The sequence below is a fragment of the Nelusetta ayraudi genome, unplaced genomic scaffold (genome assembly GCF_046127955.1).
Source record: "Nelusetta ayraudi isolate G7.1 ecotype Tasmania unplaced genomic scaffold, CSIRO-AGI_Nayr_v1 ptg000010l, whole genome shotgun sequence".
Taxonomy (NCBI): domain Eukaryota; kingdom Metazoa; phylum Chordata; class Actinopteri; order Tetraodontiformes; family Monacanthidae; genus Nelusetta; species Nelusetta ayraudi.
This window is the reverse complement of record NW_027466060.1, coordinates 1,359,011-1,419,958: the sequence shown is the minus strand read 5'-3', so window position 1 is coordinate 1,419,958 and position 60,948 is coordinate 1,359,011. Positions and strand designations below refer to the sequence as shown.

Below are 60,948 nucleotides of genomic sequence, written 5' to 3'. Positions count from 1 at the left end.
ACATGCTGCAAATCTTGGAACATTGCTGTTTGTCAATAATGTACTTTTTAATCAAAATGCAAAATGGATGCATTGAGAGTGGATGTTGCACGAAAGAAAATACTTTGCACTCTTCCCATTCCTCCACATTTACATAATTTACAGGTGAGGAAGTGAGAATGACAGGTGAGTTAAGGTGACTGAGGAAGTTCTCTGCCCGTTTCCAACGTCATGGTGCGCTAAGATCATCTGTTTTTTGTACAATTGTCAAAACCAAGTGTGTGGTCCAGTCGAGTTTATGCTGCGATTCTGCAGCAACTGAGACGCTGTTGATTTGTGGTTTGCGAGCCTCCCGATATTCATGTTGACTGTGAGACGCTTGACACACACCGACAGTAAAAACAGATTGTGAGGAGGTTGTGGTCTGCAGTGAAAGAAACAAAACAGAGCAGCTCTCATCTTTACAGTCACATTTTATTCTGTGTTCCCTCTTAGCTGCAATTTTCCTCTTTATGTTGAATCGGTGGTATTGTGGTGGACCTACTTGTTATACCTCAGAGAAACAGAAAAACACACATGCGCAAACCTACTTTGTTCGCTGGAGACACTGACAGTACGTTCATAAAATATTAGCGTCACAAGTACACACACGCGCACGCACGCACACGCCCATTAGTAAAATTAAAGAAAAGTAAATCTGAGAAAGGGGGTTGAAGGGGAAAAATTAAGTGAGTTAAAAGAGAAGGAAGAGGAGAAATGATTCAAGCAAGAGGAGAATATAAGGTTGGAAAAAGAAACACTTTGAAGAGTATTACTTGGGCTTAACAATGTAATAACTTAAAACACCAACGCACGCACACACACCAAGACACAAAATACCTCATATACAAACAGATTTCGCTGAAACAATACTTTATAATAAATTAAAAAACAAAAACTGAAAATAGCCATGCTCTAGGTGTAAAAATGCAACAGAAATTGTATTAGAAATTATACACAACGCACGAGGTCCTCTGCAAGAATCCCTTCGTCACAAATCCACAAAATGTGTACACAAGTTGGAGGGAAAGACACAACATTCCAATATGAGATTAAAAACATCACAGCAAGGTTGTCTTCAATTTGGAAATCTAACCTTCAAACTAATTTAAAAAAACAAAAACAAAAAAAAAAAAACGGACGAAAAAGTAGTAAAGTGACCTTTCAACCGGTTTGGTTTGTTTCTCTTTGTTCTGTGACTCTGTCCAAAGTGCTAAAGGCTTGTTCTCTCCCTCTGCAGCTCATGCATCTTCGTCATGACTGGCTTTTGACTACTGTCATAATACTGTGTGCCCGTTAAAAACAATCAAAATATCAACAGTGCAAGTGGATACGGTACATTCTGTTGTCACGGTTTCACTGCTGACAAAGAAAACTGAACCTGTGTTAGTCGGTTTGTGGTGCAACATTATATCTCTGTCGCGTCACGGCCCGGAGCGCGGACATCTGTCTGTGAAGTCATTGTTATTTGCCATGAACAGAACAGAAGGCAAAACAGTGGACGTAACATTGGGAAAATGTGCACCGCGGCAAAACTGTAAAAGGGAAGTGAGGTCACAGCTCAGGTGTTAATACTGTAATCTGAGTGGCTTTTTTCTACATAAGACACTGTTATTTACTGGCATCCAAACTAAAACACACAGAGTTAGAGGGAGTCCGGGAAGGGGGTGTGGGGGGGCGGGGGGAGGGGGGGGGTGAGAAGAAAGAAAAAAAACTAATCGACAAACACATATTTAAAAAAGAAAAAGAAAATCAATGCCGATGAAACCCAAAGTTAGTACCAAAAGCAGCCGCTGGCTCTACGATGCTGCCAGCATCCTGGTGGGTAACTTCAGTGTAAGACTGGCTGCAATATGTGAGTAAGTGGACAAGGGTTCAAGTTAAGGATCGACGGCGCCCTCTGCTTGTCGCTCCGGCTAGCTATGTGCGCATTCTTGAGGCTATATGGTGTCTGAGGTCAGGGGTTTCAGTGAGGGAAGGTTATAGACTCAGTGAGAAATAGGACGACATTCATTATTAATCTGACCAGTTTGAAGTGAAAGGCAGCTATAACTTGCTCAGTCGGGAATAAGACGACAGGACCCTCCCACGCCCCCTAGTGGTGACAAAGAAGCCAGCGCGTTAAGTTTGCTTTACAGTGATTGCAACGTGCTCGGTGTACCAGACGGTCATTCAGTGACATTGTGAGAAAACGGCCCAAACACTGCCTTGACTCTCAGCTCGCACTGCCGGGGTGGTGGAGGGAGGCAGAGGAGGTGATGAGAGCGGCGTCAGTCCCGGTGACTCGTCTCCGAGTCCGACAGGGGGTCGTGGTCGTCGGTGGTCTCTTGGTTGTCGCAGCCCTGCTCGTTGTCGCCCTCCGCGTACTCGTCGTTGCTCTCGGCGCTGTAGTCTATCGGCTCCAGGAAGGCCGGCTCCTCCTCCTCCATCACATAGGTGGTGGGGCTGCTGTCGGGTATCAAAAAAATAAATCATAGAAATGATTTATTCACACGGATACGGGTTTCTCTGAAAAGGCACAAATATTTATGCGGTTCGGCCTTGCGTTTACACAAAGCCAGCCGAAACCATTTGTTAGCTGTAAACCCCTCTCCCCCCCCCCACCCTGCAACCTGAGCGGCCGTGAGGTGCAGACGACCACTCATAACAACAACAACCACGTCGGTCAGCGTGACTGCTACTAATGATCAGCCTATAGTCTTCCCATTAACCTCCCCTACAACAAACTGCAAACAATCGTGAACAATAACACGTGGTGCTCGTGGATCCATCGTGGACTGTGTGCAAAGTGAAAATAAACACAACATAAGCAATTTGCAAAACTCCTGCTTTACTTTTTATTGATTTTCTTTTGGGTGGGCGGACCGGGATATTGAGGCAGGAAACCCAAATGACTAAAATGTTGGCGAACTTTTACTGGCACGACTTCCAGTTAACCTTAACATGGACCTTTTAAGGCTTTGCATTCCAAAGTAACTCGAAGCAGAAGTTCAACTCTGTCGTTTATCCACACCATCTTTTCACCAGCCATCTTTCGTTCTGTGGTCTGTGGTGCTCATGCTAGCGTGGCGAGCTACTGCTACTTTAAACATGACGTTCTTCTTTTTCCGCCTTCAGGGATTAAACTTGCGGCGCCAGGCCTGGCATAGGTACTACATCGTTCTCAGTTGTTTCCAACGCCTCCATGTAAACGTGAATTTTTTTTTAATACAGCTTCGTGTAAACATGTTTTTTTTTTTCGAGTGCGGTTTTAAAAATCCGTCTCCGTGTAAACGGCCCCTTAATTGATTAGAGATGCCGAAAATTTGGAAAAAAAACAAAAAACAAAACAAAAAACCAACAAATCACGCGCGTCATGTCGGCCGAGTGCCAAACTATATTTCCACGTGCATCTTCCCAGACAATATTTCTCAGACGCTCATTTTCAGCCACACGCGGCAGATCTCGTGTCGCATTAACCCTCCACCACTCTGAGCTGAACTCAAAGCCGCTAAGAGCTCTCTGATTTCAGGGTAAAAACACCATCTCATATATATCTCAAATGGGTCACATGGTCTTTCAGAGTGAACTGCAGAAAACCCTAAAAGGGACAGTTTGCTCAAAACTGAAGTCTCACCCATTTACAGCTCACTGCAAGTCAGGCGAGCTCTCGCAGGTGAGTTGACGACGTGCGACTAGAAGTTGCTGAACTTGCGAGCGTTAAAGGTGTTAAAGACATTAAATTCATTCGGTGTGTCCAAACTTTTGACTGGTGGTGTGCATAAGAACACACAAAGAGTCTCGCTCCCAGTTAAGTGCCATCTTGCGCCGCCATATTTCTAAAGCAGCCTGGAGTGGACAATCCAGCCGGCATGACGGTGCGTTTCGTCATTAGGGCGACTGCTGGGGGCCATATGAAGCGAGGCTATATTAAACTTTCTAATTCGGCCCTCCCAACTTGAAGAAAAGTATTTCATCAATTTTTCAGTGTTTTAAGATTCATTTCAGTTAAGAGCTAAATCCCCTGGGGCTTCTAAGACACATATTTTGTTCATTATTTAATTGACATTAAAGCACATGTTTTCTACATACCCTGTCAAATTTTAGAACCCATTATGGCCCACAAGTCAAAAAATTTGCCCTGAGTTAGACTATTATCCATGTTAGAATGTTTTGGGTTTGACATCAGTCCACTTACATGAGTCTCACTGCAGTGTAGCGATCGGCTTCACATCTTTGATTTAGTTTAATTATAAGTGACATTTCTTTTTCAATATTCCTTGTGCCAGACAAAAAAGTTGCAAATTTGCAAAAGTAACTCAATTTAACTACTAAATTTTTCCCAAAGAAATGATCATATTATGTTATGAATACTTTAGCAAATGAGTCAAAGTTGAGAAAAAAAAAAAGCGGAGCTCAGTTTGAGCTCAGAATAGTTCAACGGTAAAAAACAAGAAAAACGTTTCCCAAAAAGGAGCTGGAGAGTCGGCAGCGTGTGGGTGTTTTTCACCCCCCCGCAGGTCTAAACGCTTAAATGCTTGCTCGTTCTTTGAGGTTTAGGGGCTTTAGTGGGTTTTTAATGGTGTTAATGGTCTGAAATGTGATCCCAGTGAGGCAGTCGATCAGGGGGCTTAGACAACGATCTCCCACCGAGCTGACCAGTGCGTGAGTGCACGACAGAGTGTGTGTGTGTGTGTGTGTGTGTGTGTGTGTGTGTGTGTGTGTGTGTGTGTGTATGTGTGTTTAGTGATGAGAATGGAAAGAGAATTGTCCAAACACATAATGAGTTATGAGTCAACTACTACAGGCCATTTACAGGAGGAGACAAACCCAATCACCCCTTGCTGGATTTTCTCTATTGGCTTCATCCTAATAGCAGCGATGCATGAACTGCACAACAAAAAACCCTGCTACTTTTTCATTCAGCCATCAGTGCATGCTTCCCCGCCCCTGTCTCCGCACCCACACGTAAACACACCCATGCCCGTATCCAACTGTTTACTCAGTCTCAGACACAGTTATTTGCAGGCGCCTGGATGTCACTGTTGGGATGACCTATTAAATGCTAAGTGGTACGGCGTATAAAAACCATAAACCTGCGATGGAGAGAAAGAAATCCCGGAGGATCCTCCGGCAAAACACACAAGCAGCAGAACACTTTCAGGGTCCCTTAATGACCGACCACATAAATGATAAATGAATACATCAGTGTGAGCATAGAGTGGGTTAGTAAGAGACACAAAGGGAGAGAGACGCGAGCATTAAGTGGTTTTGAATTTAAAGCTATTCTTCCAAGGCAACCGCTTAAACAAACCGGTGGCTCTGAAACATGACAAAGAATATGAAAAGGAAACAAGATGGTTCGCAGCGTCACTCTGAGGGACGCACGTGTGTGTGTGTGTGTGTGTGTGTGTGTGTGTGTGTGTGTGTGGACTTCACTGTATGTCTCCAAGAAGGGGATTTTTATTTTTTTATGTGAATATTAAGCACATCATTTGTAAATAATTCAACTGTCGATTTAATGTGAATATTTTGTGAATATCTTGTTTTTGAACGCCGTTTGTTCCCCGTTAGGCTGAAAACATTTTAATAGATATTTATACATCATATTTCTATTTTGTTTTGTTTTATTTCCATATTTCTTTTAATCCTTCTCCTTCTCCTTCCATCATAGCCTCTCCCCAGCCATTTTCTGAGGTAAACCCTGCTTGCACCAAGTACCTAATGAAATGGCCCATTCTTGACCTCTGACCCCAGACATCAACAACAGTGGTGTTGTCTACGGGGGGGGACTTTTGAGGGCCTATTCTAGAGTTGACTGTGGTAATGGCAAAATGCCAGTAGATCAGCAGCAGTTTGTGACTTGCGGTCCGTCTGGCCACCAGTTCCTTCCCCCATTCTGATGCCAGCTTTGACCTTCAGCGAGTCGTCTGCACTGTGTCTACGTGACATTGGGTTGTTGTAATCTGAACAATCTCATTAGTAGTTATTAGTGTTGACGGGAAATTTAACATTTCATGTGCGTGTAAGTGGTTGGAGAGTGTTTGTGTGTGTTTGCTTGATGGTTAGAGAACGTTTTATTGAGAAGTATGTATTGTCATGTTCAGTCCAGTTTTTCAGGACCTTTTATAACTGGTAAAAATAAATGGATAAAAAAAAAAATAAACCCCTCCTGAATTTACTCAAGTGAATGATTCGTTTCAGTGTTTAATTAACTTAAATGCTCAAATGCTTCATCCATTTAGTGTCAAAAAAAAGTTATTGTCAGTTTCCCAAAGCCAATATTCAACAGTTTTTCTTTTGTTAATCAACTGAAAGACATTGAGATTCTAGTCTCAGGAGGAGAAAATCCTCCCACAGCAGAGACATCTCGCCACGAGTACCGAGAATTAATGTATTATCTGATAAAAGATTAATAGACCATTTTGGGGCTTACGTTGGATGGGGGAGAAAATGATGATGTTAATATGCAAAACCCTAATGAATTTTGCTGCAAACACGATGTGAGTAAAGACACTGGTTTGTGGTGGGATTAGCGCTCATCTCACTGTTAAACATATTCATTGCTGACATCCCTTAAATGCTCTGGTAATTAAGTGACTGGAGACAAGTTCTGACATTGATCGTCTTAAAAGATTGAATGCCTGATTTGTGCTAAAACTTGAGAAGCTTTAAGGGGAGCTTGGAGTCTTTTCTAGCACCAAGACAAACAATAAAATCTTGCAGGTGTTTTCCCTCACGCTCAAAAAATACAGAGACAGAAAATAGCACAAAATAAATGGCAATGCTACCAACCATTATTACCATTATTACTATTAACCAAATCAAAGTGGTGTAACAACCGTGCATGAGCGCAGACATTCGTTTGTTTCTTGTATATTGCTTGTATATTAGTGATGAGTATCAGTGCAAATGAGAAATTCTGTCTGTCAGTGTAGAAGGTTCATATCCAGATAAGACTGTCAAGACTTTCCATGCAATTCTACATGTTTCCATTTATTGAAATCTTGTTTAAAATCTGTACTAGAGCACAACTATAAATATATAATATTTGAATATATAACTATAAATAATTTCCACGGTGTGCATGTTCTCTTTGTTAAAACTGGACTGTCAGTTTAAATTTCTTGCAATGATTTTAGATTTTCAAAAAAAAATTTAACTCAAAATTTACCATGACGTGGCTTGTTGTGCTCTCCACACCTGTTGTCATATTCTGACTGCTAGTCGCAAAACTCAGCTTATTTCTATGAAGCGTGTCCAATGACAAAGGCATTTCATTTTCCAGTGTTAAATCAGAGGATGGGCGGTAAGATTCAGTGATAATGGAAAACAAAACAAAAACATACGCAAACAATCAAATAGTGAGTTCAGCATTCACACATTCATGCCCCCCTTTTGATCCTAACCACACAATTCGTACAGGAGCTCTGGTTGAAGACACGGCTGCATGTGTGCTGCTCTTTACTGACCTGACCACTTTAGACTGGGAGCCCATGATGTCACCCTCCAAATCCAGCAGGTGCTGGTGGTTGTGGAGCCCCGTCAGCCTCTTTAGCCTCAGCAGGGCCACGCAGAACTGGGCCCCCATCTCCTCCAGCTCTCTGGTACTGATCTGGAGACCCTGAAGGAGGGGAAGATGCCACAGCGATCATCAGAAGGAGAAAGATTCAGAAATTATTTTGAAATCTCAAAGACACAGTCACATATTAATAAAAAATATATTGCAATGGCTGCTGTGGATTGTTTATACAGAGAGCACAAATTTGCAAAAAACAAATATTATATGAAAACAGTCAAACACAATGGACTTGCAAGTACAGCGGATTTTTCCCAGTGAATGAACGGCCATGCAGACACAAAGACGCACAGCGCATTGCATTATGTGATGTTATTTGCAGGACATCTGTATAAACACTTCCACGAAAACCAGTGGGGGAGCTAATACGAGCCAAAGTGGCTTCCTGGGCCTGGCCTTTGGATGTGTAAGATACAAGAGGGAATTGGATGGGAGGGGAAAAGGCAGAGACGGAAATACTGCTCTAAAGTAGGAGTAACGCAAAAGGGTCAAAGGGTATGAAGGAGAGAAGACAGTCTTTCAGAAGGCTGCAGCACCCCCAAGTGGATATTTTGAGATATGCGGGAACGCCTCCTTGCTGACAAGACACCGCCACCTCATGAAAAAACAACTGCAAAAATAAAAAAGAATCCTTCCAATGTTCCAACCCTTCAATAATTGAGACCAATGACAGAACTACCATGATGCTGGTCAACCATGCACCACAAGACACCCACAGGTTTATGTGCTTCTGAATAATGAAGCAAGATTCAAGATTGTTTATTGCCATGATGAGCACATCACGTTTGAGGTTCTTCTGGGTTAAAAACACACAGAATAAAAACACTAAGAATAAAACATTGAGGACAATAAATAAAATAAACACTCAGAAGAGTGAAAACAGAACACTCTGAGTGTGTGTGCAACGACAAAAAGTGTGCAAGTGTGCTTACTTTGTATTTGCCCTGGTCACAGCCACAGAGCGTGCTCTCCATGGTGTAGCTGCGCTGCACTCCGACCTCTCGCCACACCACGACTCGGGCGGTCGACTCTTTGGAGCGTTCCACAACAAAACTGCAGCTGCCCATGCTGAAGGCCGGGGCGATCTGGGACAGGATTTTAGGAAGAGTCTGGGAAAAAAAACACAGGAGGGGGGTTGGAGAAGCCAGAGCGGTACCGTGTGAAATGATGAGGTACCAGTAAATAAGAGGGTCGAGCTCCGAGGCGGCGAGGGAACACGGCGTTCGGCTCTCTGCTTTAGCGGCCTTCAGATCAGCAAGAGAGATAAAGAGATAAACGATGATCTGAATGCATAAATAAAAAGCAAGTGTCCTTACAATCTAGTGAAATAAATAAAATAAACTGACTTGAATATCAAAGTGTCATCAAAGCTTGATTGTTTAATATTTCTGTCAGACAGAAAACGAGCAAGAATACAAACAGGATATGTTTTGATGTGAGGAGAGAAGGACTGAACAGCTGCTGCATTTTCTTTTCCACAGAGCAGGACAGATTCTACATGTCTTCATTATACGGGGTGTCCCAAAAAAAACTGACACCATTTCGCAGGCCAATAATTTTAGCAATTCTTGCTGAAATAACCTAAAGTTTTCAGAGAATGTATAGAAATGGATCAAGATTTTATATTTAAGGTTTTATTTGTGTTCTGTTTTCAGGTTGAGCCATGCCGTTCACTCCCAGAGAGAAGTCCTTTTGCGTCTTGGACGTGTGGCGTGTGACAGGCAGTGGACATATTGAACACTTATGAAATCGTTCCCATAATAAACTTATTATGTTCAACACCTAAACTGTTGAAGTTCACTGAGGTAGACTTAGTAGTTTCCAAGATAAGCGCTTTTAAAATTATGTAATTTTTTGGGGGGAAACCCTGTATATCAGTTGATAAGACAATGGGCCACATGATCTTTTTTCAAGAGTTAATGGTCCAATTTGTAAAATTTTTCAGTAAGCCCAGTATTTAAGGAAGCCCGCCTGACTGCACGATTCGTATTGAGATTAGGAAAACTAAATTACTTTTGTTGTGCTGCGAGTAAGTGTAAAACAGATTTATTTATTTTTTTTTTTTTTCTTAAACGTGTCAATCTCTTCATCTGGACTCACCCTGTAGCCAAAGTCCTCCTGTAAGGCACTGGACGTCGCGCTGCTAATATTGGACTGCCAAACTGTCTCCTTCACACTGCAGCCGTACATGAACACGTTCTTCTTCCTGGAATGGCCGTGGTAGTCGCAAAATACCTGCAATACGACAGTTTTTGTACGCACGACAACACCAACGCGCACAAGCACACGGAACATGTTTCATAATTCCTTTCTGTTTGTGTGACCGCATTCAGCAGCAGACAAACAATTTGACATTTCCTACGTCTAATTGAGAAGAGAGGCAGTGAAGTTGTGCCGTCCCACTGACAATAATGTAAATGGCAGTTAAAGTAAGACGCTGTTGAGGACAACCGCACTGAAACTAATGCAATGATTTGTTAGTGTGGGTTTTAAGTGTGCGGGCAGCCAAATGGCGTATGCGAATGGACAGATGTGCTAAATGTGTAAAACGCTGCACAAGGGAGGGAGAGAGAGAGAGAGAGGGAGAGAGAGAGGTAAGATCCAGGTAAAACGGAAGCCGTACCAGTGGTGCTCTTTGTATGTGTGCAAGGTACTGCAGCAGGCTCTTAGTGTGGTAGATGGTGGGGTGGAGCTCGGGATTGGGGTTCTGCCACTGGCGATTCAAATCCTCTCCACTCAGAGAACAGCGATGGCTGGAGCAGGAAGGAGACGGCAGAGGACAGGAAGCACAGAAGGAGGAGGAGGAGGAGAAGGAGGAAGAGGACGAGAGCAGAGCGACATGTAGAATCCTTCCACACTAGATCTGGCCAGAGCGAGTCTCATCGAAACAGAGGCCGTGACCGCCGTGCAGGCGCTTGAAGCCGTGAGTTGTGCTCTTATGGCCGTTTCCCAGGTGTGCTTCACTCACTTTCCGTTGATCACGCCGTCGGGGTTCAGCATGGGGACAATCTTGAAGATGTAGGCCTCTCTCAGGCTCGCCGCGAGCGGGCTGGTGCCCATCAGGAACTCCAGCGTGCCCTTCATTATCCAGCTGGCGTTGGTTTCTCCAGGGTGCACTCTGGCCGACAGGAAGATGAATGGACGATTCCCTGAGGGTGGGGCGAGGGGCGGAGAGCACAGGGCGAACACCAGGGGAAGATTAAACAAGAAAAATACAACAATGAGTTTCACACAGACAGAAAATCTATTGAGGAGTTTGGGCTTACATATGTTTAAGACAGCCCAAGTTTTTTTTCTGTGTTTTTTTTTTTTTTTAAGTTTCTTTTCTTTTTAATGTTTTTAAAAGATTTCACAAACTAAAAAGAGAAAAAAAGTCAAATGGACAACTGGCTTTATTCAATGTAAAATCCAGAATTCTCATATATTTCAATCAGATGCACCAGAAAAGCATAAGGCTGAGAAAGATTCTATTTATGGCAATTGGTCGGGATGACAGACTTACTAAACTGGCAGATGTGGTCATTGGAACTAGACTCTGGCATGGCAGTGATGGTGAGGAGGGGGCACGAGTTGCCCCCCAGGGTTTTACACAGGACGTCCTGCCTGAGATAGGTGCGGGGGGTCCGCAGGGCCTCCAGTTTCGAAAGGTGCATCTGAACACACAACGAGCCAACGACAGATTTGAACGTGGCAACTGCATCGTACAACACTGCGAGTCAGAGTGATGGAAAATCTGGAATGACACTGGACAGCTGACAGAGTTATGAATCCTCTACAAGCACAAAATGGGCAGCAAATGTGAATGTGTATTGAATTATAATGGAAAGGAAGACCGTGACGCTACCTTCAGAGTGGAGAATGTGTAGGGGTAGTGGTAAGCAAAGTAGCAGACGTCCTCCTTATGGCTGAAGTTTATGCTGAAGGTCATCGTATAATAAGATTTCCCTTTCTGGCCACCCGTTGCAATAGAACTCCTTGCAAAATGATTCCTGCAGAGACAGACGCACATCTCATGAGGAACTCTAGTACCATACGACTTGCAGGAACCCTGTCGACATGAACTCTGAGTTACATACACTTCGAGGGCACAATGGATAATTATTCTAGGTGTTGAACAGAATGCATGGGAAAGGCGCTAGAGAGAATTCATGAGGGACTATTATCAGCCGTGTAAAGTTGACAGAAACCTCAAATATGATAAGCTATGAGACGATAAAACTGAAAGTAAAGCGGTTTTGTTTAAATGTTTATTCATTTATTTATTATTTGCTGGACAAACACAATTCAGTCAGGCTAGATTTTCTCCTTGCAAAAGTCTCACAAAAAAATCTGTCCTCCAGTAGCATAGTAACAGTTTCTCGCCTCTCTCCTGATAACAGTGGACTGCGAGTGGACGTACTTGTAATAACAGATGTCAGTTCCTGTTCTGACCCAACATGGCCTGCCACTGATTGCCTCCTGCACAGAGTACATCATTACCTGCATGCCTGCACACGCACACACACACACACACACACACACACACACACAGGGAGAGAGGCACAAGTGTTTGTCTGTTAAATGAAACACTGTACCAGTGCACATTTCTGAACCTGAGAACAGATCCAAAACTCATTAGTTTCAAGCTCAATGGTAATTGAGAGAGAAAAAAAACAACAACTTTTAAAATAAGCGTTAAAACAACAGGTGTATTTTTTTATTATTATTATTTGTATGATGTTATGTTAGTATCTGGTGTTTTTGTAACTCTCACCGTAGTTAAACTGGCTGTTGGACTTCTCGCAGTTGATGATGTTGAAGCGGTAGGGAATGCCCACGCGCATGTTGCTCACTTCGAAGTAGAACCACTGGTGGTAATGATTGCTGTTGATGTCTGAATTCAGCACAAGGTCGTACTCATGCCTGGGGGGAAAAACCTCGTAAGGGTGAAAATATGGAATCAAATAAAAAGAGTACATTTTCAAGGTTTGTAATTAATGCAAAAGTCTGACTTAACCAGTCTATAAAAGCTTTAACACATAACTCACTAAGTCTTATCTTATATTTGTGGGAGAAGTTAAAAAACGAATAGGACAAAAGTGAGAAGAACTCAGGTCGCAGGCATGTTTTTTTTTTTACAAATGAGTTATAATTCTGAGATTCAATTTGATTTACTGAATATGACCAGAATATTACCTTCTAACTTGTATTGCCTTTCTGAGGTTGCCAGACTCAAACTGTGAGTTGAACTTCAGGGTTTCGCCGTCATCTTCAATCACCGGGCAACTGCAACGCACAAGACCCAGTGACATTTGAGAGGACGCGCAACGCATGATGCGACACAGATGTCATCTCCATTTTTAATATGATGGACTGACGTTTTAAATACTACTTGGCTTGAACACTTGCATGTTCAGATGGCCTGATAACTCACCTTGGAGGGTCCAGGTCGTAAACAACTTTGTCCAGGATATCATTGGGATGAATCAATCTCTCAATGTCCTGGAAAATCTTAGACCTGCAGGGTCAGACACCGTCTCCCCGTTAGCGGGACATTAAATTCATAGGGTGTGGGACCAAACTTTTATATGCGAAATAATTCCCAATAATTGCTTTATTACTCACCTTTGGACACCATAAACTCTCTCCAGAAGGGGTTCTTTGAATGTTGGGGCCACATGGCCAAAGTAGTCTGGGTAAGCCACTTCAGTGTATTCGGGCACAGAGCTCGTTCCCTTCACCATCTCCACGTAGAGGTCAGGGTCGTGCAGCGGGAGAAGCTGCGCCGTGTCCGGTACTTCCAGGACGGCCCCTTCGTCCTCGGCGCCCTCCGAGCCACAGTCAGAGCTCCAGGCGCTGCCGCTGCCGGCACGACGAGTTGCCACGCCTCCCAGCAGCAGGGGAGACTGGATGTGCGCCGCGGTTTCCGCCGCAGTGGCCTCTTGTTTGACTTCCCTTCCTCCTTCCGCTCCGGCGTTCATCGCTCGGCGATCTTCGAGTGACACGCACGTCAGCAAGGACGCTAGGTCCTGCTCGAGAAAAAGTTCCCGCGAGGAAGGCACGGTGAGGGGCGACACGACAGTTTTTCCATCGGGGGAAGGAATGTGGGCCTCCACCTTTTTGGCTTGGTCTTTGGTGACGTGGATGTTGTCTAGGTCCAGTGGATGGGGAGCAGCGGAGGTCGGTGCAGCGGGAGAAGGCAGGGCGCCTTTCTCTTTGACGGGATCGAAGTCCTCCTGAGATCTGGGAACAGTGGCGAGCTTTGGAGACGAGGCTTGAGCTGTAGGGACTATGATGGGCCCGGAGCATTGAGTCAATGAGGATGTGGAAGATGTTGTGCAGGCACTCTTTGAGTGTTCAAAGTTAAAATCCTGCGGGGAAGAAATTATTACAATAAGTATTGTTTTTCGTGTTTTCACTTTAAAATGATAGCTTTAAAATCATTTCCATGATTAATTGTGAAAAGAACAATGGAGTCCTGCCACTGGTCCACTAGCGTGGCTGTCCTGATATACAAGTGTGTAACTTTAATGGCCTGCCATGCAATAAATTGTAAGGACAAGCCTTGCATCACGGTGGTTACAAGTAGCTAAGCCCGGGGCTACTGGGAGAGGCTGCTGGGCAGGCAAGTTATCTTGTCCCATTGCAGGCCAGAGGGAGGCGCTGTGTCTGCGCTAAGTGGTGAACCAACCTGGAAGTCTTCAGAGAGCTCCAAGTAAAACTTCTCATAGAGCTTCAACTCTTCAAAGGGTCGGCCAGGGCTCGTTTTGGGATGCAGCTTGTTTAGGTCCGTTTCTATGTCTTCATTCTGAATGACAAGATGGCAAATTTAATTTTGAAACTGCGGCCCTTGACTGTCATCTCTGTTCAGTGTAGGGTTGAGTACATCAACATCAACCTCACACTTGATCCTTCATGGAAATAATAGCATGCCAATTTGAAAAATAGCGCTGCTGCACAGAGAATACAAGTTTAATTGTCTCACAATGGAATAAAATTATGTGTGTGTCTTACGTCAGTACACTGGTCCTTCTCAGCATCTTCATTGTCTGTATCATTTTCTGAGTCCGACTCTTCGTTATCGTCGCTTTTATCAACAACATCATCAACTGGGCCAAAAAACACAGACGTAAAAGCACACACACACACACACACACACACACACACACACACACACACACACACACACACACACACACACACACACACACACACACACACACACACACACACACACACACACACACACGGTTATTTCAGCCCAGTTCTTCCATTAACAAGCCTTGACATGGCACTCATTCTCTGTCAGCCAGGAAGTTTCCTGTGGGAGGCGCCAGACTGAACATTGCAATGACAAAATGGGAATAAAAATGTTATGTTAAAGATGACATTAGACATGATGGAGACTTTCTGAAAGACTTACAGCTATATGACTTCTCGCTGTAACTTTCATAAATGAGCATGTAAGCACTGAGCTTACATGCTGCTTTATAGCACTTCAATTCAGAGGTTATGTGCAAGTTTAATGAAGCATGACGGGAGATTAACTGGCGACTTGTCTAGAGTGTAACCCTGCTTTCACACAGCTTGGATAGGCTCTAGAGGTCGCCGCCGCCACCCCAAGTGCAGGACAAGCGATGGCAGTAAATGGACGGATGGATGTTTGGGGGATAAAACGAGGAAGCATCCTGATGGTGGGTTGTATGGAGTGTTGGTCTTACCCTTCGTTAAGGGCTTGTTGCAGAACTTGTGAATGTCTCTACCTGGAAGGAACATTGTGTGCAGCAAAGTCAAGAGTGTCGTCAGCAACTGTTTGCTGCGGGGACACGGTGGTCATCTGTGTGTGTGTGTGTGTGTGTGTGTGTGTGTGTGTGTGTGTGTGTGTGTGTGTGTGTGTGTGCGTCTGTCTGTCTGTCTGATGTTGGAACAAATCCAGTAGAAGTACATATGGAGTAAGTACGCTGAAAGTGCTTTTGTGTATACAATCCTTATCTAGATGACTGCAAATTTGCAAATTTACTCTTCTAATAGGTGGACCACCTGTGTGCGTGCCTGTGTGCGTGCGTGTGTGTGTGTGTGTGTGTGTGTGTGTGTGTGTGTGTGTGTGTGTGTGTGTTCCCTTTGTGATCTTACCTCCAGGTGGACAGTTGTACAGTTCAGCCACGGGCCCTGTCGCAGGTACAAGAGGCAGCTCGAAGCGGAACACAGATTTGATGGTGGGCAGAGGCAGGCGGTTTTTGGGAAAGCACTTCCTCATGATGAGACTGGAAGTGTTGACCAGAGGATCCAGAGTGCGCACCGAGAGACACTCCTGTGATGAGGGTGAGAGTGTGTGTTGTGGTGGAAAAAATGATCGTTGAACCATGTGATCTGTGACAACTGGACAACTGGAAACTTGTATCCTTTGCCTGGCAACATTGTGTCTGGAAGGGGAATCCAGATACTGTTGGGGAGGTGTTCAACAAATGACATTGGTATCTGCTCATTGTATGCTCATGTTTATTCATCTCATGCTCATGTTTATTCCGTGGTATAAAAGACTTGTACTCCTGATGCTCGGTGAACAACTGTGTCAGACACTCGCACCGGCCGCTCGTCTCGGACACCCTTGCTCCTCTCGCGAGATTAAACACTTGCTTTTTCATCAGCAAGAAGTTCAGAGCCATTCTTTCCTATGTGTGTGTGTGTGTGTGTGTGTGTGTGTGTGTGTTACAAATTCTACAACACAACACCATCAGACATCAAACTCTTACTCACAGCGGAGGAATTGTACAGGATCCTCATGCCGTCGGCCTCAATGAATGCTTTCCTGCCCAGCTTGATGTTGGTGATGTTCCTGAGGCAGACCAGTAACCCTTTGCGGATCAGCACGTGGCGATGCCGCGTGTCGTTGCGGTGCCAGTCCTGGTAGAGCGCCAGCAGGACGGGCACGCGACCACTGTCGGTGGCACGCCGCGAGTTCGTCTCTGCAGGAGTTGGCGGCAGAGGACGGAAACGAATTACACGGGCAAAAAAAATTGACACAGACAAAATAAAATAAATTGATTGTTTAGATAGAATAAGAACGGTTTGCTAAGAGGGAATCTCAGTGACAGACAGAGGGTATGAAATGCTGAAAGTTAGGGACAGAGAGGGTAGGAATGATTCATGTAAAAAAAAAAAAAATGAGAGACTGAAAGGATCGCTAATCAAGATTCTCTGTTTAAAATAAAAAAAAAATCAATGCTCAAATGCAAAATTACTCACTGGATTTGAGCAGAGCTCCCAGTGCGTCAAGAGCTACCCTGTTGGTTAATAAAACAAGGAAGATGGGGTTAGACGGCCTGCTGAACACAGGTCTGTGACTGAGGAGAGGTAGAGGCGACGGAGGCAGGGACAGAGGACAGTTAGTTACCACATCACAGTCTCACGCAGTCACACGCTTACTTGAGCAGGCTGGTATTCTTTTTGCTGTACGGCGCAGTGATCTTGAAAATCAGCTCCACCACTCCAATCTTGCCCAAGGAAATGGCATTCACCACTTCAGAGAAGCAGACGGGAACAGGAGCAATGAGAATGCAGAATTGGATTTTAAATAGCAAGAAATGCAAGTACAGCAGCAGGTCTGCATGCTTCTGCAGAGGAAGTACTCACAGTTGGTACAGTAAACCCTCAGAACCTGCAGGCAGGGAAGGAGAACCTTGGGATGGCGAATGTTCTGCTTGATCAGGTTGACGGTGACGTTCAAAGCTCCACTTAAACGGGCCTTAACACCAAACTTTCTATCTGGAAATTAATTGTGAAAAAAAAAATGAGCAAAAACTCAAATGGACCTTTGATACAGTCAAGACAAATGGGTTGCATTCATTTTTTGACAGCTGTGAACTTTTGCAGATATTAAATGCCAGCAACCTAATAAAATAACCTTAAAACCACAACAGAAACAACACAAATCTGAGTTTTTCCATGCTCTGGTTGCACCTAAACTTCTATCCTTACCATTAGGGCCGACTTTGGCCAGCAGGGAGTGAAGCTGCACCATCAAGTCTTCACTCATTATCGGCTCTTGGCTTGCAGAGACCAGGATTTGGAATAATATTCCAGTTCCTCCTTTAGAGATAAACACTCCTATCCTGCGTCCTCTGCCTGTCACACAAAACAGTTTTGTTTTTTTTCACATCCTGCCAAACTTTAAGAGTAATTATCTGACCATTGAGAAAGACAAACCCAAACTACTCACCAACAGTCAACAGCTCATTGAGAATACACAAGATGTTCAAAGTGGTCTGAACATCCTGGGTGTTCTGGAGAAAACACACAGCACACTTATCAAACCAAGCGCATGGTTATTACACAAGTATTATTTGACTTGAGGTTAATCTTGGCTGTGCAGTGTGTCGCCAAGAGCAACATCTGATCGCACGCTTTCCCACAGCTGTTTTTTTTTTAGGTTTCTGCTTTCAAGTTTTCCAACAGTGAGCGGGCAACATTTAAACCAGACGCCTCTTGAATTTCGGTCATGGACCGAATCAAGCATGTTAAACAGCAATTACATGCACACTTATGTTCTTTTTAGAACAGAATAAATTAAAGTGACTGCTTGCATGGTAAATAATAATTTTTAAATAGGAACTGACCTTTAGTGAGGCCAAGATGACTTCCATACCAGTGGAGCCTTTAGACATCACCTCTTTTCCACTTTTCTCGGCTAAAAACAAACAACAACAACAAGTGAATAAAGCTGTCAAAATGTAAAATACTGAATTTGAGAGAAGGGCTGAAGCGTTCATAATGGAAGCTGCGTGAAAGCCAATAGCGTCTCCAAAGCAATTTGCTCTACGAGTCACAGTAGGCTGGCTCCGAACTTTTAAAACTGACTGCCCATCTTAAATCAATTCTGAAGCGTTCTTTTACGTTTACAGTTAAGCGCAGTTATACAGTGCGTAAAGTAGGAAAAAGCTACAGTTGAAAAATCAGGCAACCTGAAATTGTTCTCCTCTCTCTGTCTTCGTCCATCCAACCACCTACAACATGCTTGGCCTGTAATTTGACAGATCTTGACCTCTTTTCAGTGACCTGTCTTGAAAGGTTTACTACAAAGTGAGATGAATGGTTAGTGACTTATGCTGAGCCTAACCCCTGGCGACTCTTCAGACCTGGATACTTCAACACTGTGACTGAAAAAGAACAAAAATAAATGGGGGGGGAAAAAACTGTGGGCCTGATTCAAGTTCATCTTTAAATCTTATATTGTGATAACTTTTCATGAGTAGATGTAGAGCAATATTCTCTGGTTGGGCTGAGGTTCAGTTCTTTATTGAGGAACATACAAACAGTGAGCGATCGATGAAGCCATTTGACAAAGCAGAATGTCTCACTAAAACTTGAATCCCCGAAAAAAAAAATTTGGATGCATTTCCTCACCGTCTGAAAAATGTGTCAAATACATTCCCACTACATAAAATGTACACTCAAGCTGGCTGTATAAAAATCATGATGATTGTCTGAAACACATTATAAGGATGTTTGTGAAGCATTAGACAATGTTTGAGGAGACTGAGGTGGTGATAGAATACTGCATGAGAAAATGGAAAAGAGAGAAATCAAGTAGATAGATAGATAATTACTTTATTCATCCCAAAGGGAAATTCACTTATTCAGCTGCTCACTGACACTGACAAGACTCACTGGAAGTGGGCAACTATCAGAATGAAACCCAAGGTCCAAACTGGCAACCTGACTGATCTTCACGTGTTCGCATTATCCACAAACTCAGATTTCATGCACACAGCTGCACAGATATCAGGAGACGCACACGAACACCAGATCCACCTCTAGCTCAGAGATCAGCGTGACCCCTGGAAACATTTCTCTCAGACAAGACTTTTCACAGCGAGTGCCATTTTTAACGCTTTGCGGTTTAAAGGTTTGCGGTATGCAGAAGAAAATAAGAACAGGTGCAGAAAGGAGCTCCTGTCAAGACGATCAATAACAAAGCTTTAGTTTTTAACTAATGGTCAGAACACGCCGCCTTCATTTCCAACGGACTGTGTTGGCTGCCCCAAAAAAAGAAGTCTTGCATTACGTTATATTTTAATTCCTGTGACTGAAATCTTCATCTGAATCTAAATGTTCACGCTGGATCCTACCTGGCGAGTGCAGAGACGCCACAGTCTGACCGTGGGCCCTGTCGTAAAGGCGCTCCATTTCACCACAGCACTATCACAGGCCTTGAAAACTTTGCGAGAACAGATTTTGGCAAATCCACTCCGCTATGCTCTGCTGCCCCTACGAACAGGAATGGACACTGTGCACTTGGCTTGCTCCAAGCCTGTGGCTGCACACCGAGGAGGACTTGGGAGTATGGGGCAGGTCACTATGAACCAGTGCTCGGCACCTCCCCTCACATGCTAAACTGGAATGCCATTATAGAAAAGGGGGAGACCAGTCCTCAGGAGTCACTGCTTCTTTTTCTCGTCTTCATTGTCTCTTATTCAACACTTTGATGTAAATGCCATGATAATATATTATAAATATGATAAGAGAAGGGTTTTTTTTGACCAACCAAACAACAATACTGAACCCAATCAATTTTCCACAGCACAAAGCATATTGTTAAAAAGGTCCATTTTAGACGGTGTAAATAAGAGGTCTAAGTTGACAGAAAACGCCACTGAGATCTTTTGATCCTCCTGGTACGTTTCCTCCTATTTCCAGTCTCCAAAGCAAGACTCTGAACATGAGACAAGTCCATCCAGGGGGTGTATAGTTACTGCAAGGAGGGTCAGAGACCCCCTAAGGCAACTTTGTCACACTCGTGCACATTTCACGTGGCGGCTGGCGGTGTGTGACAGATAGTAAAGTAGCAGATGAGAAAGGAACAGCTGAAATGTAATGACTGATAGTGGCACTGCCGTGCGCGTCTCCTCTGCAGCCATAACTTATCAGGGATTAACAATGGGTTTCCTTTGAAGCTGAAAGGTTATAGAAAGGGAGTTGGGCTGCTTGAAAACTTGCAGAGTCCAACTAACTACCTAGGCAACGTCAGTCATATCAAGTTCAACTACATAAAAGCCCAAAACACCACTCCCATCTAATTCTGATGAAACTCATCTGGACTGAGGAAACTACTGAAAATACTGCATCATATAATGCATCAAGACACCATGGCCATCAACCAAATTTAAAAAAAAAAACTTTACTTAGTTAGAATTTGACTGAATCATTACACCATGCAAGGAAAGTAAACATACTACAAAGATTTTGTTTTGAGTTAACTTTCTGTAAGCAGATAATAAGTGAAATACGAGCAGCTTGTTTGAATGATCTAATAAGAACTTCATATGTTGGGGTCATGTCAAACTGATTAAATGTACAATTCCCAAATAAAGTGCACTTTGAGTCCTAGTACTAGAGGTGCAGATATCTCAGTTCTCTAGGAAGCTAGAGGTTCAATATAAAACCATCCCTATTTGTGTGTATGTTTGCGGATTGTTTTTTGTTGTCGCTTTGTTTTGCTTACCCTGTGTCTGGATAAGATGAAGTATCTTTGCCGTGACCTGTCTTGTGGTGTCAACATTCTTGCCTGAAACATCTCCATCCATCTTTTCCAGCTGGCCCAGGAGCATGAGCACCCTGGAGTTGCTAGGAACACTGCAAATGTACACACATACACACACACGTTCAAAATTGTAAATAATAAGTATGTTACAAAGAAACATACACCAATTTAATCACTGAGCAGATGATCATTTCGACCACGTAAGTCCCACAGGGAGAACAAATTTAACTTAAGCTTAATTAGTCAAGGGCAAGAAAAACTAATTTTCCTATCGTAGTATTAGCCTGCATCATGACTAGTCTGTTCCTGAACAGACAACAAGTTCAGCATTTTTTGCTTCCTTGCACCTGCTGAGTGCATATTAATTACACCTCGCAAAGTTTCTGCAGCCTGACAGAAACTGATAGAAAAGTAGATGACTGCAAACCAAACTAATAGCAAACATAACAGATACACAAAATGAATAGTTAACATTCAACAGGGCCTTTTTTTTTTCTTTTTAATGAAAACGCAGCCACTGCAGGTGAACAGCAACTGTTACTCTTTAGTATTCGCTATGGTACACAGCAGACAAGTTTGTGAACTTTAAGGGGGGCTTTCTGTGTGGAATTTCTATGTTCTCCCTGTGTCTGTGTGGGTTCTGTTCTGGTACTGCTGCGTCCTCCAACAATCCAAAGACATGAACATTAGGCTAACTGGCCACACTTAATGGTCCATAGGTGTGACAGTGATGGCAAGGTGCTTGATTCTTGCCATTTGAGAAAGTCAATGATGAATGGATAGAGTCCACTAGATGGTGCCAAGTGCTGTCTTTCTGGTGAGGTCAGTCAGCACAGCATTTTTTCGTCCTTTTGTTTCACTTCATGACATCATCTCTTGACTCTGAGCTCACAGTATCGCACTGTGAGTTAAATATTAAGAACTCTGCTATCTCTGTGAGTGCCAGCCCTGCTGTCTACTACTACAGACATTTCCTAGACCACTTGTAGAAAGGTTCTACACGCTGCAGCGGGCCTGGGGGAAAAAATCCAGTCAGTCAAATATGTCAAGCCTTTGCCAAAGACAACTTTTCTCCGACAAAAATAGCACGTCAATTAAATGCACCATTCAAAAATGACAAACGGCCGATCTTTTTTTGGGGACAGAACAGTGCAGTTCAGTGACCCCACTGCCCTGCCCCCCCCCCCCCCCCCGCCCTTAGCACAGAGGCACTCGGATGGAAACATGAGGCCAAAGATCAGTTGATGGTACAGGAACAGAAATCAGAAACGTCTGTGATTGTGCCCGGAGGAGAAGGCTTCCTTGTGTCCTTATAAAGACAGAGGAGCTGAGGGAACATTTGATGAGACCACGAAAGAAAGAAGGGAAAAGCACGATGAAAAATTTAATGAGAGTCGGGGAGCAAAGTTAAACACGGTAGGAGAAGCTAAGCCTGAATAAACAGCGGCTGTATAAACATCAGACTTAAAACTAATAATTACAGACTTGCTTAGAGCAAATATGATCGATATTACTCTGTTAGTGGTTTAGTAACCTAAATTTAGCGGTCCTTTTGAGTCATCACGACTAATTAGTATGTAATGGATCATTGAAGGGCATCCAACTATGTGCTGTATTGCAACAAGAGAACAAACAGCAGGGGCAAAGATTTTCACAGTGACTGTTGCATGCAGACAGAGGAGAGGGTAAACATGACCAAGCATGAGTGGCAGAAATATGATGGAGCGGGAGCAGTTTTCACGGCGAGACACATGAGCGCATATCTCTGCCGGTGGTTCTGTGTGTGCATATTAAATTGCAGATTCTCTTAAAATAGCAAAGCAACTCACCCCTTCTCCGAGGCCATTTTGGGTTTGTTCATTTTTCCCACATCAGCATTTCATTTTGTCTGCAAAGATGAAGAAGGCATAAAGATGAAAAACACACAATATTGACCAAATTGAAAATAAAAATCGAGCAACCCCTCACTCACCATGTTGTCTCAAAGGAAATATTCTCAAAACTCAGGCAAATAAACATGCAGTGAAGCCAGTCTACAAGGTCAGACGTCTAATATTTGCCATCACTGATTCCTGACTAGTTAGCCAAATTAAAATATCGGCTTCATCTTGTTGAAGACCTCCTGTTATCCAGGTCATAACATGAAAAGTTGGAACTCATGGGGAGAAACACCAGTTTTGTTGTCTTTTGTGCAGAGATTCTGTTCACCACAATGTCCATATCGTGACAACTCTTCCAAAAACACGCAAATGCTCTGCAGTTTTACAACAGGGCTTGCAAGTCATCATTATAAAACAATAAACAGGCTTGATAAACTCATGAAGCACTATAAACTGACAAGTCTGCATTTGAGAACTGCAATCAATAACCTTGCCGATTTCCTCCTCAAGTCTTGTTGAAAATGACTAAAAGAACTTGACAAGGCAAATGACTGCAGCAGTGACTCTATATTACACGCACACAAATCCCAAGGAGACATATTTAACTCAAAGTAAATACAGCAGCACTTAGTGGATGAGATATGATAAATCATGATATCACCGACGTGTAATCTGAGTCGTCATTCTTAATCCTTTGTGCAAATAAAACATACTTTGATGGGTTGATTTACAATGTGCTTAAATGGTAATGAGCCGTATTACAGTTTAAACTGATTTGAAAACAAATAGGTTGAAAAGTCAATTAAAGTTTTTCAACAAAGTTCAACTTAGGTGACGCACAACACTTTTCAAGTCAGACAAGAATAATCTGTTAAAACCAGACTAACACAACTGGTGTTTGGAGTCGCACCTTGTTTGTAGGTACGTTCAAGACTGGTTTCTAGTGAGGCAGTCCGATATCTTTTGGCATGAGCATCAACAGTTGCTTTTCAGCTTGCGGCCTTTATCAGGCATATTTATTTCTATTGTTTATTGCATCACTTAGATGATGTCCTAGCCCTAGTTTATGTAGGTATTGCAAGATTGTGTTGGCACCTCTTGACTTGCCTTTCGATGTAGAGTGAAATTAAAGGACTTTAACCAATAGAAATTCCTTTGCCGCAGGGAATGGCATTTATCCAGTTTGGGTTCCCATTTGCACAAGGCTGAATTCATTGTGACAGAGCAATCTGACGGACTGCCAACCAAAGCAGCTAGGCAAGTGTAATGTACTTTCAAAGGGTTTTTTATTTTTTTTATTTTTTTTTTAATAGAAATAAACACAAATGAATGGAGAAAACGTAACTGACACTTTGTGCAAAGTAGATAGTATGTCTGGACGCTTGTGAAAGCCACGCGGGCCAATGGAGGTCATTCTAAAATGGATAGGGCCGGTGGAGATGTCTCGAAACCCATTTGTTCAATAACCTTAAATTGTCCTCACCACTATTTTTCATTCATTAATGATCCTTGTGGTGTGCGGTAAACTTTGCATCATATCAAACTCTTAAAAAATTAGATAATACATAAATGAGAAGACATTGAGTTCATTCTCCAACGGCAGTATTACAAAAGGATGAACATGAGTGTAATGACAGTGTGGAAGAGACTGATCAGTCCGGTACTTTTGACAGCAAACAGTTGAAAACAGCAGAATAACACATTCAGGAGAGGTCACAACAAGCAGCAGGCTATAAGGCACACCTCATAGATTCCTAGCAAGACAACACACCGACCATCACACTGTTGGCAGTATGTGAGACATTAAATAAGATTATGGTCGGTCATTGAATAATGGAAATTGCTTCTAAAGTGAGTGTCATTCAACTCTCTTACCACCTTCTGTACTTCCTGCAGCGGTTTCAGTGTCCATGTCCTTTAATCAGTGGCGGGAGAGCTATTCAGATTGTCACATTGTCTCCTTCGACGATTTTATATAGGTATCAAATTAAATACTTTGATAGTTAACATCAAAGACAGCGCTGCCCTGGGCTGCTGAACTGAAAGGACAGGAACTGCTAGGGCCATAAGTCTGATCCTTATGAATGAGAAGGAAAGGAAAGAGAATAATTGAGAAAAAATAAAATAAAATAATTGAGAGGGGAAGTAAATTATTGATGAGAGGATTTCTATTGGTCTCCATTACCTGTATTCTTTATAGTAGTACAATAGGGATTTTAGAGCTTTGAGAAGGATAAAGCCCAGGATGCAATTTCATGATTTCTTAATTTTGCAGCAGTCAACAGCAATGTACGCAAAAATGAATTGTAATGCAGAGTATATAAAATCTCACTCTGACAGAACAAATCCTTTAATGTAAATATCATATGCTTGATACAACTTCATTATAGTAGGGTGGAGCAAAGTTGGACAATCTGACTTACAGATAGATAACTACTGTTTACAAATTAAGAGTGATATCAAGTTCTGACACTCTGACAGCAGTACATTGTCATAATTTGCGTTAAATGTCATCTGGGGGAGGGAGGGGGGGGGGAATAGGATTCCTGCAGATAACTGTCTCATCCCGTGTACAGTTAACTTCGACATCACGTCCATGTTAATACTACACTTGTGCATGGGACAGATGGTGGCCCCGGCCAGGCCACAATAACCCACTTGGGATGCTGATCCCCTTATTATCACGGCAACCAACAATTCTCATGTCATTTGTGACACCTATTAATTTCTATTTCTCCCTGTAGAGAAATGCGATATGTGGCTTGCCCCTTTATCAACCCAGGTAAGGCAAGAGTCCTGGTCGAGATGCCGACCACAGGCTGCTGTCCGCCGCACCTGCTGGACTTCTCACTCAGTAACAGCCGTCTGTCTGCGACGGCATGCTAGCTTGAGAAGGAAAAGGCTAACAATAGAGCTCAATCATTGGCATAACCACGTAGTTAGCTTAGAAAAATACATAAATAATGCTCTTCGGGACAACGCTGATACGAACCTGCAAGGAAAATAGCCGTTTTCCCAGTCTGCGCGCGGACCAATTCCAGCATAAGCAGTTCCGTTACCGCTTGTCTTCAGGCTGCGAGTGTGAACCGCCCAGATGATGATGATGATGATACCGGCCCATGAAGCCCTCCCTGCCCAACTGTCAAAACACGGCGGCTGGTGACAAACAACGCGAGAGTACGTTTCACCGCTTGATTCAGGATATTAGTGTCACGACTGGATGACAAGACCCTCCAAAAAAAGCGTTCCCTTCATTGAAATATAACGTCTGTTACGTGACTTATTTAGTTTCATTCATATCATGGTACACTATTCAAGGTTGTACGCAACTGCTCGAGCTTTACAAGCAAAAGAACTACATTTCCCATGTTGGCAGCAGGTGATGACGTTGAATGTATGCGCCATTCTTTAGGCTTCCACTAGCTACATGGTTATTGAAAAACATTGAGGTACGTGCAGATTTACTGTAAAAATGTGTCTTTCTTGTTCTTGTATTCGTATTTTACGTGGGAAAAGTAATCACGGATAAGAATTGAAAGACATGGATCCCACGTTTTATTGTCGGAAACGCTGTTTTTGGCGATGATTTGTTTCACACTTGCGAGTTTAACGTTATTAATAGCTAGCTAACATGCCTAATGGTCATAGTGCACTTTTCGTAAATTGCTTTTTGATGTTTTCTGTAAATCTCGAGCAAAAATCACTCAGGATAACCCAGATAACTTACGTGAATCAGACCCCGCATCCACTGTCCTTTCTCCTAAGGAAAATGGGAAGGCATCGGCTGTTGACCGGTTTTTATTTATATCTGAGTTAAGGTCATATATCGATCTCTGAGTCTTCGACTTGCCCTTTGGCTTGTTGTCCCTTAAACAGATGCAACAACCCTATCAAAGAGAAACCCTTCTTGCTCGGTCTAGTAGAATTTCAGGTGCGGTCAGGTTTGCAATAATGCCTTTTTAGGCTGCTACTTTAAGCTTCTTAATGCAGTTCATAGAGCATGATTTTAATCCTTCACTGTTCGCACATATTTTGGCACACCTGTGGTCTTCGCAGAACTTAATTTGGAATACTTTGGTCTCCGTGCCTGGGTTCTCTTTATGTTTCTTGTGCTTTAGTGGTCACCATGGTGATGAAGTCAGCAGTTGATGATGATGATACTGGCTGGGGGCTGGGGATCCCAGAAAAAATGAAGAACAATGCCAACTGGGTAGACATTACACACGAATTTAAGGGTGCATGCAAAGGTAAGGCTCTGCCCGTGATTCTTTTTGTGTGTTTTTTGCATGTATGACCTTTGTAGAAACTAGCTGACAAATTTCCCCTCATGGTTTGCCTTCTCCCATTCCATTATGCAGAGTTAAACCTTGGAGAGCTACTTCATGACAAACTGTGAGTTACTTTGAATGTTAAATAAAATGAAATAAAACTGTACTTCTTCCTAGGTGACAAAAATGAAATGGCCCACCAATAATAGGTCTTAAACAGGATTTCAAATATATTTGCGTACATAGACATTTTCTTCATCTGTTTGTTCGTATATTGATTTAATTGTCCATATCACTCAACAGGGCCAAATGTTTATCAGGCTTTGTAAACAAACAACACAACAACAACAAACAAGTGTTTTTCTATGTTGAAAGGTTTGGCTTGTTTGAGGCCATGTCAGCCATTGAAATGATGGATCCTAAAATGGACGCAGGAATGATTGGCAACCAGGTCAACAGGAAAGTGCTCAACTTTGAACAGGCCATCAAGGTAATTGTTCTTCTTGGCTGTCTCACAACCATATAAGGAAAAAAATGTGACTAGTCAGCACATTCCCGTAGGAATGACCCTTTGACTTGAATTCACTCTTCTTCATATGCCTTATTTTTATATTTTTCAGCATGAACAATGTTGTATATTTTATATCGTTCTGTTGTGGTGTTTGTAGGAAGGCGCCATCAAGGTGAAAGACCTCAGTCTCCCTGAACTCATTGGAATAATAGACACATGTTTCTGTTGTTTGGTGAGTTGTTTTTTTTTTTTGTTTTTTTTTTTAATATGAAAAATACATTTTGCATGTCTGCTACATTTGGAAAGCTATGTTTCAAACACCGCACTGTCTCAGTGAACTACACAATTGAATGTGTAAAGTAACCTGCATCTTTTCTAATTGACAAACATGGGATAAAAAGAATTGTAATCTCCCACATCGAGCATCATTCAGTTTGCATAATTTATCCGTTCCACTGTCGTCCAGAAGGAAAAGTGTGGGACCTCTTGAAGCCTTATAGCCTGAGGAATTTTGTGTATATTTGTGTATTTCCAGATCACATGGTTGGAAGGTCACTCCCTGGCGCAGACAGTGTTCACCTGTCTGTACGTCCACAACCCTGACCTTATTGAGGAGCCGGCCCTCAAAGCCTTTGCTCTGGGTATCCTCAAGGTGTGTGACATTGCGCGGGAGAAAGTCAACAAGGCAGCTGTGTTTGAGGAGGTAAGCGTTGTCTTGTGCCATCTTTTGGATCTGCTTTGCCACCCTGTTAAAATCCACTGCAATGACTTTAAGAGACGTCATGTTTACATACAAACATCCATCCACCCATCTTCTACACCCGCTTCCTCCTTCACTCAGGGTCGCGGGACATACAAACATATGCAACAAAAAAGTTTTCATTCATGGTCCTCATAATGTACCCTATATCTGTCCATAGGAGGATTTTCAGGCCATGACATATGGCTTCAAGATGGCCAACAATGTCACAGATCTGAGGGTGACAGGTATAAGTCACCTTTCATGCTAAATCTCTTAAGTCTGCATTTATACTGGGGATGATGCAAGTATTTTCTTCAGAGCTACTGGGATTTGTTCTTATCCATCCACTCTGCTCCTTAGGAATGCTTAAAGATGTGGAGGATGAGTTGCAGAGGAAGGTCAAGGTACCTTTTTTGGCCAGTTTTTAGTCAAGTAAAGCCATAGAAATTGTACAGCATGTGCTAAATATCACATTGTTTGGTCTTGGTCTCCAGAGCACACGCAGTCGACAGGGTGAGCAGAGGAATCCTGAGGTTGAGCTGGAGGTACGTCAGGTTGTTTTTATTCCACATTTTTGCATTAAGGTATTTATTTGAAAGATCTGACTGACATAAAGCCACAGACTAAACACCAACTCAGCCTCTTCCTTTTATAGTTTGTTGTCCATCTGTCTGTCAGAGCGTGTGACTAGGATGACCTTTTTAGAATCTGGAATGTTCAGTTTAGCTGTGCTATTATTGTCATAGAAATAATAATCAAAGAAGAAAAATCAACTCTGAAAATAGACTCTATCTGGGTGGGCAGTTGGTCCTCACACTCACTTGGTGTTTTTGTGTGCTGGTGGTTTTAAAAGTACATAGTTGGCACATGTAAGACATAATAGTTCAATGATTTCATTTTTCATTATTCTATATTTTTTCCCAGCATCAGCAGTTTTTGGCCCTTTTCAACAGAATAAAGTTTACCCGCCTTCTACTGACTGCACTGATCACTTTTACAAAGAAAGAGGTAACAACACGTACAAAACACACACAATAACTGAAAACATAGCTTTTACTTAACATCACAAATTATTTGTTGCTATGAACAACCCTACATATCTTATAGGTCACCAGTATGTCAAGTTGGTAATCTCCCCCATTTTTCTCCCCCTAGACCAGTTCGGTGGGTGAGGCCCACAAACTTGTAGCTCAGGCAGCGGACCTCCTAAGCGCCATTCATTCTAGTATCCAGCACGGCATCCAGTCGCAGAATGACACAACTAAAGGAGGTAGGAGGCAGCAGCCGACACAATCCATACTTGTCATTCCCAAAGGGAACCTCAACATTTTCTTTTTTTTTCTTTTTTTCTTTGGAGAAGGCAATGCACATTAATTTAGATTCCTGTCAGTGTGCCGGTGTTAGCCAGAGGCTTATTTTCAACCGCAGTCCTCTGGCCTGATGTTAAGAACCATAATAAACACGCAAAAAGGACACAAAGGCCATCTTACATGAAAACAGGGACACAGGAGACGTAAAATTTGAGTAAAAACAGCAGAAAATGACACTAAATAGGAGGCAGTAAATGCAGTACTACCGAAAGAAATACAACAGGAAGACGGTAATACACAACAAAAACCATTATGAACGGTACAGTTAATAAATTTACAATAGGGCAGGTATGGATAATTGAGATAGAGGTGCAGCAATGCAAAGACCAGAGCAAGGTTTCTCGTTGGAGTCATCGCTGTTGCAGTGGACAGGGTTAGATGGAGGTAGATGATTGGCTATGGCGACCTCTTGATGGAACTACTCATAGGAAAAGAACCAATAGTAGTAGTAGTAGTAGTAGTACTAGTAGTAGTACTGGTGCTCTATTTTGATATGTTGGAACAGCTCCTCAGGAGCAGTCACTAGATATAATTGCAGACTAATGTTGTGCTAACCTTCCCCTGTGTGTGCCACAGACCATCCCATCATGATGGGCTTCGAGCCCCTTGTCAACCAGAGGCTGCTCCCGCCCACCTTCCCACGGTACGCCAAGATCATCAAACGGGAAGACATGGTGGCCTACTTCCGGAAACTCATAGAGCGCATCAAAGCCGTTTGCGAAGTGATCAGTATCACCAACCTGCACGGCATTCTGGTAAACACACCTTTCAACATCTCTGAACCGGTAAACAGAGAAAGTGAGAATAGCCTCTTCGGTACTGAAAGTAAAGCCTTTGAAATGAATATTGTGTTTTTAGGACTTCTTCTGTGAGTTCAGTGAACAGTCTCCCTGTGTGCTCTCCAGATCTCTTCTTCAAGTGAGTCAATAGTTGCTCTTGCTTTGATTTTGATTTGATTTTGAGGAATTGCCGGTAGTTTCTCTGATGCCTACAAAGACATTGCTTCAGATGAAGTATTTTAAGTCATTGTTTTCAAAATGGTTTTAAAACCCAGTGTAAAGAGCACATTCTCCTGTATTCAGACAACGTTCCTGATCGACAATAAGAAAGTGTTTGGGACCCATCTGATGCAGGACATGATTAAAGATGCTCTGAGGTACTTCGTCAGTCCACCTGTTCTCTCCTACAAGTAAGTTCATGTTGCATTTATTGACTTGGCTTTGATGAAATTTGGATAGTAACATTTATTGGGGGGGATCGTCATGGGTTGTTATAATCACTGATAAGATTTGTTTTATTTAACAACCATGAAAAAAAGGTTAAATAATAACATATAGTAACTTACAGGATGCTAATTTAACTCAGCACACGTCAAGAGTGTTTTTCACTGTTTGTCTGTGTACACACTTCTGTCCAGGTGTTGCCTGTTCAATAACCACCAGGCCAAGGACTACATCGACTCCTTCGTCACACACTGCTCCAGGGTATGTTGCAAAGTGGGGTCCGCACCACCTCATCAGCACTGATGAGGTTACGGTCTTTGCTGATATGGTGTTTGCTCTCCCTGCAGCCATTCTGCAGTCTGATACAGATCCATGGTCACAACCGCGCCCGACAGAGGGACAAGCTGGGCCACATTCTGGAGGAGTTCGCCACGCTGCAGGATGAGGTGATCTCCTGTGGATTTTTTTTTTTTTTTTTTTCACTTTTTGCTGTTTTAACACAGCTGAAAACAAATTTTCCCGCAACACTGCAGTCCCTGACACTCCCTCTGTGCTCCACAGGCAGAGAAGGTGGACGCAGCCTTGCACAGCCTGCTGATGAAACTCGAGCCGCAGCGGCAGCATCTAGCGTGCCTCGGCACCTGGATCCTGTATCACAACCTGCGGATCATGATCCAGTACCTGCTCAGTGGCTTCGAACTGGAGCTCTACAGCATGCACGAGTACTACTACATCTACTGGTGAGACTTCACCGCCGTGTTCTCCGCGCTCTCTGACTGGTACTTTTCCCAGTTAATGCACACAAATCCTGTTTATTAACATTTTAGTTCATTCTGAATGTGTGTTGTTGGTGTTTTACTGATGGTGCTGTTGACTGCAGGTATTTATCCGAGTTCCTGTACGCGTGGCTCATGTCCACCCTGAGCAGAGCCGACTCGTCTCAGATTGCAGAGGAGAGGATCCTGGAGGAGCAGCTGAAAGGACGCAGCAGTAAAAAGACGAAGAAGAAGAAAAAAGGTTTGTTCTCTACCCACATCTCTCTTCTCGAAGTGCCGTGAAAAGTCGCCCCTGTAACGAGGGCTGCCAACGATTAGTCGACGTTGCAGCCCTACCTGTAACGTGCCTGATTTGAATTTCCTCCACAGTTCGACCACTCAGCAAGGAGATCACCATGAGTCAGGCGTACCAGAACATGTGCGCGGGCTTGTACAAGGTAGGACGTCAGCAGCACCACCCGTTTCACCCCTTGTCTTCAGAGAACAAATGTGAAAACCCTCTCTGTCTGTGTGTCCCTTGTAGACGATGGTAGCGTTGGATATGGATGGGAAGGTCCGTAAGCCTCAGTTTGAGTTGGACAGCGAGCAGGTTCGCTACGAGCATCGTTTCGCTCCCTTCAACAGCGTCGTCACGCCTCCACCTGTACACTACATCCAGTTTAAGGTACCACAGCAGATACTAGCTAGGTTTTGTGTGGGGACAAGTGGGGGCTTCCAGGTTGGAAAATAACAAAATAGGATTACCTTTGGTGTGTTGTTGTTTGTTTTTACCTCCTCTGACTTGCACATTTTTTCCTCTTTTTTTTACTTGTACTTTCTTGCTTCCTCCAGGAAATGTCTGATCTGAAGAAATACAATCCTCCACCAGGCTCCGCTGACCTCTACCTTGCCGCCAGTAAACACTTCCAGCAAGCCAAACTCATTCTTGAAAATGTGCCCAGCCCAGACCCAGAGGTCAGAATAATTGCCTTTGGTTTTCTTTTACAAAATATCTTTGAATTCAAAGGTCTTTTCTCTCTGGGTAAAAATGTTTACCGCAACTCGAATGATCGGTAACCATTTATTGATGTTCTCGGTTGTTAACAGGTGAATCGCATACTGAAGGTGGCCAAACCCAACATTGTGGTCATGAAGCTCCTGGCTGGTGGACATAAAAAGGAGACCAAGGTGACATACTACATAAATTCCTCAGACTATCTGTGAATCTCTCGATTTTGAGTGACGGATTGATTGATGAGATAATCCTGTGCATCTTCAGGCACTGCCGGAATTCGACTTCTCCGCTCACAAGTACTTCCCCGTGGTCAAAATCATCTGATCTCACTCCGCGGTCTGATGTGAGTTCAATCAGCTCCAAAGACTCGACGCTGGCGTGAACAAATGTGCAAAGGGTCCAGGTCCATCTCAAGTGTGAACAATGTTTGAAGCACGCCACAGTTTCTGTTCGTTTCACCACAAAACGAAAACACGACGATCACAACTGGACCGAACCAAGAGACAGTATCCTCATCCTCATTTGTGTTTTTTTGCGTGTCAGACGCTGGTTCTCGTGTACAAAGAACGAGTCATTTTTAATAAGCAGCAGTAACGGTTGCATATCATTTAAACTTGTATTTTTGTTCTTATCTGAATGAAAATTTTGAGCCTAAAACACTTCAGTATCCTGTCTTATCTTGCACGGGACCAGTTAAGTCTGGGAGGGCTAGTAGCACAACAGAGACACTCACCGGCGCGGGTCACTGTCATCATGGAAAAAAAAACAAGAAAAACTATAGAATTCTTACAATTTTGGACAATAAAATGTAATGAAGGGACTTGTATTTTCCCACTTTTTATGCTCTTTAATTAGATTTGTTTTTTAAAAAAATATTTTTTATTTTAGTTTTTGATATCTTGATTTAGTGACACATTTGTCCATTATGACTTTCTAAACCAACAGTTACAAAACAAAATAAGATCAGCAAAACATCTTTAATTCAGAGTTTAGTTTCATAAACATTTTTTCCCCTCAGAAAAACATTGATTTGAAAAACAGGACCTTACACAAACAAGCTGATGAATCCGAACAAACAGAGGGAAGTTATCAAAGCTGACCAAATAAAACAAAAAATGAAACAACTAAATAAAAATATTACCCACAAGAGAATCAGTCCACCATCAGCACTTTAAGTCAACATTTACAGTAAATTCTCATAACTTATCTTCATTATTGCTGTATGCATGTAAAGACCACACGTCTTTGCCATGTTTAATTTGAAATAAATCCTAGGAGTGCGTCGCATGTGGAGTAGCCACAGAATGCATTAAAAGAGACATTTTAAATAGAATTTTAATTTGCAGTCATTTGTAAAAGGGGAACAATAAGTTGATTTTTTTCTGGGGGGGGGGGGTGAAAGCTAATTCAGAGCCTTTGACAATGTGTAAGAATTAAAAAATAATAATAAAACGAGAGGCAAGACAAAAAAAAAGCCTAATCAGACTTGGTGAACACATTTCAGTTTTCATCTGCTGACCTGTCCATATACGAGGAGGATATTAACATTGACTGTCACACACTGCTAAGGGGAGTAGTTAGTCTGAAATAATGTTTAGTGTTATAAACCAGGTTAGAACCACTCACATCGTCAATTGCGTCAACATTAATGACTTCACGATGTGAGAGGTCCTAACGTTGTGGCTGATAGTTAGGAAAGAAGCCAGTCAAAAAAATAAAAATCTGTTCTGGTTAAATGCACAGGCAACAAAAAATAAACTAGTTCCTAGTCATCACTTGTGTTGACATTCACACACGCAAATTACTAATTTGCAGTCAATTTACAGCCAATAGACATACAGCACAGCTAGTAAAAGGTTTAGGTCTGCTGTATTGGCAGCAGCCTTCAAGCACAACACACTGGTCGCCTCTCTAATGGACGCATTTCATATTTACAGCAGTCCTCTACGTTTGCTCAGCACCCTCTCCACTCTACATGCAGCATAGCGAAGGCAATACAGGACTTCACTCAGCACAGCCGGTAAACAGTGTATTTCAGATCCGCATCTGAGCCTCTGCTAGTTGATAAGGCTTGTGTCAAAAGAGATTCTACAAAGGAAAAAGATATATATCGTCTAATATCAACAGAGCAGTGAAAACATTAGGAATTGAACGTCATGTTCATTTGGCCAACCTTAGGTTTTGCAGCACTTTGGGGTACATGGAAATCAGAGGGAACTACCATCTCACTTTTTAATTTACCAGTGTCATATGTAGGCTTTGGCATGTAAGTGACTTGGAAAGGAATGCATGAGCTGGACGTTTGCGTCGTTTATGAATAGCCTAATTTACACTCACTGATTAACACAGAGCAGATAGATAAAGCACTCGTGATCTCAAATAGGACCGTCAACTGCTTTTCAGCCATGTGGAACTGAGGAGGAAGCGGCTGTGAGTATCAGACCTCTGACTGGTGTTGAACGGAGCAGGAGGGAATTACACAGTCAAGGCCAGAAATAAAGCGTGAACAGTCACTCTGACGCAGGCTGCGTTTCAGTGTGTTGAGGTGGGAAGTGCAAACGAAAGCAGGCTTTGATACGGACAATCTGATGTTCTCGAAATGATTTCATCCCACAAATAAATCTAAAGAAGTTGACTAAACTGAAAAAAAGGACATTCCAGGAGTGCTTGTGCCGCCTGTTTACTGAGCTGCCTTCACCTGTTGTGCCAGCTGTTGATGATCTCGCAGTTTCCAGTGCAGTCAGACAGCTTACCGGCATCCAGCAGCACTGCAAGAATGAACAAATCCACGAAGTTTTAAAAACACACACTAACCAGTCTCGTTATTTCCACGGGGGAAATGCTGCCCGTGGATTTTTGATACCTCAGTCTTGAGACAGCACCGCTTGTTTGTCGGCTTCGAACTCGCCTTCATTCTCATCGTCACCATTATAGTCGGCCAGCTCCTGCTCCAAATCTATTAGGAGGAGCAAAGTAGTAATAATAATAATAACAACTGATGAAACACAAAAGTCCCTCTCAGCAAGGAACTACGCTGACACTGTGGAGGCTGTTGGGAAGGCAGACGTACCTATTCCTACGTTTTCAGGCTTATTGTTCAGAGGCTTGCCTGCGTCCAGTACTGGCTCCACTACATCATACTCGTCTTGATCCTCAGTTTTAAGACCAGCGAGATCCTCATCTGCCTTCTCGTTGCCCATCGGCTCGCCTTCCGCTCCAGGGTCTTTTTCTGGAGGCACAACCAAATGTTTGACTTCATGAATTTATATTATTATTATTATTGTTATTAATCTTCATTGAACATGCTTTCATGCCAATAATGTACCTTTTGATTTTTTTTAAAGAGCACGGTGTAGTTTTTTTTTGTTTGTTTGTTTTTTTTAGATATTTATTGGATAAATACAATTGGAAATACTACAGTGTATAAATTTACATGCTATTGATAGGGATTTCTGAACAATTAATGCCATGTTCAATTGATAATTTTCATGCAGTGGAAAAAAAATCTTGAGGACTTTCTTACCTAGATGAATGACGCAGCTCTGTTGGAATACTTCTATTACATTAATCATTTGATCATAGTGACTGAATCTTAGTCCTACAGTCCAGTGCACTAGCAAAGTCTGATGGTTGGCTAAGGCTAGAAAGCCGCTATGAGCTACCAGTTACGTTCTGTTCGTGGATATTGTCTTGGTTCATTATGATGTTCTATTCCTGAAGCTCATTTTTTTTCGTGCCGTAAAAATAGAAAAAAAATCAAATTACATTTTAACAAAAGTTTATTGTTTCAACGAAAAAAAAAGTCATTAGAATAACATGACGTTTTTACGTTACGACAGTGTTATCATGCTATAACATGAAACTGTGCACCATGTTCTTAAAAATGACACACTAGCTTACCCAACACAACTGTTAACACAAAACCAGAGGTAGCGGATGTACATTCTGGGAGCGTCATGGTAATGGTAGCTGTGTTGTTCCACATTAGCATGAAAATTGAGTGAATAAGGCTTTGAAATCTTTTTAATCATTGTTTTTAATGTGTGGAGCATTGATCAACTTCACATGTCAACAAATAAAGCTTGAAGATGCGAGCTGTTGTGATCAGTGAAACAAATTGTGCACATATACGTGTCTATTAGTTAAGTTAAATGAAATTTTGCAATCTGATCAGGGCTTGTTCTTTACTTTCTGAGTGAGCGTCCTCTTCATGAGCATCCAGCAGTTCCATGTCTTTATCTTCAGTTAAATTTTCCTGCATGGGTTTACTGTCCATTGGCTCATCTTTTTCTGTGGCGACGACACCACCTAGTGGAGGTAAAACATCCTTCTCGGCCGCAGCAGCTGTAGGAACAGGCTTGGCCTCTTCTTTGGAGGGTTCCTCGTCTGGAAGTTAGGTCAGAGCAGGGTCATGATATGGAAGGAGGCATGCCAAGTAGAACGCATAAAACAATGAGACATGATCGCACATTAAACATGATTTAAAACACTGCTGTGGTGTATGTCATATTACACAATGTTTGTTGTGCTACGTGATATTTCAGTTGGTAAATTACCGTTCAAACAGCTTCCAGGGAAGACTGAGAAAGTCTGTCATTGAATGAATTAAACTATGGTGAAGGAAACTGCGTATATTCAGTTGCCATGCCATCTTTTTCTTGCTCCACTTTTTCAAGAACGTGTGCTGAGGCAGGGCTTTGGAGCGATGCCTCTCCAAGGTTAGTGAAAACTGTATTTTCCTGATGGTTTTTTATGAGGCAGGCTGTGCGACCACAAACCCTTCATGTCTTTACCTTTGCCCACGGTGATCTCATTTGTCAGTATTTCGGCCGCTTCATTGACTTGAGACTCAGAGTGGTTTGTCATGGTGCTTGCTACAGTCTTGACTGTTCCCAGCGCTTCGTCCTTTGTTGCTGCACCAGGAGAGTTCTCCTGGTAAAGAAACAACCATTGTGCATTGCAAATATCAACTTTGAAACGGTCTGATTTTCAGACCTTTTCCTTGATTCTGACTGTGTAGAAGGGGAAAACATCTCACCTGTGCAGAGGCGAGTTTTGACAACTTCTTCTCAAATTCAAGTTTAGCTGCTGCCAGTCTCTCATCACACAACTCCTTCTGGGACAGGACCTGTGAGTTGCAGTGGGTCCTGCAAATGTGCAGAAAAAAAAAGGTTACCCACAAATGACAAAACACACACTTCACCGCTTCACTGAGGGATTTTGATGGGAGGAAGCAATCTTGACGTTGCATCTCACATGTCAAAGGTGAGTTTGTTGTTGAGGGTTTTTATGTTGCCCTGGCAACTCTGCAGTTCCTTTTGAAGCTTTCCAAGGTCATTGTTTATTTGATTCAGCTGCCCTGAACCCGGGAAACATGCATAACATTCAAAGTCACATATAAAGGGAGTGGTTTACTTTTCACACCATTATACTAATAAAATAATAGTGTTACATGATAATGGTTTGTACCTTTGAGTTCCTGTATTGTTTTGGCACTGGAGGAAATGTTGCTTTGCAGTTTGCCCTAAAAGCGAGAACACAGTTACATAGTGTCTTCTTTTTTCATGTGCACTGCGCGTGAGCAATAGCAACCAAAAACAATAAAAATGTCTTCATTGAAGTTCCAGCGTTGATGCATCACCTTGTCTTGGCTGCAGACGTTCTGACTTCCTTCCAACTGTCTTTTGAAGAGACTCTCCATGTGGCTCATCTGCTCTCTCTGTCTTTGGACCTCCTCCTCGTATTCAGTCTTCTTCAGCTCCACTGCTCCTCGCTCTGCCGCTCCACGTCGCATCTGGCCCTCCAGTTCGTACAGCTTGGTCTGCATCACACACACATAGTGTGAGGGTTCATGTTAATTCTGACCAGCAGTTGGGGCTATAACATAAAACTTAAAAGGAACGAAAAGAATGTCAGCATAAAAGATCAAACATACTGTGCATATAGATTTAAGGGAGGGGGCAAAAACCTGTGGCCAACTGTGGAGCCGCAGGAAGCAGCACAGTGCTGAACACAGACATGCTCTCAGTCTGTGATGATCGTACCTGTAGCTCCAGGTTGCGGGAGCTGGACAACCAGTAGTTGAAGCCCAGAACCAGGAAGCAGGCAATTAGGGCGGCGATCAGCAGAGGCGGTGACCGCCCCCCACGGCGGCCGTTTCCCAGCCCACCCATAGCTGTCTGAAAATCCAACACATATCACAGCGACACTGAGAGCTGGAATTGTTGCTACTATGAACATATTAAAACATACTGCAATTAATGGAAGTATCCCATGTCATGCGAGGCTGAATTATAAACGACCACCTACTCGTATATACTTTACATGAGGACACACCTCTTTTTTGAATGCTAGTTTAGCTATTTCAATCATTGTTTATGTTTTGGAATAGGTATATCAAAAATATTGCTGGTTTGCTTTATAAAAACCCACCGGCGTTTCTGGTTTGTCCACACTTGACCATTCGTGATATGAAAGGTGTTGGGACCGGATACGGTTTATTTTAATGTACTTGTGTGCAAGTTTACACCACAGAGGAAGCTTTAATTTATTTTTATTTTTTTATTTATTTTTTTTATATTTTTTTTTAACTTCATTTCCGGGCGCCAAGACATTGTATCCATCGACTCGGGTTGAGACGCGAGTTAAATGTCAGTCCAAAGTACTTGCCAAAGGGAGCAATCTCAGCTCAGGCAAACTAGCAAGCCATGAGCTAGAATAACAAAATCTTCGTCAGAAAACAACACACTGCTTGTGGCAGAAGACTAATATGCAGCCGCCGTCACTGACACGCTAGATAAAAAGTGATACCGATCGTATCGCGAAGACACAACAGACACAACGGTGCATGGGACAATTAGAATAAATAACCAGAATGAAATATCGGAAATAAGCTTGGCTGGCGCCTGGACTGTCGCGAGGCTAACATTGACCAAAATATCGGCCCTTCCTTCTGTGTGTAAGATGTCTTACAGAAATAAGATACTCGGGATATAGCATACATAACGAACATGACGGCAAACCAAGTCTAAGTGATCGTATTCGTCAGATATACTCAGATGATCCGCCTGTATATAGAGCTAACGCTAGCTGTGCTTGCTAACGTTAGCAGCCACTATGTCTACTCACCGAATGGGCTTGAGGGTCTGGAAACAGGAAATATTGTCTAGTCCTATGTACTATTATATCGTTCCCACCAAGCCACAGCGGTTTTGCAGTTAACAGGAACGACTTTCATAGGCGGCTCACATCAATCAGTGTTAATTAGTTCAAATAAGTGAAGGCTCCGAATTCCGGAGTATATCAAGGTTGCGACCAACGACTGAATCGGTTAGGGAGTGACTGCCACCTCTGCTTGCTGTAGGAAGTACAATGTCCACTAGAAAACGCTGTCATAATACTTTAAAGCAGCGATTTATTCGAACAGTAGCTTTAATACTAAGTGCAAAATTGTTTTAATTCCTTCATCTAGCCTAACCCTGATTATAAACATCTACACATAATTTGTTTTAACAGCGAAAGTATTGAAACAAATAACAAGATTACAAGTAATAATAAATACTGTTCCTTACACAAACGCATGTCAATCGCTCTTTAAAATAGATAAAATCATTTATTTTCAAAGGATAGAAGGATTGCTCTGTTATGTAAACAACATACAAAAATCACATTTCAAAGATATTTGGTGAGAACTGTTATAACCATAGCATCACTCCAAACATTTGGTTATCCATCAAGATGTGTTTGCTGTGAATTTCCTCTTTGTTTGTGAGTAGTCCAATAAACCGCAGCATGAACCACACCTGATTTTGCTCAGTCAGGTCCTGTTCACTTCAAAAATAACATTATGGAATTTCTATTCACTTTTCACGACAAATGAAAAGAAAGAAAGAAATGGGTCACACCGGCTGATTAAAATATCAACACAACCATTCTCTCCTTTAAATAATCCTACCACGCAAACAACAATGAAACCATGTGCCATGTGCATATGACCATATAGTCTCTCATTGATTGATTCAACCAATTCCTGATTCTTCGTCCATTTCCAAGGTATATCTTCTTTTCCTTCAAGCTCTCAGATATTCCGTGCAAAAATCCTCACTGGGTGACATCCCTCAAGGAGAATGCACATTTAATCTGTTGTCTCCAATTTTGATAAAGTCCTGGGTTTTCTTCTCCCTAGACATCATCAAATATGGAAGTCCTGGAAGATGAAAGAAATAGGTAATGTCTGTCTGTGGATCTGCAGAGCCAAACAGAGAAATTGTGTGTATTTGCCAAATTCAATATACCCTCTGTTTGGTGAAATGTCATCACTGGAATAGTTTTCAAGTAAAGGACTTTGTTGCTCCTCCATCTCCCCATCCCTCCGGGTAAAAGCGAGTACTGCAGAAGAAAACAATGTTTCCCTTAATTGACCTGATAGCGTAAATGTTCAAAAACTGAGGATCACAATCATGATTGGTAAAGGAACGACAGAGGAGTACATTTTGAAATTCAGTGGTACATGAAATCACAAACGTTTACCCTCTATCGCCTTAATGTGTTAAGGGAGTCCAAAAATCTGTAATGTAACTCTGAACAGTCAAGCACTAAGCACACAGCATCCATCCATCCATCCATCCATCAATTTTCTACACCCGCTACCTTCTGCACTCAGTTGCAGGGTCAAAACCGACACTAACATTATCAGTGGCATAGAAATAAATTTTAAGCTTTATTCTTTCTTTGTGCTCCTTGTTTACCGCTTTTCTTAATGTCTGCGACAAGGCTGCCCTCATCATCCTTTATCTCGGTGTAACCAGATCTGCTACGCCCTGTGGCGCTGTGGAGTGTGTTACAATCCCGCCAAGCCTGAAATCAAAAAACAGAAAAAGTCATGAACACCAAGTGCACAAAACACAAACCAGTAGAACACGTTTGTTGGCTGATTAAGGAGGCTAGTATTGACTGAAGGACACTATTGAGTGGTCTAATGAGGGAAAATTCTCTAACCCATCTCCGACTTTCTCTATCCTCAGCGTTTACTCTTTTTCTTCTTTCTACAACAAAAAGAAAACAAAATGATTGATAAACTAAAACGATTGCATAAGACAACACACATACAAAGAACACCTTTGAACAGATACAAAATCATACTGAACCTCTTCTAATGAGTTCCCTTCCTTCATCCACGAGGTCAGATGTCAAGTCATCATCACTGATGTACTGAGTGCAGCCCAGAAGGTTCAAACATCTAGATCCAAGTCTTTAAACCCAGAGAGACACGTCATGATACATAATAAAACGCCTATAATTAGTGACACGTCATTTATACAATTTCTCTTCTTGGCAACCCCCCACCACCCCTGCCCTTACTGGCCTATTGTTCAGACAGGGGGAGTGAATATAGAGATAATGAACATGTGTATTTGCTATTGAGCTTTCCAAAGCAATTGAAGTCTGGTAATACTATCAAAGTGAGGACAGTGTACGGTCAAATACCTGTAAAAAGTACCAAGGCAGAGCAGCAATACCAGCATGGGATAATAAATGTAGAAGCCATCAGATATGATGGACAAAACTCTCATAGAGCCCATGATCTAACAGAGGAGAAAGACACAATAAGCAAATACAATTCCATATACTTCCATATACTTCTCATATTATACATACTGTACAGATTCTTCTCAGTGTCTGTGCATGTTTAATAAGAATGGGCATAAAATGTTTCTGTTTTTTTCCTGTGAAACCCACAGAGATATAGGATGTCTGTATTCTGTCCTGGTGCGAGATGGCTGGGTCCATATGAATAAGGCCAAGGAAGTTGAGACACAGAGGAGGGGTGAGACGACACAACAGCCTGGGTAGACAAAAGAGGAACAACATGAGATCTCCGTGTAAGTTGAGAATACACTGCCCCATCCTTCTTGATGTCATAGTTTACAGTAGAAATAAGCTCCCAATGATGCAGACTGAACGTCTTTGTGAAACAAACATGTTACGAGTGGTGAGGTTAGCCTACATGCCGCTGAACTGCAAGCTGTAGGCGTCAGTCTGGTGACGGGGCACCAGGTAGTAGTAGTTGAAAACCCGTATCCTGAACACTGTGGAGTAGACGCAAACGCAAAGGAAGAGAATGCTGCCGAAGCACACCGTCTAGTGGAGACAGGCGAGAAAGCAGACAAGAGAGCCAAGGCTTGGTCTTTCGCTTCATATGCTAATTTCTTTTATTGACTTTGCATGAGTTTCTATCTCGCCAGGTCACATGGTGGGCATACTGTTGTGTATTTCCGCTTGCTTACCTCAATGCAAACATAGTTTTGTTGTTTTTCAGCCATGTGAACAAATACAGCGAAGAGGGAGAGAACAGGGTTCAGGCTGAAGAAGGTGCACTCTGACCAGACAACAGCTGCTGACAGGACACACAGGACAACTGCCAGTATCCTGTAGAAACTCTGTCGAACCACACACTCCCAGTACCATTCTGAGAGAGGGACACAGGCATATATAGCTTTGAATCTGAGGAGAAATGCACTATAACACATTTGAAAGATTTTTTTAAGTCACAATGGGGTTCTGGCTAAAATGAAGTGTAAATTTTCAAGTCTGAGAAGTACTCAGTTGCACATAGTTTGGTTTGAGATTTTGGTGGCTATCAGCGACTAAACTCACCCACAGTGGGGGTGCAAATGAGCTGCTGGATCCAGCCGAGGCGGCGCTCTGAGGGGAAACTGTGGCTGAAGTATCGCCTTGAGCAGTTCTGGCTTTTGGCTACATCTTCCAGGTGAAAAGCCTTGTCTAACAAGATTGACCACTGCACGCGAGTCTGGCTGTGTCTCTGAACTGCAGAGATTACCTGAAAACCAGGAAACAGGGTCACGTTTTGCAGCCTTTCCATCAAACCAAACAGCATGTTTTCCATTCATTTATACCTTTTTATGAAGAACAATTAGACTTCTTTCAGTAAGACTAACATTCTGTTCCTGACCAGATCTTTCCATGTCCCTTTCCATGTCCTCTTGATACATAGTCGGACACTGAAATTAAGAAAAATAAAACAAAAAAACTGCCAACAAGAAAATAGAAAATTCCTATTATATAAACTGGCAAATGTTACGTTTCATTTGTCACCTTTGACAAGATAGTGTTGACACAAGTCCTGAGACTGTGGTTATGATTGATGTATCCGAGGACACCTGCCACATCCTGGAAGATATGGGCCAAAAAATTGATTTAGTTTAATGTTTTAAAGTCTCTCTTCAAGATAGATAGACAGATAGATAGATAGATAGACAGACAGATAGATAGTTAGATGTACTTATAATAAAATAACCTATACAGTAGTTGCAAAACCGCTCAAATCAATCTATGTACGACAAACAACCAAAGCAGATGTGCAAAAGACAGTCAAATTGTGCAGAGGTAGGGATAAGCAAGGTTTTCTATTCTCCTTGGGTCTCTAATTTACTAATTTCAGATTTAGCACACATCTTCTCACCTCCATCCTGTCTGCGAGGTTCTCCTCGGCCACAGATTTCTCTGTGGCCATTTTTGCTACCTTGAAATACGTCTTGGCCAGCAGGTAACTGTGTGAAGACGAGAGCCAATAGGAGCGCGGTATCTCCACCAGACCGTAGCCTAGCAAGAGCACCAGAAGGAAGAGGCCCCACGTGTTGGCAGCCGTGATTCCAATGGTCTGAAGGTCGCTCCTGCAGAAGATTGTGGCAACATAAAAGAGTAACACACAGACACGATGCAAGACGAGAACACATAAGGTTGGCCCTTCTAGGTAGCAGTAAGCACACACACACACACATACACACACACACTCACCACGAGAGCTGCCACTTTGGGTGAACAGCCACGTAAACCAGCAAGAATATGAAGATGAGGAGGTAGGTGCCGTAATAGATTGCATTTTCAATGAGAGCCTCTTTGATTTTCCCAATTCTGGAGAACGCTCCAGACCGGGCGTAAGACTGCATGATCGGCAACAGCAGCCTGCAAACACAAAAAGGCCCCATAATAAAGCAAAGCAGTCTTTTATAACCAAAAACACGGAAATGTGTGTCTTTGTTGGCATCCACTACCATGTGAGAAACTGGGAGGTCCAGTAGACAACTCTCCAGAACACTGGCAGGATGCCATCAGGGATGTAACTCCATGGTTCCTCACAAAGCTTCTGTATACTGTATAACACACACAGATGAATGTGAGCTTTTGGGAAAATTGGCCCTGGGACTCATAAAGAGCGCAGCAAGCAAAAGTCTATCTGCATGACCACATATCTTTCCTGCAACCACATGTCGGAGGAAAGAGAGAAAACTGCTTCTCAAAGTTCATTCAGTACAATGGTCGCAAAAACTCCTGAACTTCACCTCAAAAGAAACACATTCATGGCGAGAAACTGCACCCAGACATAAGTATGACAGCACTCTAATCCAAAACAGTTGGAAATGAGCTTACATGATACTATTAACTATTCATTACATCTTAAATCTGAAAAAGATACACTGTGACTGAATTGCCAAGGCCATTATTTATTTTTCATAGTCGTTATACATTTTAAATCATGACAGACTATATCACATACCTCATTATTTACACATTTTCTTTAGATACTGCAGCTGAAATTAGTGCCATTAAACAATAATGACAGAAAATCCAAAATTTGTTAAGCACTCCCATTTGTTTACCCAGAAACATTTAAACACATAAAACATATGATGACATTGTGTTTCAAAGTCTGTAGGCAAACCAAGATAGTGTTTTAAAGCATATATTGTTATTTACCTGTCAGTTGACTTATTATAGGCTTTAGTCACAGGAGTTGGCTGGACTGGATGGTCAAGAAGACACTGGTTGTAAATGGTCTAAAAGAAACTCAAACAGTCACAAAATTAGAAAACACAATATATATACAAGTTAAAAAAAACAAAAAAAAAACAGGTAGGTGACAACAAGGGGAAAAAAGAAATGTAAAGTGGTCTGATACCGTGCTGACATCAAGTGGCAGGATGAAGATGATGAGGAAGCAGAGATACCAGGACAGCAGCGTCCCTGACAGGACCATCCAGTGCTGCCGCCGCAAATCTCCATAACGCTGGAGGAGGTAGAAGGCCAGGAAGAAGACGACCACAATCACGACAATCAGAGCGGCCCCATGCATGGTGACGATGCACACACCGAGGTCAGAAGGTCATGCTGATGGCCTGACAATGGCTGAGAGAACAAGAAAGGACAAATGAAGGCCTGGTACACATGCAGCAAATGGATGAATATCAGCTGTCATCAGCATGGTGATCACAGGACATATGTGACTGACATTCAAGGTGTGAGGAAGGAAAGACAAAATAGTTAACTATAAGAGAGATATGTGTACAATAAGGGATGGTGGAGGATTTTTTAGAAAAGAATAACAACTTTTTTTATATTATGGGCCATCATTCTTTGATTTCTAATGACATTAATGGCAAAACTGATTGCCACACACAGGTGTCATGTACTTGCCAAATGATTTGCCCTTTACTGAGTACTGAGACTCATTTGCTAATCTTTCCTGATGGTTTATGACCGAAAGCTCGAATGATTATAAATATGTTGGCGTAGATTTGAGAGCAGGGATTTCCATACTTTTTTCTGCCAATTTCATCCTAAAAATCCATCACCTCTACGACCAGATGAGCGGTGTCTCCAGTCTTGTATCATTGTGCGATTAAGAGCCTTGTGGCTTATAATTATTATTCCCGCTTTTTCAGCAGGTTGATAAAAACATACTTTATTTATTGCGCACACTTCAAATACAAGGAAGGAAGAAAACGTTGTAAATGTAAGAATGTTAAATAGTCAAAAGTCAGACATACGCGATGGTTTAGCATACACAACTCGGAACAGCTAAAACCCCCGTGAATTTAATCGCTTGAGCTAATATTGGTTATGGTGGTAGCGGTTAAACAAGAGACCAGAGTTCGGATTCACTCTTACCTTCTCGTTTCCTTTTTTAAATCTTAAAACCGCAAACCGCCCATTTATTCACTTTGATAACATTGACTTTATTGTCAACATTTCTTTCCTCGCGTAGTCCGGCCAGATGTAAACAACCTTCGAAACGTCGTTACGTAACGGCAGCACAACATGTGCTTTCTGTAACAGAGCGAGGGCTTTCTGGGTAATGTAGGCAAGAGTCATACAGGAAATCCGTTCACTGTTCGTGTCTGCACATTCTTACTGCCTTACGTTGAATTACATTAAATCACGCCCAACACAAACCTTTTTATAATTGTAATTTTTCCGAAATGTTGGTAATTATTGCTCTACTCCCAACCCAGAAAATAGTTTTTTTGATTTTGATTTCTGCCTTTGAAGTCACAGATTGTGATTTTTGGTAGCAGGTAGACAACCAAACAAATGCTAACCACAACTACCAAATTAAAAAAAATGAGATTAAATGTAGCAGGGTTTTTTGCTTTTGTTTTTTAATTAGTCGCAAATGTTAAAGCAGACATTTGTTGATGCATCTTCAAACTTTCATGTTAATATATCTAGTAACAGGGTTGTCAAAGCTCTTCAGAATAAGGAAAAAATGTATATGTCAAAGGGAAGCGTAGAGGAGATCTGTCTTCTTCTTTGTCTTCAGGTAGAGGCAGAAAAGTAACCTCGTCACTCTGCTGGAAGTTCTTGTCTTCATACGATCTGTTCTGATGACATGCAGCATCGCTTTTGCCTTGTAACGTCTCCAGTCCATTTTCATGTATGTAAGAACATCCACATATATGGGTCATCAGCAAACTGAGGGCCCAGAATGTTGACACATACAGCTTGGTGTTCCAGCAGAAAGTCCATGTGACTCAGCAGGTCCAGAAACAGATGTTCCATGAGCTTCAGGCAAACAAACCAGTTTTCTGCTGGTCTTGTCCGATCCAGTGCATCCAACCAAACCGATCCAAAAATGTCCAAAGACTCTGGCCAGTCTTCCAAAATATCGTCCATCAAATCCATGGCTTTAATTCAGCAGAGATTCAGGTCAAAGGGCTAATAAATCTTTACCCGTCCACGTTGCTCGACCACATATTCTAGTGCCGGCCTCTGTCATTCTCCTTTACTCTGTCTTCCAAACACCTGAAGTGCAGTCCAGATAAAATCTGGCAGCACTGGCAAGTGCTTAGTGAGGCCATCTGTCAGCCTACATCCTCACCTTAACCCCTTGAACTGCATGGATTACTATAACAAGCTGTGGAACTGTGCAAATGCTGTGCCCCAGTTAGAATCTCATTTCCAATTGACAAAACTGTGACTGTCCTCATTCATATTTCATTAGAATTTATATGTCAGTTCAATTATACTTCCCAGAGTCCAAACTTATTTCTCCCAGTCACTTAAAATACAAAAGCACACAATCAAGAAGTGCATAGATCTGGAGCACAGAGACACACTAACATACAGCACTGCACTAACAAAGACAGTAAGTGAAAAATTACTTCTGAAATGTGTATCCAAGAAGAGGGGAAACAGTAATAAAAACAATACTTGTGAAGAGAGCCCAAAGGATAAAACCCTCCAAGTTAAACAGGAAATAAACAACAAACCTTAAACCAACAGGAAACAGGAAATAACGTGCAGAACTGAAACCCTGACAGCGCCATTCTACAGATTCAACCAAGGATTCCAATGTTGCTGGTTGAAAATAACTGCTGTGGTATGTGTTTCACTACTGTTTCCTTTAATATCAACCCATCCCACAGGGTTGAGACAGTGAAAACGGTTTTGACCCTATCTGACCCTACCTAACAAACTGATATCTTCAAGAATAATATTATCTTTGTATGTTTTAATCAGACTAAAAGCATAAGAATGATGATAAATCTGTTACTGCGCTGTTAGTATTATTTTTTTTGTCAATTGTCTGTGACATCAGAATTTCTTTGCATAGACATAAAATAAAACAGGTGCTCTTGACTGATATCGGACAAAAGTAAACAGTTTCTTCTGCAATCAGGGCTTTTGATGGGTTTCTTGTTAAACCGTGGCCACCACTAGATGGAGTTAGTGAATTTGAATTACAGGCTCTGCAAAGACATTAAAAACTCTGTAGAGGTCAGTGAAAAGTTACACTCTTACCTTCCAAATCCAAAAACCAAGCAGCTGTGCAGTGAAATACTAGCCGTCCCTCTTTCAGGATGTTGTTTACTTTATTCCTATTACCACGGCTCATTTAGCGCTTTGATTACGGGACAAAAACATAGTATTATATTTTAATCTTCAGAGCCTCAATTATATCTCCAACAAAAAGCCTGTCAGGTTTCTGGTTGCTGCTCTGGCACCACAGGAGGCTATTTAAGCAGAAACTGATACCTCGTAGTCGATACCAAGGGCTTGTGCTTTTTGATTAATTGTTAGTGCTTGTATACATTTTTTCTAAAATAGGCAGTTGCAGTGAGTATGTCACATAGAGGCTGTGGTTAGCAGCACTGAGCAACATCAGAAATTACCCAATATATCATTCATGATTGCTCAAAATGGGCAATTCCAAATTATTATTTAGTGTTGTAAAGTTTTATGATCAAATGGGTGCTGGAACACTTGTGTTGTCAGATAATAGAATGGCTTCAGTCTCTCTATTCATTTCCATACTTTGCCGGAAGTGAAATATCCCAAAGCAAAACAAGGCATCATCAGGTACCCCATTATTCCAGAATTGTTATGAAAGAGGGGGGATTCCACTACAGTGACTAGAGGAAACTTCTTTTCCTGTAAGGTAATCTCAACATCTTGGTCCAAGCATTCAAACTTCCTGCATTTCTTCCTCTCCCAGCAAGTCACACCATCCCCTCAAAGTTCACTTCAAGATGTCAGCCACCAGGTGTGTTGTATTGCTAGTTCCACCACCTCAAGAATTATCCCCCTCGCCACCACCGTTTGTCCCACTCTCCTTTTCCACGTGCAGACGACGAGCCAGTGGGACCACGTCCAGTGTGGCCCTTATTCAGATCAGTGTGCGAACAGACTTATCTCCCATGGTGCTCATTAAACAAAAGCTACGAGTGCGCTGAGACCTATGGGTTTGAAGGCTGCAACATTTGATCCATGGGAAACCCTCGTGCACAATGACACAATCGAACAATGTGTCCCTAGTTCTGAGTCTCCCTAGAGGGCCACCGTAGAGCGCAGATCTTATAACCTGTCCTGGATACATCACTCCCTCAAGACTGCCCTCCTCCTTTGCAGAAGAGTAAGTTGGGCCCATCCGTCTGAGGTTATTGACGTCATTGTTGGCTTTTATTTGTGGAAAAAATACATAAACTGTAGAAAATATACTTCTGTATAACTGTAAAAAAATATATATATTACTTACTGCTAACATGCTTGTTTTGTGACATGGCACAAGTTTTGTACAGTAAAGGAAACTAAATCACACAATTTTTCAAAAATATGTTTTCACCATGCTTAGCTGTTTTCTTTGATCTATTCACAGTTAATCTCTGCAAATGTGATACCATCAAGGCACATGCACGTGCTCCTTGTGCCTTACATCATCATGAAAAGAGAAAACCTCTTTCTTGCTCCACATTCCGTTGGTAATGCGTTTACCAGAATCAACAGCAGACTAACTGAGGAATTAAAGGTGCTGCAATTCCCTCGACTGAAAGAAACTAGAGATCACAAACATTTTGTGATCTGTTTCAGGATTTAAGAGAGAACCGTGTCAATGCAGTGTGATCTGTCCAAATTTGTGTCTTATGTCTTAGTCCTGCAAATAAATGGGCTATGTGAGCTTTTGTTGAAGAAAAGAAGAAGCTGACACTGACTTTCGATACAGGACTGAAGTTTTGGAATTTCCCACGAAAAATTTGGAATTTCTTCAGAGCTGAGCAGACTGCCAGATAATTTCCGCATCTGCCTCTTATTTATGCAAAAGCTTCTATTTTAACAACCTTGAGCACATATTTTCTGTAACAAATTCCAAAATATATCTGAAATATTCATATGTATTCAAATATGTATTCCTGCTGAAAATTCTTGCAAGTAGTTTAGCAGGTACAAACTATTTTCGTGGACATGCTTGATAGCGTGCTTGTCTCCTTCCCAAGTCACAAAGTCAAAGTTACTGGCCCGACACTAAAATGAGCTGTAATGTTCTAAACTTAGTTAGTGTAATGGCCAGTCTGTTTGACTGCGTTGCAGAGGTTTCTGAAATGTCCAATAATCGGTTGAGCTGAGCACAGAGATGGCGCTCTTTAAGATTAGAATTCTGTTCTGAATTTGCACAATACGTAAACAACATAATAAGAGGAATCTCAATCTTGGAGTTACTAGTCATTTTTCGACCACAAAAGGAAGGTCATGTTCCACATAGAACATCCTGTACTTTTGTCCCCATGATCTGAATAATGCAATACAGTGATGCCCACAGTTCAAACGTTCTTTGCACTGCATTCATGGTAGTAACTCACTTTTGGCCTTTCTTTTGTATCTGTGCATTTTATGGCAGATTGTCTTTGGCTTACAAGTTCAGTTCTTCAGCTGACCCCATCAGCCTGTCCGTGCTCTGCCCGTGGAGACAAAGAAGGTCCTTGTCCGTCGCTGCTTGTTGGGCTAACTGTGAACGATGCCATGTGGGTCGCTGTGGTGAGGGTGAGGAATTGTGGGATAGTAATTTAAAGTTTAAATGCTTTGAAAGGTATGAAACGCAGCTATTCGAAGAGCATTGTACACCGTTTTTTTTATGTCGGTTCAGAACTTTGAAAATCCTCAAATACGGTTACACAGCAACTCAAAAAAAGTCAAGTAGAGTTTTTTATTTATTTATTTAGTTTTATTTACTTTTTTATTGAATCCACATGTCAAATATCCATTATTACATTTGCTTGCACCGTTTTCAACCAATACCACGAAAATAACATGCTCCACCATTGGAGAAAACAAAAATAAGAATTTGCCAGGAATGCGGTAGAGCAAATATATGGTAGAAAATAAACACCTTTTTTTTTCTTTTTCTTTTTTCCCTCCCCCCCCAAGTGGAGTTTTTATACAGCTCATTGTCTAGCCCTTGCATGGAATTGGAATGCCTCAGAGTTCAAGTCTGAAATGTTGCTCTTCCATCTTGGCACCAATCAAAAGTGCTTTTAATTATTTTTAATTGTCCATGAATTGTATTTTGTAAAAGCAACAACTGTTAGCTGCCCCACCAATTCAGAGTGTGAAGCAAGAAGCAACTATAAAAGTAGCTGATTCTAAAGGTACTAGCATGATTGTTGACCTGAGTGGGATTTTTCGCTTTTACAAAAGAACTACACCGCTTTTCTATGTGGACAACAATATTCTGTGCTTCTGACTGCTAGTGCAGTGAACATTATGTTCATGCTCTGATTGGAGTGGAATAGCATAGCGCAGCTTAAATAATGAGACATTTGAATTGTCCTCTTATTGTGACAGTCCAATGGTTCATCCGCTCTCTATTTCCTTTTTTCACCTTTTGCAAACACTTTCGAGTGTGTTTGAGAGCCTTTTGAAACCCCCCAAAAAATTGCAAATAGGCAGGAAAATTAAAATCATAATCAGACCAAATTTAATAAGCGCATTTGCACCTTTTTGGAAATGGGCTCTATATGCTTATTGAACCACTGTGGTGTCCAAAACATTTGAAGAAAAAATTGAGGGTACAGGTTTTCAAGTGTACCTTTGTAACAGATTCACCAATGTTTGGCAATGTTTCACAGCGCATGGCCTAGCAAAACTTCGTCTGAGTCACTGTGGTGCTAGATGATCAGTCAGACCAAAGTGCAGCCTGACCTTTTGTGAGACAGTGTGCAGTGGGCAGTGGAATTGGGGCTTTTAACTGCTGTTCCAAAAACTTATATGTTTGTGTTTTGCTGCAGTCTATGTTTTTCTCTCTTTCTCTGTCTGTCTGTCTGTGTGTGTGTGTGTGTGTGTGTGTGCGCGCGCGTGTGTGTGTGTGTGTGTGTGTGTGTGTGTGTGTGTGACAGAGAGAGAAAGAGAGATGCTATTGTGGCCAAGCTATGGCATGTTCTGTGTTTGTGATGTGTGTTTGAAACAATAACTTCAACAGGGGCAACTCTGACTTGTCCTCTTGAAACGTTTTTCTTGAAACGGAGGGAAAAAAAGCCTCTAATTTGTTTGTTCGCAGACTATTCTTCTCCCGAGTCAGTTTCTGATGTGTCTGAGGTGTTTCGACGGTTTCTGTCTATGTCGTCTGCTCATTTGCCTTAAAAACATCAAGTCAGAGATTGTGCCCTTCATTGCCTTTGACATTTGGTAAACATTTACCCACTCTGTTAGAGTTGCAAAACTGGACACGTCACAGGATGATTTTTGTTTGTTTCTTATCAATGATCAATTGGACTGTGTGCATTAAAGGCTAAAAGGAGATGCGACGTTTCAGATTTGCCAAAACTAAATGGATGGATGGATGATCCCTTCTTCACAGCTTTTGATGGATGGGGGACTTTCATGTCTTAGCTGACTCATTCTTCACAGGAGTCTCCAGCCAGGCTTAACTTATTTACCATGAAAACCCATTTGAATGGTTGGCCGAGAGCAGCAGAAGAAAACAAGAGGGTCCTTTCTTGTTTTTCCTGCCCGTAGACCTCATTATTACTCAAGCTCCCCTCTGTCTGCTGCACACCTCCCCTTCTCTAAATGACTCAACTTTTTTACTCTCCACCTCTCCTCCCCATGAGTCCGCACTGTGTGCGGAACCAACTCCTTCTTTTTTTTCCTCCTCAGCTTTAGCACCGCCTCACTCCTCTCACTGGTCCGTCCTTTCCCTCGTCCCCCCCGCTGCTGCATCCCTCCTTTTCCTGTTCTTATCCCCTCCCCTCTCCAGCCCTGCCTCTTCATTACTGGCTGCTTTCACCAGACACACTACAACCAAAGAGCTCCTCTGTGTCACTCGACCTACTCCTGCTTTAAACCACCGCTGCTCCCTGTAATAACTTGAAACTCCGTTGTAGAGGAAACCACTGCTCGAGGTAAGGAAGAAACAGCTGACTTAACAGCCCCTTGTGTCTGTAATTGGATAATCTGTATATGTTGCAACACATTTGGCAGATGTGGGCTGGTAAAGCCAGTCATCCCGCAGTGGGTGGGTGTTTTAGTATGGTATTCGTAGCAGGAAGTCTGCATGCTTTCGCTGGCCAAATGTGAACACGTGTTCTTACTCACAGTCCTCTCACAGACAGGAAGCGGTTCAAATATTTGTATGCATTTTTGTACATTGGCCTGGATGTGTTGAATAAGTCTTCTGCACATGATGGTGACCATCATCAAAAATTCAGTCTACTTTTGTCTTACGCTGAAATGTTTTTGTTGCTTTTTTTGTCGTGCAGTTCTTTAAACCCTTTACAACCTCTTCCTCCTGCTGGCAGCCAAAGAAGAGGTTTGACTGGGAAAGAAGATAAGCAAGGCAGCAAGCACCATTATTTTTGCCTCAAATATCTGAGAGAAGACCCCTGCACTCTTTTTTTGGAGAAAGGCCTGAAGATGACTCAGAGCAACGGGGAGAACCCACAGCAGAGCCGGAATCGGCTTCATCACATCAGTGACAGGATCCGGTTGCGGTCGCAGATGGCCAAGAAGAGAGTGCAGAACATCTCGAAGAAGGACGTGAAAGGATTCTTCATAAGAAATGCCTTTGTGCTCTTGACCATTTCTGCTGTTATCATCGGTAAGGATGATCTTCCTTCATTCCTTCAACACTGATGGTTACTCAGTCCTTACGGCCCCCACACCGCTCCATCACAGCCATCTCTTGCACTTTCAAGGGCCTCAAATTCTCTCAATCACCTCAATTATTCACTCGTCTGACGTGAATAAGTGAGAAAAGATGAACTCAGCAGAGCGGCCGATATCTGACCCCTCGCAGCTGACCCTTGCTTTGTCGCCATTAACCTTTGCATCCCGCTCAGTAGGAAGTCAATCCGGCCCACCCACCTCCTGCACAGCTGCAGCCTTATAGCATTACACCGCGCTTTCCTAGCACTTTGATTGATCGTTAAATACTGGTTTTATTTTACTTCACTTCCTCCACCTGTTTTGCTGCCAGGTGGGCGGCCAGATGGAAAGTCAGGACACTTGGTGGTGGTGGTTGAGGGGGAACATAGGGTCAGAGGGACAAAACAAACAAACTCACAAATGAAACCCAAAAAAAAAAAAAAAAGGCAGCACGGACTGTTAGTTCTCAATAACTAAGGTTAGGTTCAAAATTACGTAATCCTGCCAATCAAGTATTGTGGAGGGTGACTGCCAAACAATACTTCCAACCGTAATTGTAACAGGTTGTTTTTTTTTACGAGGTGTGTTGTTAACATGTCAATAATATTTTTCTTCTATTTTTGTGCAGGGCTTTTGTATTGTCAAAATCAATGTTATTGTCAGTTAATGAGGCAGATTTTGTAGTGCAGTCATTATAATCAGTTCCTGTTGTCGAGTCTTACATATGTGAAATATAAATAACATTTAAAAAAAAACAATATTAGTAAAGTTTAAAATGTTTATTTTTTTCACAAAACTAAATCTTAAATGTAGGTATCATCCTGGGCTTCGGCGTGCGTCCCTACAAGATGTCCTACCGCGAAGTGAAGTTCTTCTCCTTCCCTGGGGAGCTGCTGATGAGAATGCTCCAAATGCTGGTGCTGCCCTTGCTGGTTTCCAGTCTTGTCACAGGTATGAATATGAAACAGTACGCAAGGCACAAATTGGTTAATTTATCTGTTATTATTATTATTATTATTTTTTTTTTTAAATCTGATTGTTTGTTTTCTTTGTTGTTTGTTTTGTTCAGTCAAGTATGAACGCAAAGCATTCATGCAAATGAATGGGGAATATGTCTAAACTGCATCTTTATTTTTCTTGAACAACTGCTTACCCTGCACCTGGAAATGCTGAAAAGACCAAAAGCTGGAAGACACAGTTCCAAAACAGTCACTATCATTCTAAATGTGTCCTGCTTGAGTCTATTTTTAGATCAAATGTTCTTCTGATATCTAAACCTAGCTCACAGACGCCTCCGGTTCAAGCCTGTGTGACCCCCCCCCCCTCCCCTCCTTTTATTAAGTAACAGTCAAAATGAGATGCAACACTCACACAAACAAGCTCAGCACTACCGCTGTCTTCGGATTCAGTGCTGAATTGTACCAGCTGTACCAGACTAAAATCCTGTCCCTTACTCACTGATTGTTTCCCTATGAGGGTTTACAGTATGACTCTCTCAGCACAATGAGTCAGACTTCTGTTTTGGGGCTGTTGAGCAGTGCGAGCAGCAGTAGTAATCTGTTTGCTCAGCTGACTGTATGTTGGTTTGGGGACCAGCTGCAGGTCAAATAAGGGTGATGTTGTTGGGTAGGGAGAAATTTGAGAGAGTTTCAAACCCACTCCCCTTTTAGAATTATAATATGGCTTTGATTTTATGAAAAAGCCTGAATTTTATCTCGAGGTTTGCTGCGAGTGTTGTTATGGATTGCACTAATTTTGAGCATTCCTCTTAAAACATCATTACTGAGGTGCTGTATCGCAATTCAAGGATGAGATCAGATTATGTGACACGTTGTTGAGGCTTGTTAAACTTGCTTGCGGAGAAATACAGGGATGGCTGATCTGTCACAGTCAACGACTCATTTCAATAGCATTAGAAAGTTTGTCACAGCACGAAACCAGTGACCTGAAGAGATAACAGAGAGAGGCCATTTCTCATAATAAGCTGCTTTGTGCAGCAGCGAGGCAAAACATCAGCATTCACTGACATCATATCACATGACCGCAATGGGAACATGCCAACAAAGGATGTTGTTCAGGAGTCCAGTCGTATATTGTTTACTTCAACTTATGTGTCTTGTGAAATAGATTGAATATCAACAACAAGAGAATTTGAGGTAAGGAAAGGAGAAATAAATTCTAGAAAAATACTTTTTTGTTTTAAAAAAAGAAAGTTTTTTTTTATTATTGTCTCCTGTGTTTCCAGTTGTTTTCTCTGATGTACTGCAATTTAGTTAGAGATAGCATAACCACAAAATGATGCTCTGATAGCAATAGCAGTAGTTAGTAACATTGCGTCACAGCAAGAAGAGATTGTATCCTTCCTTTTGCCCTCTCTATGTAAAGACTGTATGTTTTTCCCAATGCTTGTGAGGTTTCCCACCATGGTGTTATGGTTTCCATTCAAACCAATTGGCTGGTTAGTTGGGATGGAATATAAGGCACTGATAAACGTCTGAATCTTGACCCAAAGTGCTACAATGTGGCTGCCCACGGTTCCTTATAAGAGCGTTATAAGGAGCCATGGGCTTTGACAGTTTTTGTATTTAAATTATAGTGGGCAAAATAATTAGATTTATGTCATATTATTTATCGCAACAACATTATTTATTGTGCAAATGCCTTTGTAGGCACTCTTTAATTTTCTTTCATCATCTTTTTTTCTTTCTTTTTTCTTTTTTTCCCTTAAAAAAAGGCCACTATAGGGATAATCCCTAGACATTCTTTGTGTAAACTTTGACCGTTTAAATATTCATGTTTGTGTGTTTCCCTCGAGAACCGATAACTTTATATGGCATGTCAAAAAAGTTCAAGCGGGGAAAAAGAAGAAGAAGAAAGAAAATTTAGATTTTCGGCAGATTTCATTTGTGTAGAGATTCCATTACCTGTAGAACAAGTTTTGACTTGTAGCAACAAGTGAAAGTCCCTTGCTACAATAAACCACTGACTCAACTCACATTTACCCCACGGGAATTTGAGTTAACTTTCCAAAAGCATCTGTTACTATCAAGGAGAGCTGGGGCTGTATTTAGGGCTGTGTGGTTAGTGGCGAGTCTCCAAAATATCTCCTAGGACTTGCAGATGTTTTCAAGCATCGGAGTTCCCGTAACGTGGCCCCTTGCAAATTGGTTGCCACGCCGCTGATGATGAATTGTGCCTTTATGTGTGACGGGCCGTCCCTGCTGAAGGATACTTGCTTCTTCATTTTCAACTCATTTAAAAGTGAGGTTAAACTATTAAACCTGACTGATGTTAAAACTAAAAAAAAATGATGGGGGGTGGGAAACAAGTTTGAAAAGATGTTTTAGAGTTCTGTTTTTGTTGTTTTTTTGTATTCCAGTTACAAAATTTTAGTATGGAAAAAAAGATTGGGTCTGGTTTTTCTGTCTTTGATGTCCTCACAAATGCCCTTTGCAAATACATACGTTCCAAGCAAATCCATCAATCTTGCCTGTTGCAAAGTTCAAAATGGGGTTAGCTGAGTGCGCTGAGAGGGCCCGTTCAAGGCTGAATGGAGGAGGGAGCAAAGAATGGGAAATTCACTCGAAGGGAAGCAAAGGGGAGGGTGGTGTATTTCTCGGTCAATGCGAAGCTGTGTCTGCGATGTTTTCACAAAAATGTGATGAGTTGGTACACTTTGTGGTACGTGTAAGACATTATTTTTAGCATAATGGTAAAACTACACATCAAAAGATCTCAAAACACCCAAAGAGAAAATAGAACAGTTCTTAATTTTAGACTAAAAATCAAACACACAAATAGGTTTGAAAAGCAGGACTTTTACCATGGTAGAAAAGTAATTTAAAAAACAGGCTATCTACAAATATTTCCATGTAACAAAGATCTAAATCCAAGTCTCTGTCTGCGCTAGAAACAGGGGGCCACTTAACACAGAATGAGTTAACGTTAATTGCCCTGAGGGCAGATCTTACCGTTGTCCTGCCCGTCTGCCCCCTTCCTCAAGGCATACCTTTGTATTTGATGAAGGTCGCCCCATATGAGAAAGAAAGTCATTCTGTTTGGTCTCCTTCAATCTCGGCTTTTCACCAGCTGGAATTGGTGAGGCTGCGTCCATTGTTGCCCGGACAACGGGTTGGGGGTCATTGTGAGCGTGCAGGACTGACTAAGTCAACAAGTTTTCCCATGGCTGTCAGAAAAGGAATGGGAGGAGAGCTGGGGCCACTGAAAGAGGATTGCAGCAATAAGATCAGCGTGCAAGACAGAGAAAAAAGAGAGGAGGGTGGGGCCGGGGCCGGGGCCGGGGGCCGAGCAGAAAGATTGGGAAAGAGGCACTAGGGGGGCTCTGAAACAAGAGGTGGAAATATGGGATGTTGGAGAGAGGCAAAGAATTTTGGAGGGAGGGAAGAAAAGGGTCGGAGGAAGAGGATAAAAAATAATCGGATAAAAATCAGTGGCATGTTGCAACAAGAGGAGCAAGGGCAACAGGAGCAGGGCAACACACCCATGCACTCGCCCTTTTGGCACACACGGCACATGAAAAGAAAACATGCATCTCCGGCTGCACAAAGGCTGCCTTGCTCCATGCGACTCTGAATGAAGATAATGGCCTTAATAGGACCTGACACTTTGAATATACAGCCCCACTTTCACACCTACGCAGCCCGCCGGTCTGTTATTACAGCCATTTCAGAGGGTTTGACCCCAGAGCTCTGCCAGTTTTCCCTCTACTTTAGAGTTTTTTTGGGGGGGGTTTTCAAATTCTTAAATTGTTTTTTTTTTAATGCAACTCCTGCATATTTGGCAGTGCTTAGTAAAATACCGTTGAAAAACCTCATTCATAAAATGGAATGATGCAACATTGCATATTCGCCAACTTTCCATGTGGAGGCCTCACAGTTGTCAGCCTTCAGATTGAGTCCTCGTTGCACACTTCCCCTCATGTTTAATCTTGGCCCTGCTGTTAATCTGTAACGTGTCTGTTACGTGTCTGCTCTGTGTGTTCACAACAAACAAACATTAAACTTCGGCTCATGCCTCACTGTCGGTATGAACATAGATATGACGCTTCAGTATTTTAAAGAGGTCGCCCCTATTTTGGGCTGAAATGTTTTTGGTCTGTTTGACTTTTATTTGTAAAATACTACTTTCATGAGAACGTGAGCGCCCCAAAATCCCTAGGTACTACACGGTCGGTGTTGTATTCCCTCCAAAGGTCACACTCAGATTGTGTTTCTCATTGCTTTTTGTCAACTTTTGCAATGACGAAGATGGGTGTGTTTTACATGTTGTTACTTTGCAAAAACTTTTTTGGCACATAACATCAGGCTTTTGTGAACTTCAAGCACCGAAAGCAAAAGCTTTTGTATTTGGTCTTTTCAACGAATTCATGCTTGCTAAAGATGCCACCAATAGTGGTGCACAGTAATTTGCTCTGCTGCTCCCCCTGGAGCAGGCATGGGCAAACTACAGCCCAGGCGCCATATGCGGCCCATTAAGCTTTTTATCTGATTTGATAGTAAAGAAGGTGATAAAATAACTGTATTTCATTAATTTTTCAATGTTTTAAGAGTCATTTTAATGAAGAGCTAAATAGCTTGGAGCGTCAAATACAGATATTTTGTTTTCAATTGACTTTAAAGCAGTGGTTCTCAAACATTCTCTGTCACGCCCCACCTTAGAGGAAGACATTTTTTCATTAGAAGCTAGAAGCTCCAAATTTGACGTGGCTGTGTCTTGAGGGATCCTGATGAACCTGCAAGTGGTCCCATGTCTCTAGGACAAAGTTGACTTTTGACCCCATAGACTTGCATGGCATTAGGGTTAGCGATAAGGCTGGAATTAGGGTTAGGGTTAGGGTTACTGCTGGAATTAGGGTTCGGGTTTCGGGGTTCCTCATGGGCTAGAAGCCCCAAATTTGACGTGGCTGTGTCTTGAGGGATCCCGATGAACCTGCAAGTGGCCCCATGTCTCTAGGACAAAGTTGACTTTTGACCCCATAGACTTGCATGGCATTAAAGCATGTTTTCTACATATCCCATGATATATTTTTTCCTCCTATGAGGTGGGTCACCAAAATGCTCAATCAATCATCCATCTCTGGCCGATTTTAAAACCCATCTTGGCCCATCACTCAAAAGATTTCTCCTCGACTGTCCTAAAGGAAGTGTTTTAAGATCCAGCCTTTGGAGACGAATCTCACCAGCAGTGAACCTGTTTTCCCACAGGCGTGGCAGCCCTGGACAGCCGAGCCTCCGGTAAAATGGGGATGCGGGCAGTGGTCTACTATACCACCACCACCATTATTGCTGTCATCATCGGCATCATCATGGTGCTTATCATTCACCCCGGGAAAGGGTCGAAACATGAGTTCGGCAA

The 60,948-nt window shown here is 42.2% G+C and overlaps 5 protein-coding genes across 10 annotated transcripts in view; 2 read left to right on the top strand and 3 right to left on the bottom strand.

The window, feature by feature from the left end:
• Positions 1-434: 434 nt before the first annotated feature.
• On the bottom strand, positions 435-26,119 carry agtpbp1 (ATP/GTP binding carboxypeptidase 1). Of its 6 annotated transcripts, none has more exons than XM_076019577.1 (28): positions 25,968-26,119; positions 22,925-22,983; positions 21,057-21,187; positions 18,517-18,627; positions 18,172-18,242; positions 17,775-17,838; positions 17,534-17,680; positions 17,189-17,320; positions 16,982-17,075; positions 16,802-16,839; positions 16,313-16,521; positions 15,689-15,866; positions 15,277-15,318; positions 14,570-14,664; positions 14,247-14,363; positions 13,181-13,926; positions 12,990-13,073; positions 12,752-12,841; positions 12,330-12,478; positions 11,976-12,063; positions 11,421-11,565; positions 11,079-11,229; positions 10,545-10,725; positions 10,200-10,329; positions 9,677-9,811; positions 8,509-8,685; positions 7,470-7,621; positions 435-2,463 (listed from the first exon to the last, which is right to left on the bottom strand). In XM_076019577.1, exons 2-28 carry the CDS (start codon positions 22,954-22,956, stop codon positions 2,289-2,291), a joined length of 3,864 nt encoding a protein of 1,287 aa, XP_075875692.1. In that variant the 5' UTR covers positions 22,957-22,983; positions 25,968-26,119; the 3' UTR covers positions 435-2,288. The 6 variants fall into 6 exon arrangements, with proteins under 6 accessions (XP_075875692.1, XP_075875691.1, XP_075875693.1 ...); XM_076019576.1 differs by having other exon boundaries at positions 435-2,466; positions 25,968-26,118; XM_076019578.1 differs by lacking the exon at positions 15,277-15,318 and having other exon boundaries at positions 435-2,466; positions 25,968-26,118.
• Positions 26,120-26,293: 174 nt separating this feature from the next.
• Positions 26,294-33,516, top strand: naa35 (N-alpha-acetyltransferase 35, NatC auxiliary subunit). Its single transcript, XM_076019582.1, has 23 exons — positions 26,294-26,424; positions 27,094-27,222; positions 27,334-27,367; positions 27,619-27,733; positions 27,912-27,986; positions 28,290-28,457; positions 28,675-28,741; positions 28,857-28,900; positions 28,991-29,041; positions 29,421-29,504; positions 29,652-29,766; positions 30,443-30,621; positions 30,725-30,784; positions 30,949-31,055; positions 31,284-31,350; positions 31,437-31,535; positions 31,651-31,829; positions 31,970-32,106; positions 32,235-32,302; positions 32,389-32,529; positions 32,697-32,819; positions 32,952-33,032; positions 33,124-33,516. The coding sequence occupies exons 2-23, from the start codon at positions 27,102-27,104 to the stop codon at positions 33,181-33,183; spliced, it is 2,175 nt and encodes a 724-aa protein (XP_075875697.1). The 5' UTR covers positions 26,294-26,424; positions 27,094-27,101; the 3' UTR covers positions 33,184-33,516.
• A 301-nt stretch (positions 33,517-33,817) lies between these two features.
• golm1 (golgi membrane protein 1) lies at positions 33,818-40,211 on the bottom strand. Its single transcript, XM_076019583.1, has 11 exons — positions 39,988-40,211; positions 38,904-39,038; positions 38,501-38,680; positions 38,329-38,383; positions 38,116-38,218; positions 37,898-38,006; positions 37,653-37,791; positions 37,048-37,245; positions 35,930-36,088; positions 35,723-35,815; positions 33,818-35,627 (listed from the first exon to the last, which is right to left on the bottom strand). Exons 2-10 carry the CDS (start codon positions 39,030-39,032, stop codon positions 35,724-35,726), a joined length of 1,164 nt encoding a protein of 387 aa, XP_075875698.1. The 5' UTR covers positions 39,033-39,038; positions 39,988-40,211; the 3' UTR covers positions 33,818-35,627; position 35,723.
• Positions 40,212-40,451: 240 nt separating this feature from the next.
• LOC142884109 (G-protein coupled receptor-associated protein LMBRD2B-like) lies at positions 40,452-46,981 on the bottom strand. The gene is made up of 18 exons (XM_076019574.1): positions 46,828-46,981; positions 45,839-46,065; positions 45,637-45,716; positions 44,934-45,032; positions 44,677-44,844; positions 44,342-44,552; positions 43,975-44,049; positions 43,776-43,880; positions 43,516-43,699; positions 43,146-43,327; positions 42,866-42,999; positions 42,598-42,703; positions 42,346-42,443; positions 42,006-42,109; positions 41,857-41,903; positions 41,607-41,715; positions 41,154-41,247; positions 40,452-41,065 (listed from the first exon to the last, which is right to left on the bottom strand). The coding sequence occupies exons 2-18, from the start codon at positions 46,010-46,012 to the stop codon at positions 41,041-41,043; spliced, it is 1,995 nt and encodes a 664-aa protein (XP_075875689.1). The 5' UTR covers positions 46,013-46,065; positions 46,828-46,981; the 3' UTR covers positions 40,452-41,040.
• Positions 46,982-53,210: 6,229 nt separating this feature from the next.
• The window catches only part of LOC142884108 (excitatory amino acid transporter 1-like), an 11,618-nt gene continuing 3,880 nt past the window's right edge, over positions 53,211-60,948 (top strand). Inside the window, exons 1-4 of the mRNA XM_076019573.1 lie at positions 53,211-53,831; positions 54,228-54,526; positions 55,387-55,524; positions 60,798-60,948. The exon at positions 60,798-60,948 is cut by the window's right edge and continues 54 nt beyond it. Coding sequence (XP_075875688.1) covers positions 54,343-54,526; positions 55,387-55,524; positions 60,798-60,948 — 473 coding nt within the window. The 5' untranslated portion in view covers positions 53,211-53,831; positions 54,228-54,342. The remainder of the gene's footprint in view (positions 53,832-54,227; positions 54,527-55,386; positions 55,525-60,797) is intronic.

Coding starts and splice junctions, on each gene's coding strand:
- golm1 (XM_076019583.1), bottom strand. CDS start 39,032: ATGGGTGGGCTGGGAAACGGCCGCCGTGGGGGGCGGTCACCGCCTCTG. Junction 37,246..37,652: donor TGAGATCACCGTGGGCAAAG/GTAAAGACATGA, acceptor CCTAACTTCCAG/ACGAGGAACCCTCCAAAGAA. Junction 36,089..37,047: donor AGAGGACGCTCACTCAGAAA/GTAAAGAACAAG, acceptor TTGTGCCTCCAG/AAAAAGACCCTGGAGCGGAA.
- agtpbp1 (XM_076019576.1), bottom strand. CDS start 22,956: ATGAACAAACCCAAAATGGCCTCGGAGAAGGG. Junction 12,842..12,989: donor TACGACCTGGACCCTCCAAG/GTGAGTTATCAG, acceptor TGTGCGTTGCAG/TTGCCCGGTGATTGAAGATG. Junction 10,726..11,078: donor TGACCACATCTGCCAGTTTA/GTAAGTCTGTCA, acceptor CCCCACCCTCAG/GGAATCGTCCATTCATCTTC.
- naa35 (XM_076019582.1), top strand. CDS start 27,102: ATGGTGATGAAGTCAGCAGTTGATGATGATGATACTGGCTGGGGGCTG. Junction 28,458..28,674: donor AGGCAGCTGTGTTTGAGGAG/GTAAGCGTTGTC, acceptor ATCTGTCCATAG/GAGGATTTTCAGGCCATGAC. Junction 29,505..29,651: donor TCACTTTTACAAAGAAAGAG/GTAACAACACGT, acceptor TTCTCCCCCTAG/ACCAGTTCGGTGGGTGAGGC.
- LOC142884109 (XM_076019574.1), bottom strand. CDS start 46,012: ATGCATGGGGCCGCTCTGATTGTCGTGATTGTGGTCGTCTTCTTCCTG. Junction 43,700..43,775: donor TAATTGTTCTTCATAAAAAG/GTATAAATGAAT, acceptor CCTGGTTTTCAG/GTAATCTCTGCAGTTCAGAG. Junction 41,066..41,153: donor GACATTTCACCAAACAGAGG/GTATATTGAATT, acceptor TTCATCTTCCAG/GACTTCCATATTTGATGATG.